Source organism: Gossypium arboreum, chromosome 11 (assembly GCF_025698485.1).
Source record: "Gossypium arboreum isolate Shixiya-1 chromosome 11, ASM2569848v2, whole genome shotgun sequence".
Taxonomy (NCBI): domain Eukaryota; kingdom Viridiplantae; phylum Streptophyta; class Magnoliopsida; order Malvales; family Malvaceae; genus Gossypium; species Gossypium arboreum.
The window spans coordinates 3,043,582-3,104,529 of NC_069080.1; the positions used below are offsets into that span (position 1 = coordinate 3,043,582).

The following is a 60,948-nucleotide window of genomic DNA, read 5'->3' on the forward strand; positions in this document are numbered from 1 at the left end:
TAGTATTAATAAAATTACAATTATGATGATAGTTTTGAATAAATAATCTATAAATAATTGGTTATATAAGAAATTGTAATCATTTTAGAAAAACTGTCAGACATAGAAATGTAGAAAATTGTTAGTCGAGATATTTGGAATAGACTAGAAATTCAAAAAAATAAATTAGAGACTAAATTGAATAAAGCATAAAGTATGGGAGTAAATAGCAATTATTCCATTTTATCTTGATGGAAATGACTTGATAATAATTTTACCATTATTTTTAAAAAAATCTATCTTTTAAATGACATTTTATTAAATAATATTTATTTAATATTTTTTAAGTAATATTATAATACATGTAATGAAAAGATTAACATCTTTCTTTTGAAAGTTAGTGGAAGAAGAGAAAAAAAAAGAAAATCAACATTTTCCTTCCAAATTCAAGCATAACATGAAAATAAAATTGACATTTCAAGGGCAAAAGGAAAAGAAAATGAGCCAAATGAGTGAAAACTTCGATTTATGTTAATATACATGAACTCATTCCATAATCTCATTAAGTAGTTTAATTTTATTAGTTAAGCTAATTAGCATGGGAGAAATACTTACATATATATATATGTGAATATTTGATAATTTAAATAATTGAATTAGTAGTTATAATTTATATATAATGTACTATTAAATATGTCATTTGATTGAAATAATGAAATATGATATTGAATTATGATTTAATTATGTAATTTTGAAGATTTCATTGTAAATCAATGATAGATTAATTTAAATATAGTTGGCATGCCAAAGGATTAAGGTTTGTATATTATTGATTTTTACTCCCCAATTCTCAAAAGGTCATGAGGGAAATAGTACTGAAATTCCTAGAGGGTCAAATACTACGATAGTCATTATTACCAGACAACCCGGAATGACATACACTTTAAGCTATCGTTGTCGGGCAACCTGGAGTGACAGATTCGTGTATCTGATCTTATGCCTAAATTTGAAAAATGAGAGACTAAAATGTAAGTAATATGAAAAGAATTTTAAATTTATTTATAATTTGACTTGAAATTAAAAATTAAATGAAAAAAAAAGAAAATAAAAGAGAAGAGTTCAATAATGTTTAGCTTATATTTATAATTGAAAATGATTTACTAGAATGTTATGTTATTGAATATTATTATTTTATTGTTTTTATCATTATTTTTAATTTGTGAATTACTTAATATTTTATGTAGTGATTTTATATGTTATTAGCACTATTAAGCATTCAATGCTCAGCGTATCATCGTTGTTTTTGTGTGCAAGTCTTTAGGTCTTTAAGGAGTATTATCAGGATTCGAAGCACCGAATTCGGTTCAAACACAACGTGGGTGATGTTTATTTTGCTTAGGACTTTAATGACATGTACACAGACTTTTATATACTTTATATTTATGAAATTTATCTTAAGTATTTTGATTATGTTATATGGAATTATACTCCTTATTATAATATATATATATATATATATATATATATTTATACATACTATTTAAGTGGTGAATCTCGAATATAATATATGCTGGAAGAAGCGTTGGAATTGATTTGAGAGTTTTACTTCTATTTTGAAATGTTTGTTAAGTTTAATTGTAGGTGGATTTGAATAAAACTATAGGAGGTGCTATCAAAATTTTTATAAAAAAATTGTGTAAAAATTTTATATTCTCAAAATGTTTAATAAAATTAAGTTTTGAATTGCTTCGACAATAATGGAATATAACATTTTATAGTCGAATCCGATGATCAGATCGAGTAGAATTTCACATAAAATTCTATAAAATATATATGTTATAATCTATTAATAAACATAATTTCAATATATAATTTTATAAAAATGACAAGAATGTTTTCCTTATAAATATGGGTTTATTTCATTATTTGTTGTGCTTATACGGTAATATCTAAAGCCTAAACTGCAGCGTTTAAGAAGGAAAAAATGGTCTGAAAGCATCCATATAGTGTCGGCAGGATTAGATTGTATTAATTTGCTCATTGCAATTTTTTGGGGGAAGGAAAGCGGATTCGAGCCAACAACTCCATAACGTCACTTATTAAAATCGAAATCGACCCTTGAATTAAAAATTGATTTATAATTTAATCCTATGAATAAACTTGAATATCAATTATCAATCAATCCGCTAAATATATTAATTTATTCGGTTAAAAGTAGAGTTAAACAAATAAAAATTATTATCTAAAATATATATTTTATATCTATATTTTTTATAAAATTATGGGATAAATATTAAATTTATACATGAACTTTAATTTGGTGAAATTGTACACGTGAAACTTAAACTGTGATTCATATGTATATATAAAATTTTGATTTTGTATTTAATTGTACATATTTAAAGAAATGAATACATACATTTATTTTTCATATTAGAGTAATATAATTGTTTGTATATACAATATATCAACATAAAATGATGCTAATTCGATAATGTTATTAGTGATTTGTGAAATTGAATCAAATCAAAATTTCATATATAAAATTGTATAAAGTTGAAGTTCATGTATAATATTATTGAAGAGTGAATCAAAGTTCATTTATAATTTTGATATTTATCCTTAAAATTATTTATAATTAATGAGAATAGTTTTATATTAAATACAATATCTTTTGACCGTGCCACAACATAGGAACACTGAGCAGAGAAGGCATAATTGCAAAAAAAGCCCTCAACCTTTTGGGGGCATTTGGATATATGTCCCTAACCTTTTTATTTTCTAAAATCTGCCCTTAACGTAACGGATTTTTCAAACATCAACCCAGTTCAAACGGTAACCGTCAGCTGACCGTTAGTCAACAGCCGGTCAAAAAAATTGGTCTATGTGGCATTCTAGTTGACTGATGATGTGACAGACATTAAAATAAAAATGCTGATGTGGCAAAAAAATTAAACAATTTTAATAAACATAAAACAAAAAAAAACCTTAAATCCCCAATCCATAACCTCTGAAATCTTCATTGAATCTCCAAATCCCTAAATTGTGAATTCCCAACTTTTTTTTTTCTCATTCTCAAGCTGCTTAAGGATTAAAGCAATTTGAATTTGGTTTTGTTGTTTTATCTATTTGGGATTTTGGGGTTTTTTCTTTGTTCTTCCTTTCCCCCCTTTGTTCATAGCTGTAAGTTGTCACATGCTTTTCGTTTTTCTTTTAAATTTTTTTCCTTCTTTTAGTAAGCGTTTGATTTTCTTACTGGGTTTTTTTCTTTTTCTTTTTCACCCCATTTGTTTTTTCTGCTATTTTTATATAGCTTGGATAGTTTATTTTTATAAATTTCTCTTATTGGATTTGATGAAATATTAAATTTTTGAATACTGGAATAAACGCTAATTAGATCCAATCTTAAAGGTTTAGAAAGCTCATATCTTATCTCAACAGCTATAGTTATCAACAGAATGATCTATTTTATTTGTTCACTATCGTCTTCTTCTTCTTATATTATTATTTTTATTTTCTTCCTTACATTCGTTTAATACTAAGATTTTCACTTAGATATTATGTTATATGGTGTTAAAATAATGAATATGTTTGGCCATTGCAGGGTTCTTGAATAGGTTGTTTTAGAAGAAAAAGGGAAGTGTGGCGATTTTCATTGAAGAGAGAACAGTATGCGGTGGTGGTTTTTGTAGGGATAGTTTTTGTAGTGACATTTGAGTTTTTAATTGACCTGAATTGTGGATTTTGGTGCGTGCGTGCATGAGATTCTTGTAGATAAAATGAGCCAACCATATGTTTTGAAAAAGAAAAATGGTGAAAAATGGCAACAACCATGTGTTTTGAAGAAAAAAAAGTGGTGTTTGGCAAGAGAGAAAATGAAATAATTTTTTTTAAATAGATGACGTCATCTATGACATCATGCGCTTATGTGGCATGCCACATGGGCTATTATGTTGACTTACAGTTTTATTAACGGTCAACATGAGTTGACCGTTAAAATTAGACTAATTTCTTAAAAAATTGTAACATTAAGGGTGTCAATCAAAAAATAAAAAGGTCAAGGGCACAAAACTAAAAGTCCCCAAACATTGAGGGGTTTTTTTTGCAATTATGCCAGCAGAGAATTAGCACAAAATATAAAAAAATTAAAGTGGCTTGATTGCAAGTGTGACAGATCAATTGTAAAATTTGTAAATGTTACAATGGAACACTTGGAGCATTCCAAGGATCATACCCAATAAAGATTGACAATAAGGTGAATGACAATGATAATGCATGTCACTCAAGCTTAGGTGTCACGACATCCTCCGCATTAGGCACATTCTTGGCTTGGGGGTTCTTGATGTCACAACACAGACTAGTTGGTGTCGCGATATCCTTGACAGTGACCTTTGGCTCCTTCACCTCAACCATCAACTTGGAGTTGTGACCTTGAAGGCTTGCAATCGAGATATTGGGACTTGGTGTTGCAATACAACACACCTAGTACGTGACACCCACAATAGTGATGTTTTCCTTAATGTTTGGCTATAGTTATCTCCCTACACACACTCAAATCAACTATTAGGCCTTTGATGACATAATTTTGCCAATTTGGGTCTCAAAAGAATTAAAACGTCAAAAAAAATATCATTAATACTAAAGACTAAAAATCAATAAAAAATGTTGAAAAGACTTGTAAATCGTTTGAGAACAAACTCATAAAGTGTTCGAGAGAATTTAATTTGACATATCAAATTACTACAAATCACCTTTAACCAAATATATATTATCATTTTTTAAATTTTATGCATAATATTTTTTTAAGGAGAGGGTTTACTAATATAAATATGGTACAATCACAAGTAGAATACAATTATATATATATATATATATATATATATATATATATATATATTTGAATAACTACAAAATAAAATAAAATAAATATAAAGCACAAACGGAAATAGAATCAGAATACAAACATCATTTCAGTTTCATTTTTTTAATAGAATGTTTTATTTTGAAATCGAAAATTAAGAAGTAAGTGAAAAATTATGAAATCGAAAATCAACTTTGTGTTTAAATACCAATTCAATAAAAACTTAATTATATAGATATTATATTCATTTGAAAGAAAAAATACTATGTTGAATTTTCAAACAAGGTCTATAATTGGTCGGAATAAAATGGTATTAATATGACATTACTTTGATTTTGATGCTAAGTTATTTGTATCCACCAATATTGGTCAATATCACTACTTAGTAATTAAAACAAGATTATATATTTTTTTAAATTTACTTATTTGATATTTTAAACAATTTTCTTTTCTTCTTTGATCAATTTTATTTCCTTTTATAATTACATTTAGCAATAAATTTGAACCTAATTAGTAAAATTTACTATGTTTCTAAATATATATTTTTTAATATTTATTTGTTCATTCAAAAGTTTTCTATATTGAAAATTATTATTTTAAAACATACATTTTCAAACCAGCATATATATGAGATATAATATCTTATATTTAAATATTTAATTGAATTGATGTTATGAGTTAATTAAACATGAATTTAATTGAAAAATAAAAAATAAAAATATTTTAATATTTTTAAAAACAACTTGTAATGAACCGAAAGTTACGGTATCGGAAATTGAGTCTTGAGTACTGTTTCGTGAAATTTATTCATGAATATTTATTAGAAATATTTATGAATTATAGTTGAATAGTTATTTAATGTTTGATTAAGTTAAGTAGCTTGAATTTAGAATAATGACTAAATTGCATACGGTATAAAAGTTTAATTATAGATTAAAGATTAGTAAAAGGGACTAATCTAGCAATTAGACCCTAAGTGCCATGTGTGTGAATGTATGATATAACATGTGTAATAGTTAGTATATATGTGTAATAGCTATAAGATATTTTATGTTATAGCTATTACACATGTTAATTTTATATTTATTATAGGTTAATAATAATATAATATAGTATAATGAATAAAGAATAATGAGTAAAGAAACATAGAAAGAGTTACAGAGAGCAAACGTGAGAAAGAAAGAAGGAAAGAAAGAAAGAAATAGAAAAGGGAAATTTGAGGATTAAGGCCCTAAAGTTTAATTGGTAAGTTGTTTTAGCTCATTTTCTTATGATTTTTATGTTTATGGATGCCTAATTCAAAGTTCTACATGTATGAGGTTAAAATGAAGAAAAATAGAAAATTTTAGATATTGATTTAGTTGAATAAATTGAGGTTTTATGGGTTAAATTGATAGAAATTGAAGTTAGAAGTGAAAATAGAGTGATTTATTAAAAGAATTCTAAGTTAGGTTTAAATAGGGATTAAGTTGAATAGAGCTCAAAATTTATGTTTTATAATGAATTTTATGAGTTAGAAATTGTTAATGAGTTGATTAAAAGAGAATATGAAGCTTAAGTTAAAGAAAAAAAGATTAGTAATGGAAAAAGGACGAAATTGGAATTTTGTAAAAGTTTGATAGAAAGTGAAAATGTGTTTTATGAATTAGTATATTGATGATTTTTAATTGTATGATTGTTAGTAGCAAACGTAGCACCGAGATCGTCATCAAAGAAGGAAAAGAGAAAGTGAACGAAGATATCGATTAAATTCGATAAATAGTGGTTTGTATTTCTATAAACCGAGCTTAATCGTTATTGCTATATTTGATATTTATATTGTATGAAAATGTGAATGAGGTAAGTATTTTTACCATATTGAAATGAATGTGATTTTGAATACCCTATTAATAAAGGTCGGGCTAGTCGGATATAGTTGACATGTCATAGGAATTGGAAGTATTGGGATATTCCGACATTGAGTCGATGAGACACTATGTGTCGACTCATCGTTAAAGTTCGGATTTGTTCCGATGAAGTACTTTGTGTACTATAATGTTAAAGTTCGGATTTGTTCGATGAAGCACTATGTGCTTATCCCGGAGTGTGGGTTGGATCCGTGTATCCGTTAGTGTCCGAGTTATGTTAATAAGGGTAAATAAAGTAAAGGTTATTAAAGCATCGATTGATATTGAATAATAGCAATAATGTGTTTGAATTACCATGTCTTAAAGTTGATTAAGCTATTGTTTATAGAAATACCACCGAGAGTATTCTCAACAGACGGTTTGTTTCGTGCTGTGCTAGGTATGAAAGTATAAGGACTCAAACATATAAGCCGATCCCCAAACTCAAATTGGTTAAGTTTCTATCTTTTTTGGAAAATGGCATTGTACCTAGGATGTCTTTTGGTTATTTTGAAAGTATCTAAGTTGTTAAATGATATTTTGGTATGTTTTGTAAATGTTACCAAAACCTTAAGTATGGTATGTTTTGATATGTTAGTGAAGAGTAATAAGAGGAATTGTTGGTAAATGTTGTAGAGAGAAGAAATGAAGATGTTATAAACTTAGTTATCAACATTTTATACTAAAACAGATTTGGACAGTAACAGTAGTCCAACTTTGAAAATATACCAAAAATAGTATAAAGTGAATTAGATGATTAATAAAATATGTAATTGAAGCTTAATGAATCTATTTTTATATGGAAGAAACAAAATAGGTAAAAGAGTTGTATTTTATGAGATATTTACATTTTGGTGAAACAGGGTTAGAACAATTTCTGGATTCCCTGTTCTGACTTTAGAAATTCACCATAAATTGTGTATTAAGAATTAGGACTCAAACTTTATTTTTATGGATTCCTTATTGAGTCTATTTTAATTGAAACAAATGGCATAGTCATTGGATTTCTGTAAAGGAAGAAATTTGATTCGTAGTGCACAAGGGTCAGAGTAGCCAAACCCTAAAACAGGGAGACTTCTTCTAATAAACTGTACTAATTGGCCTAACCAAAATTCTAGAAAAAATTAGTAAGTAGATATATGAGTCTAGTTTCAGGAAAATTTACGAATTGGATTTCGAGTTTCAGTAACTCGAGATATGATTTTTTAGCGACCGTGACGCAGATGGATAGTTTACTACGAAAACTGTTTAAGTGCTATGATAAGTTTTGTAATGTCTCCTGCTTGACTCCGGCAACGGTCTTGGATAGGGGGACGTTACACAACTAATAATATCACTATCAAAATAATACCCCTTTTGACTTAGCTCAACGAAGTGGACTGGATATTCAAATACCATGTAATATTGTTATTCATTTTTTTACATGACAAAATCATCCTTAATTATGAGGTTGAATCCTGAATTAAAGCAATTATGACATACCCTTCAGAGTTGTTAAACGATACACTACGAAGTATAAGTCAACACAAACACTCCTTATAAGTCAACAATAATTAATAAACTATCTATATTTTATTTAAAATAGAATATAATTACTTCTTTCTTTTTCAAAATTCTTTCCACTTGTTAAAATCTTAATTAAGCTTTATAATTTAACATCATGTTAGATTTTTAATATATTTTTTAATAAAGTAAATTCGGCAAATGGATTTTTAGAGTGAACATCTAATATCATTACATTAAATTTCAACTAACGGCTCGATTGATGTAGTTTAACTTGGATTCATCAAATTTAAATAATGAAAATTTGTTGACAACAAATTGTTGGTCCCTTGAAATAGATAACATCATCGGATTTTTATTTGAACTCATGTGAAATTGATGTTGTTTTTTTTTTTTTGAATTTTTGTCAGGAATAATAATTGTCTCTATTCAATAAAAAATTAGATATAGTTAGATTGTTGAATTCCATCTAAAATATATATACATAAAAAAAACCAGTTGGACCAATGAAATTAGTTAAAACATTTAAAACAACATATTAACAATTAGATAAATGAGAGATAATATTTTTTTCCCTTCAACAATAGAGATATTTTATTTGATAAGATAAGAAGGAAGTTGAGAGTAGAAACCAAGTGATGCAGCTAATGGGCCAAGACAGGGAACGAAATAGGTGTGGCATGCCGTAAGATGGTAAATATAAAATTTTCTTTATTCTATTTCAAAGAAATTAATAGCAAAAATCCAAGATAACATTGGAAATATGGAAAATTAACTCTTTAATGCAATACATGTGAAGGCTTTTGACTTTTTTAGTTTTTTTTTTCTTCCTTCTTCATCAGAAACGTCTATATTTCACATTAGGTATAGTTAAGCCAAGTTTCAAATAACTTCAAGTTTTTCGAGTTTGAGTTTGATTAAATTTTTATTTAATTAAATTTAAATTCGATCTTAGTTCGATAATTAAATTTAGAATTAATAATACATATTAAAAATAATAATATAATTTCATAATATAAAAATTATAATATATATTAAAATAAAAATTTAAAAATATTTGAAAACCGTTTAAAATTAAATTTTATTAAATTTAAAATTATTTAATAATTATCGAATAAATTTAAATTTTAAAGTAAAATAACTTAGGCGTAGAGAAGTGATAGATTAAGGTGGCCGCCTCATGAAAGCCCATTTATGTTTCTACTTGGAATAATTCTCGAATGTAGTGCTTGCTTCCTAACGGGCCATGCTTAATATTTTCTCTCTCGAGCTATACTCCATCATATATTCACACGCAACACAAAAAGGTGGGCTTGGAAATTTTTTATTTTTTTTATTTTTTTACTTAAAAGCTTCACCTTTAATTAATTTGTTTGGTATGGTATGTAGATTGAGTTTTGGTTTAATTGGTACTGTTGTTTTAATATTTTAAAAGACGTAAATTTAAGTACGTTTTATCATTCTATTAAAGGATTTGGAGGATTATGAATAATTTAAAATTGTATTAGAAAATTTTCTAATGTTGTTTTGTTTTAGTTAAAATATGTTTTAATTCCTATACTTTTTGTATATTTGAAATTTAATCTCTATTTTTAAATTTAAAATTTAGGTCAAATTATTAACTCTATTAAAATTATTATATTAAATTTGTTGGTGTGATATTTTGAAATAATAAAAGTAGTTGATTGGTAAAAACCTAACAAAAGAAATGACATTGTAATGGACTTAAATTTAATATAAGAATTTTAACAATACTAACAATTCAACTAGCATTTTAAACCCAAAAGTAGAACTAAATTCTTGAAAATAAAAATAGAGGGACTAAATTTTCAATATATAAAGAGTATAGGGACTTGAAGCAAATTTTAACCATTTATTTTATATTTCTGTCGGCTACAAGAGGAGTTTATTTTTGTGGCGTCGTTTTAGTGCTTCTCTCATTTGGAGTATAGATGGAAAAGGAAGCGACGGAAAATACAATTTCTTTGGCTTGTTAAATTTAGTGACGAAATTTTACTAATAAAATGAAGATACAAAATTTCATTAATAATAATAATTTGTCTAATTAGAAGTTTGAATTACTAACAAGAATTTGAAGGTTTGAAACTAAAAAATCCAACACACTATGAATATGTATTAGGTACAATAGTAAAATATATTACATTTTAAGGAATGACGAAAGTTCAAATATTAGATACGATATTGTCAAGAGAAAATGATATGAACCTCGAACATATACCATAAAACAAACATGAATAAAAATTAATAAACCAATACAGTACAATATGAAAAAAAAAACTCATAAGTTTATGAATAGCTCAAACCACAAAAGTTGTGTTTAATTTTTTTATAATATCTAAAATTATTCATAACATTTTTTAAATCTTTAAATAGTAATATAAATACGCTTCAACATACTTGAATTTACATCCATTTGCACTGACAATAATATTAATGCCAACAGAGCTAAGATTCAATCAACTTGTGTTCAAATCTTTAGTTGACACTAATTGTGACTTTCATCATTATATAACCCTTACGTCCTACCACTTATTAAAATAAAATAAATAAATAAATATTGTTACAGTTCACCACCAAACACCTCCTAGATACTTTGCTTAAACCTCTTTTATTAAAACTCCTCAATGATGATCTCTCGCTAAGGGTCACCTCATAGGTTCAACCCTTTGACGAGCGAGCAAACACCTCACCTAACAAATCCTTGCAACCTACAACATAACGGTCACCCTACATTGACTAATTAAGATAAGTCACTTACATGTTAACACTTCAATCACATAATGACATATGACATCTCAATATAGGAAAAGCCCGTATATAGAAACTGGAACTTTGACATGAGGGCCCAAGTAACCCGTAATACTTTACTTTTTCCCCTAACCGAACTGCCACTGTTTCTCTAATCACTTTCTACCCATCTTCAGTCACCAAAGGACTCTTGGCGCAACAAGGCATCACCACCTCAACAAAGACAAAAGCAAAGAAGGGATGACTTTTGCCAATTAATTGATTGAATGGGAGTGACATATATTTCGGTTTCTTTGTGCTCGTTTTGTCTGTTCATTAATATCAGGATGGTGCTGGGCCTGGTGGGTTAGAAAGGAGATTAATCATATTGGGCCAAGTCGCAAATCCTTTTCCACAATTTTTATTAAGGTGACAACAAATTGATTGGATTTCAATTATAAGATGTGGATTTAGTTTTTCCACTGCAAGTTTATTATTTTTAGTTCTTTACTTTTTCAAAATTTGAAATTTCAATCATAACTCAAATATAGAATTATTTGTGGTTTAAGTCGAGACAAAGGGTTTTTAGACATTGTCTTTGCCCAAGCCCGACTTGGCTCATAATATGGGCTTGATATTTTATCTAAGCTTGTCCTTACATAAAATAGGATAACTTTTGTCCAAATCCATTTCCGAGCATTATTATTTTTTCCAAACCCTTCCATATTTTGGTTTAGCCTTTAAGCTTGGGAGTTTAGTCCAACCTTTAGACAACTCTACTCAAATAATAGCCAATAAATCTATTAACATATCATTCACCCACCACAGTTAAAATCAAAATTAAATTAAACGATGAAACTAAAATATAAAAACTAAATCCGCAACATTCATATAATACAAAAATTAATAAGACTGCTGAACCATTTAATAAAATCCATCTTAATAATCTCAAAACTTTATCGGCCACCATAGGGATAATGTAAAGTGTGGGGGTTGAGGTGGAGGCCCAAACACACTTCAATCAGTTCTGTCTTCTTTTGTTCTTTGTGCGAGACATTTGGGATTTTAGTGATGGGCTAAAAATTGGCCCCATTTTCTTGTTTTGTCCAAAACAATTTTCCTCTATTGAGAGGACCATGTACCCACCCCACCAATCATATAAACCTTTTTTTTTTCCCACTTTCAGTCTCCCCTTATGTGGCCCAACCTGCCTTTACCCTCAATTATCACCTTTTTGTAGATTCTTTATTATTATTATTTATTTTCCCCTAAATAAATATATGTGCCATATGCTCCTATTGGACATACCCTTATTTACTAAAATTTAATTGTTTTAGAAAAATATCGAATTTTTTATTACTCAATTGAACGAATGGTTTAAATTAACGAAATGATATTTATGATGTGACAACAAAAGAGAAGGGTAGTTGATTCATACATAGATGGTGGGCTGGCTGGCAATGGTTTTAATAATTAAGTTAGAATCTTAGGTACTTAGACAGGAGTTGTTGCCACAGTTTCGAGGGCCATAGGGAGCTGCTCTTTAAGGCATCATCACTGACCCACTCTATTAATTAAAAGCAAGCAACCCAACTTAATTCATACTTTTTTTGACTAATAATTTCATCACTAATTCTGGTCATCATAATCAACCCTATTAACTATCTTTATCATCACTCGTTTTTAATTAGTTAATATTTAAACATCAACAGCAATTTGGATATTTCCGTTTTTTTTTTAACTAGTATTTTGATTCTAAATTCGCTAATATTAAATTGTAATTATAATATTTGGATCCAAATATTCTCGTTTATTTAGATATAATATATAGTTTGAGAATCAAAGGCAGTTGAAATATCATTTCTAAAGATAATTCAATGTCACTTCCAATGCTGTGCAAAGGACAAGGATTTCCTCCACTCACTCCCCCATTTAGCTTTTGTCTAATTCTTGATTTACAATAAGAGTCTTCCACGTATACTCTTTTATTTGTTAAATCAAACCCTTTATTTATAAATACTTAAAATCCCATCTTATTGTATATATATAGTTTATGATAACATATGGTCAATGATGATTGGTGTAGTTTAAGTAAAAATCTTATCTAATTTTTAAATCATATGAACGAAGAAAATGTTAAAAAATATTGTTTTGTTTGATCTAATCCTAGTCGAATTTAAAAAATAAAACGTGTTAGTAAAGGAGAGAGAAGGAGTGATATGATGGCCATTTCTCATGGACCAAAGCAATGCAAATTGGACCTTATAAATATACAAATGCTAGGGTTAGGGTTAGTCATCAAACCCCATAAATCTAGCTATTTCTTTTACGTTTCTTTATTTTGGTACCTTTCTTATTTTTAACGAGGAAAAGCTTTTCAGTTTTGTTGGAACCTCTCTTGGACGATCATTTCAAAGGAAGTGAGTTGTAATAATTAGGGTTTTTTTATTTTTTTATTTTTTTGGTCCAAGGGATGAAGAAATGTCAAGTAGTGAGGAAAAGTGGAAGAAGAAGCTGTACTTCTTCTTCAACGGCGATTACCAACGTGAGGTACGGTGAGTGTCAGAAGAATCACGCCGCGAACATCGGAGGGTATGCCGTCGACGGCTGTCGGGAGTTCATGGCCAGTGACGTTGAAGGGACGACTGGGGCTTTAACGTGTGCCGCTTGTGGTTGTCACCGGAACTTTCACAGAAGAGAAGTGGAAACTGAGGTACTCTGTGAGTATACCTAATTATTTGTTTCTTGTTTTTCATATGGTCATATCATCAAATAGGTAATGATATAGATGAATTTAGGCTGATTATTTGCTGCTTGAAATTGTTGTTTTTCAATTCTTCAAATGTGGATGATTGAAATATATATATATATATATATATATATATATGTAAGTTATATATCAAACTTTATAATAGAATTTATTTGCTTTCTTCCAGAAAGGTTTGAGTGATTGAGTCTTTCAAATTTCCCTTTTCTTTTCATTTTGATTCAAAAGTATTATAATTAGTTGTTTAAAATGATGTTATTGGACGATAAAAACAAATGAAGATGGTACAAAGTCCAGATTATTATTTCTTGTCTTATCAAGACAATTCATGGATTTAAATATTTGTGTTCTTAAATCGTATCGTGTTTGTCATAATTATAGATAAAATGAATGATATAAATAAAGATATCGAAAAAAAAAAAAAGCACATGGAGGAAATGAAAGCCCCCAAATGGTCATGATACATTTACTTACCCTACAACATAATATTTTATATACTCATAAAAGTTAGCAACATTGAAGTGAAATCTTGTATAAATTAAGATACATGTGTGCATTAGATTAGAGTAAACAACTAATGAAGAGCTGGATATGCTTTTATCATTTGTCCCAATTTTAAAATACCATATGAGACCTGCATGGTGTTGTGTGTGTATTGAATCTTTTTCTTTCTTCTGAAGCATGAGCTGTCTTTGCAATCTATTCTAAGTTATGTTTGGGATTCAATGTGATGAAGATGATGATACCCCTCTTGGATTCTTTAATTATTCTTGCAACTTGGGAATTTTATTATATCAACATATGCAATGCAAATGCAATGAGTGCCTCAAAAATAAGAAACCAATACAAAAAGAAAACTTAATAAATTTGAATGGTATTTGTATATTATAGCTTTAGATTCCTCTTTCACATGGTTTGAATTTCTTTTTTTTTTTTTTCTGTTTTTACGAATCGAGAAAAATTAATCTTTTCAAGGTTCGATAATTCATAAACATACTATAAATTGAAAATAAGATGAGTACTTTGAAAATATAAACATAAATAACTTTATTTTTAACGAGTTAATATTGATTGATTTATTTGAGTATTAAATATAGAAAAGAAATATATATATATATGTAGAACTTTCTTCAATTTTCTTTTAATGATAATGGAACAGGTTTAAATAAATAGTTGTGTAGCATATTGGTTGTGTCCCTGTCCTTACCTTTTATTTCTTAGAATATATATATGGGAATAAACAGAACTTTTCCTTGTTAACAGGATATATAGTTTTTATCCTTGGAACAATCATTTAGCATTTGGAATATATTTTATGTTTCGAAGGCCCACACATATCCAATCATGTTATCTTCAATTGTTCCTTTCAATAGTTTCTTTTAGGTGACTAAAGCTTTTAAGTTTCCTAACATGCTTTTGTGGCCTTTTCAATTTAGGAAAGTGAGTTACAGCCCAGATAACAAAAGTGACCCAAACTCATTATCCTGATTAATTTAAATTATTTATTTCGATTTGAGTTGATTTAAATTTTATTTATGAACTTAAATAAACTAAATAAAGGTTGTTTAAACTCAATTTAGCTTAATTAATTAAAATTAAATTTTGTTTATAATTTTATTAAAGGTTAAGTTATTATTTGAGGCTTAAATTTGGTAATTATTTTATATTGGGGTTTAAATTTTTTTATAAATTACGTCCTAAAATTCACAATTGTTCCCATTTTGGGGTTTGAATTTTTTATGTTCAAGTTAGTCCCTAAACTTGGCAATTGTTCTCACATATTGTGACCTAAACATCAAGGTTTTCAAGGAAACATTAGGGATTATCTTGTACAAAACAAAGTTTGAGCCCCAATGTTTAAACAATTGTCAAGTTTAGGGCTTAATTTTGGACAAAAAAAAATTTTGAAGCCCCAATTTGAGAATAATTGTTCAATTCAGAACCAAACTTTTCATGAATAATTATCAAATTCAGATCCAAAAAGTAATTTATCCCTTTTATAAGGTTAACAAATAAATAAAAATAAAAGTTTTCATGAATTGTTTATCTTGGATTTAAATGAACACAAAATTTGAGAAGTGGACAAGGAGTACAACAAACCACAATTATATGAAACATTGATACTGCATCAACATATATATCAGTTTCATTCAAATAATGCCAAATAAATCACACGCGCGCTACTAAACAAGTTAAATCAATTAACTCAAGAGGTTGATAAGCATATATTATATCACGAATCATTTTTTAAAAATATTTAATAATCTATCTAATATATACAATTTAAAATAATCATCTTTGGATCCGATTTAACATTATCTATAACCATATCCACTTGGATAACATTAAAATATCAATGTGCTGCCAATTGGGGAAGAAGGGTTCAGGCAGCTTGTGTATATTATCTATAAATTGCTTCTTTGACCATTGAGTCCATCAATAATTGATCGTCACTTATATATATATATATATTAATCTTTTGTATTCGACACATGAAAAAATAAATATACTCATAATTTGGAGAATGAACCATGGACCAACTGATAAAATTTTGACTGCAATTCTTCTACTAAAACAAATAAATATTTTTTTCTTTAAAAAAGAAGAAGAAAGAACAGCATTAAAATGTCAACATCTGTCGTGGATGGGGTCAGATCCTCTTTTAATTTTCCTTTTGTTTGAACGATTAGGATCGAACGTTACAGAAGACGAAGAAGAAGAAACAGGACCCAAATCTTGTCTGGTCTGTAAAGCCTCCACCGTAACAACAGCCTTCACAATACCTGATCTTCCAACAAATGCCAACCCTGAAACCCTGTCTGGTTGAACCACCACCATGAGACCTATACAACAAGCAATGACGATAACAATAAACCCTCTGCTATTCCCACCAAAAACCATCTTCATCTTTACAGACTAAAAAACACAATATAGTTAATGCAAAATTAGATTTGAAAAGACAAGGACGAGAAAATTGTTACTGTGTTGTCTGAGACGACAGCACTAGGTTACTTCCAATGCACTTATTTATATGGGGTTTGGAAGAGTTTTCAATCATAAGCAATTATAATTAAGACTCTAATAAAAGAAGACACTCTGACAGGTTTGAACAGATCCTTTGGCAGACCAGTTATCTTTTTCACTTTGGTTTTGTTGTTTTTTTCCCTACCAAGACCATGACCGATCCTTCTTTTAACAGTCATCCCACCTAGCTCACTTGTACTTCGGTTCTTGTCTTTAACTATGCTTTGCCCAATAATAGCTTTGCATATATTTCCATCTTGAATTTTAAAAATTAGTTAAACTGATTGAATAAAAATTGATAATAAATAAAAAAATAAAAATGTAAGGAGTTTTAAAAAATTTCTTTTATATATATTTTAAATTTTAATTACTAAAATTAAACTTTTGAAAGTTTTAATTATATACAATTATTAATTATTTTTATTATTTATTTAAAAGAAAAAATTAATTGAATCGAAATCCGGAGATTTTAGGGATAGCTTAAACTAAATACAACCAAGCCTTGTTCTAATTTGTAGTTTTTGGCATGAATAAAATTATTGCCTTGAATGCATAAAACTATATAAAAAATTAAATTGATCATTAAATTTAATTCCATTGGTTGATACATTCAATATTATTATATTAAACACAAAACTATGTTCAATTGATTTATACTTAAGCTCAACTTTAGAATTCAATGGGTACAAATGCAAACAAAAAAGCCATTAAAGCAACCATGACTGAGGAACAGTGATATCTTTAATAAAATAAAGGCATAAAGATAAATTAGTCCCTAGTATTTACTTATTTTATTATTTTGGTCTTTATTTTTTTTATTAGATCACTTTGGTTTTTAACCTTTAGAATTTAGTTGAATTGGTTGAATGGAAAAAATGACTAAATTGTTAAAATTTAAATTGGAGTGAGACTGACGTGACAGCTCACGTGACAATCTACGTATACTTTATCGCCAACATGAATGATTTTTCCTAAAATTTTATAATTTTTATTATTTTTAAAATTTAAAAAATTATACATTCAATCAGTTATTTTGTTCAAGAAAAAATAATTTTACTAAATTTTGAAAGTTGACTACCAAAGTAGCAAAAACAAGAAAAAGATCAAAGTGACAAAATAAATAAACAACAAAAGCTAAATTTATCATTACGAGAAAAATAAAAAATAAAAATTCAATCAGGTGCTTTATGCTATGCTAAACCTAGCCTTAGGATTCCAAGCTCTTTTTTTCTCCATGCTTCCTTGTTATTAATGGCTTTCCTCTATGATTTCAGTTTTCAAAGTTCTAAATATACCCATTAAAACCAAAGCATATTCAAATTATATAGCATCATATATCCATTTTTTTTACTATCCATTCATCTTCACAACCATGATAATACGTACAGCAATGAGATCCAAGATTTATGCACAATCACTAACTGTGAAATTTGGAAATTTTGATGTTTTTGAGGGTTCTTTTGGCTAAGAATTTTAAAAAGTACAACATAATAAGGAACACAACCTACTATCCTCTTTCTGCATTATCCCCCCCCCCCTTTTTTTTTTTCCTCCCTAAAATACCTCCGTTCAACACCTATATCCGATAGGTATACGGACATTATATAGAGATATGATCCTTCGTATATATGAAACAAACTTTTACAAAGAAAATTGAATACGGCCCATATTAGACAAGTATTATCCGGAGTCCGGATAACATAGTCTTTGTCACCATTGAAGTCTCTTGCCAGTGAAAACTACCGTCACACTATTGAATTGCTGGCTCCTGTTGAGCAGTCGCGGAAGGTCCCGGTGCTGTTATACTGTAATGTATGGTAAGAGGTTGGTCCTGTTGAGGAGTCGCGGAAGGTCCTGATGCTGCTACACTGTAATGCATGGCCTGAGGTTGTTCCTGTTGAGGAGTTGCCGAAGGTCCCGGTGCTGCTATACTGTAATGTATGGTCAGAGGTTGCTCTGGTTGAGGAGCTGTGGAAGGTCCTGGAGCTACGCTGTAATGTATGGACTGAGGTTGCTCTTGTTGATGAGTCACTGAAGGTCCTGCTGCTATACTGTAATGTATGGCCCGAGATTGTGTTGCCTGTATCATTACTGCAACATCAGCCGCTGCGATAGCTGCGGCTTCCTGGTTTGATTGGAGAAAAGAAAATGTATAAGACTAATTACCAAAACCAAAGATTTCAAGTAATAAGAAAAATTGAGCTGTAACTTTTTTCAAAAGAGTCGGAGCTATTACCTGTCGCTGTCTACGGCGCTGCAATATGCTGATAGCCCAGGCCACGATGTAACAGGGGAGAAGAAAACCGGCAGCTCGGAGCAGGAAAAGCTAGAAGAAATATAAAAGTTAGAATCAAAACAAATTTAAAAAAATGTGAATTACGAAAAGGTTAATGCAAATTCCAGCTATGCTTACAGAGATAAAACGAGATAAATCATCGTCCTCTTCTCCACTGGTTAGGTACAAAGCATGCCTCAAGAATAGAAGAGCCATTAGCTGCAAATAAAATAAGATCTAAAAACATAGGACATCCAATGAACTGGTTTATTTTCATAGAGGAAACAAAAAGCTTACGGTTAAGGCAGCAGCACGGAAAAATTCAGTTCCACTAGAATCGGGCTCAGCATATTCATCATAGCCATGCTCCAAAATACGGCGTTCTGCTGCCACAGCTAAAATCCGTTGGTCGTGTAAACCCAAAGGAGCACCAGTGACCGTCCACTCACTGTGTAAAGAAAGGGGGGAATAAGAGGTCAGAGGTGATTAGCATACAATAGTAACCCATCCCTACGGATCACTGAACAGGTTCTGACATATATAGATCCTCACAAACAGGAAAGACAAAGCAAGCAAAGTTTGAGCGACACCGATCTTCATCGTGTTTATTTTTAGGTAAGTGCATGATTGTAAATACTGGCCTGATATCAATTGTAGCAACCTCTGGCTGAGGGGGAGGTGGTGGCACAGTATATCCTGGTTGATAAGGCTGCAAATCAAATATTTTTTGCAGGAAAAAGTTAAGAGGCCCCATATTTCAACTGAAGCTAAACTATTTCAATTAGTGAGATAAAATTGAAAACAAAGATATACTACAAGGACAACAAACATCACGGAGTAACGTCTACTAACAAAGTATTACAAAATGCATACCTGATGACATATCTCACACGTTATGTCTCCTTTCTCATTGCACCAACGTTGAACACATTTCCTATGAGCAAACTGGATAATAACAAATTTGTCAGCCAAAACCATTACACCGTAAAAACTCACTATTAAGTCTTGAATTTTTTGAAACAATGAATACCTTCAAACTGCCACTGCATGAACAAGGTGTTTCCAAATTGTTAATGTTGTCCTCGTCCTGGCAGATACGGCATTCAACCGTCTGGATGAGTGGTTCTTCTTCGTCACATGACCCTTGTTCCTCCACTTCCTCAACATCAATAGCACAAACATGTGGCTCAGCAACTATAGAAGAACCTTCACCCGAAGGTCCCGCAACCTCGGGTTCATTCACTGATTTCAAACTTTCGGGTTTCGTGAGATGGTCCACGCATACAACAAGATGATCACTCATTTTGCTTATCTGAAAGGAAAGGTTTTCAAAAGTTATTAACATATTGATATGCAACATTGCAGAAAAAGAATCCCTATGAAAATCATAATAACATATGAGGCTGAAACTGCAAAACATACTTCAAAAACTAACATACAACAAATCAACTCTTTTTTATAGTTACTAATATCACTCCATATAAACACAGGTGCTTTAAAATTCCATAGAAACTCTCTATTTTAATAATTATTATTGATTTTCATGTATAATCCAAAGCTTCTCTCCTTTTTTTTTTTTTGAAAATTTCTTCATACAGGCTATGCCACAAATATTTCTGCACAAAATCTTTAGTTTTTTTTTCTTAATTTTCCACCGAAAGAAAAAAAACCCCAATTCATTTCATTACTTTTCAGAACAATCAAACAACCAAACAAAATTCCCAAAATTAAAAGAGAATTTTTTAAAAAATAGAGAGAGAAGAAAATACCACAATCATGATGAAGAACTGAACAAACCCATTAATTAAAAAGAATCAAAACATAATAAAATAAAAAGAATTTACCTAAAAGATGGAAATTTTTTTTTTCTGGTGGGAGAGTCGAAATTTTCTTATCAGAAGATTTTCCTTTGTAAATCAACGAGTTCCTTTGCTTGGAAATTAATCAAATCGATATGAATTGAAGACCTTTCTATTTTTTTTTCTTCTCTTTATATATATAATTTAAGTATAATTTAGTAAAATTAAACTAAAAAAAATCAAGAAAAAAGTTCAGTATTTTACTAGTAGGGCTCTGTTTTAAATGAAGCCTTGGAGTTTTAGGGTCTGTTTTTTTGGTTAACGGACGTCAATGGTTATGACGTAAATTCCATTTTTGTCCCTTTCACTAAATTTCGGACAAAGATATGATCCGCAAAAACATGAAAAATTATTTTTTTGCGAAAATAAAATTATTTTATAATTTATAATTTTTGTTGACGGATTTAACTAGATAACACATTGGAGAAACATATTAAATTTGTGTTTTTAATAAATCATTTAAATTTCGTGAAAACCGACAATAATTGTTTTATTGTTATAATATTAATTTTAAATTTTTTTAGTATAACCATCTCGATATACTTCTTAAACTCTGTTATTACCAATTTTTTATGTTTAAATACGTTTTTTAATAAAACAGAAAAAAATATCAATGTATAAAAAAACAAACGTTAATTTTTGTTTTTTTATTTTATTTTTTTGCCTTCAATATCTGCTGTTTTTTTTTTGTTAATTTGATTGATGATTGCACCAAATGAATATAATAAAAATGTTTGATGAAGAAAGCATGTGAAAGTTGATGGAAAATAGAGACTAGAGAGTATGGATTGACTTCAGGGATCGCGGTCATTAGGGCTAGGGCCCTTGCCCCCTGAATTTTCTAAAATCTTCATTAGACTTTTAAAAATTTTAATTAGGTCCCTTTACATTTTTGAAATTCTCATTATACCTCTAAAATATTTTAAAGTTCTAATTTAACTTATAAAATTTATAAAATTTCTCACTAAATCTTAAAAAATTGATAATTTAGTTAGACTCTCTTAAATTTAATATGATTATCCAATATTGGTTGTTTTGTAATTTAATCTAATCACAATAAACTGATTCTTTAAAAATTATTATTAAAGAGATCCAAATAGCTAAAAGATATTTTATTGGAATATTTTAGATATCTAAAGATTGTTGTATATTAAAAATTAATTTGTTGTAGATATCGAGAATATATTTATTAATTTTTCACTAGAAAATAAAATAGATTATCGATAGAATTTTAACTCGATTAGTATAAGTATTGTTATTAATATAGGAAAATTTGAATTTGAGTATGCTGAATCGCATTAATCTCCTATTTATGAGTTGGAGAGATTATAAATAGTTCTAAGTATTGTATTAAAAAGAGTATATATGATCTAAATTTATAATGAGATTAAAAAAAAATTAACGACTTTTTTCTTCTTAGTTGTAAAATATCTGTGCAGCCCACAAACACCCTGAGCTTTAGCAAGTTTTTAAAAGAGAAGGCGTTGGAAGCTCTTAAGCCAGAATTAAAGGCCGGCATCGAGAAGAGAATTGCATTCGTGCAGAAGCAACCAGTTACCGCTTAAAAACCTAAGTTTTCGACGTATAGTTTCAGTTTTGCAGAATCAAAGTTTTTTCGGTTTCTTTTTCCAATTACATCACAGAATACCAAATTTAGAAGGGCATTTCGATGTTGTAGACGAGAAAAACATAAACATTTCTGAATCAGAACTTTTGACAATCTCAAATAAATGCGACATTTCAACTTTCTTTTAATCTTTGGCAACATCCTTAAAACGCAATACATGACACAGTCTAAAGCAGCAAAACAAAAGCAGCAGCAATACTAGATGGCATTAGCGGCTCACCGCCTCTTTCCACGGCCTCGACCACTGCCTTTTCCACCACGACTGCCATTGGATGCCTTGTTTGCATCAGGTTGCTTCATCTCATCCGGCAGGGGAAGTATATGATCGACACACTTCCGAAAGCTAAAATCATCGAAGGTATCGTCGTCCTTGATGACAAAGAAACATTTACTTTTCCACACCGGATGGATTCGAACTTGGAAACCTTTGATCCCTTTACCAATCTTCTTATCAGGCTCTTCGTGACCTTTTTTAAGCAATTCAAGCAGCACCATGTGTTCGTACTGTAAAATATAAGGTGAATTATGAACCAGAGCTAAAAATTCCCAAGAAGCAATGATCGTCTAATGGACAATAAGTTTAGACATTATAATTACCTTATTAAGGTTTAGATGAGTAGCCCAATAATGAAGCAAATTGTAAAAATAATCAAACATCTCCACGGACGACCCGAATTCCTTCGGGCCAAGCCGGACCCGACTCGAAACTGAGGGCACTGAGTTTTTCTCGATGATTTCATCGTCGACGGACTTCTCCGCCTTCTGTTTCTTGGATACCTCGTCGCTTTCTCGGCCGTCTTCTTCTCTCTGGCGCTTCGATTTCGAGCAGCCGTTGTAGGCCACCTCAGCGTCGACGCTGTCATCGAAAATCGGGGAGGGCGGGACTTGGGTTTCGGGATTCATGTCTTCGGTTGTTGGATTGGTCTCGACAGGCTCCACCGATACCTCTTTCTCTGGCATTGCAAAAGCTAAAACCCTGAGGTTTTTGTTCTTGATTTTCCGGTTTTCGGAATAAAAGGAATTAATCTAGGCTTTTTTTACTTTAAAAAATACTATTAATTATTTTAAAAACTAATTGCTTAAAGCACAAATAAGAAATATATGGGGTGGAGCACTGAGCAGGCCCAGGTCCATTTTAATGGCAATTATTATTTTAACCACTGCCAAAAATAAATTATTTGGTCTTCAGGCTTCGAACCAGCGACCCTCGTGGTAGTAACAGGAAGCTACAACCAACCGAATTTGTAGAAAAAATAATATATGAAGGTTTTCTTTGTTGGTTAGATGGTTATCTTTGAACTTTCAGATTTTTAAACAAATGATAATATTTTAATTTTAGCTCCTCTAAAATTTTAATGATTTAAATTTAAATTTGATTAAAACTTGGGGCTGACTCTACAAAACTCGGAGTTGCACAGGCGATAGAAGCAAAGATAACTTGGGAGACTGTGAACTCTAAAAGAAGAGACAAATCTTTATTGAATAACTTCTCTAACAGAGGTAGTCCACATGGAGAGGATCAATCTCCTGATGCAAGCTGGAAAAACATAGCTGGACCTAATACCCTATTTATAGCTTTAAGAATCAATCATTTGCAGCACAACAGAATCTGAAGATAAGCAAATAACGTAGGTGTGTATAGGTGGTAACATTTCAATAGACCGTGGACAAGGTGGCAGACCCTGCACCTGCCTTTGCCTCCACAGCCTCCGTCCCACCATTTTGGATCCAGACAGTTAGTTGCTCCAGTTCTTCATCAGTAAAGCTAACAGTGGGTTTCGTCTTTGACAGCAATGGTAAAATGGTGATACCAGCATGTCCCCCTACAACCAGAACGTCCACATCAATGAGCTTGAGGTTTTTCTCCTGAGCAACTCCCTTGACATTCACTATATATATCGTAGAGGTTCAGTGCCGAAACTAGAAGGGACATCTTGATTACAAGTGCCTAAAAGAAAATTGAATAGGCTCATATTAGACACATTCACCACCAAAGCTTCTTGCCAGTGAAAACGACTGTCACACTATTGAAGTGATGCCTCCCGTTGAGCAGTCACGGAAGGTCCCGGTGCTGCTATACTGTAATGTATGGTAAGAGGCTGCTCCTGTTGAGGAGTTGCAGAAGGTCCTGGTGCTACACTGTAATGTATGGCCTGAGGTTGCTCCTGTTGAGGAGTAGCCAAAGGTGCTGGTGCCGCTATACTGTATGTATGGTAAGAGGTTGCTCTGGTTGAGTCATGGAAAGTCCCGATGCTACACTGTAATGTATGGCCTGAGGTTGCTCCTGTTGAGGAGTAGCCAAAGGTGCTGGTGCTGCTATACTGTAATGTACAGCCCGAGGTCGTGTTCCCTCTATCATCACTGCAACATCAGCCGCTGCGATAGCTGCAGCTTCCTGGTTTGGTTGGAGAAAAGAAAATGTATAAGACTAATTGCCAAAACCAAAGTTTTCAAGTAATATTGAAAAGCAGATACAAATCTACATTTTCAGTATTCTTCTTCTGTTATCTTGATCAACCTAGACATGATTAAGTAAAACCGAGCTGTTATTTCTTCAAGAAAGTCAGAGCTATTACCTGCCGCTGCCTACGGTGCTTAAATATGCTGATAGCCCAGGCCACAATGTAACAGGGGAGAAGAAGGCCGGCAGCTCGAAGCAGGAGAAGCTAGATAGCATAGAAAAATTAGAATCAAACAGTTACAAAAAAAAAAAAAAAGTGAAATAGAAAAGGATTAATGCAAATTCCAGCTATGCTTACAGAGATAAATCGAGATAAATCATCGTCCTCTTCTCCACTGGTTAGATACAAAGCATGCCTCAAGGATAGAAGAGCCATTAACTGCAAATAAACAGATAAAATAAGATCTAAAAACATAGGACATCCAATGAACTGGTTTATTTTCATAGAGGAAACAAAAAGCTTACAGTTAAGGCAGCAGCACGGAAAAATTCAGTTCCACTAGAATCGGGCTCGGCATATTCATCATAGCCATGATCCAAAATACGGTGTTCTGCTGCTATTGCTAAAATCCGTTGGTCGTGTAAACCCAAAGGAGCACCAGTAACCGTCCACTCACTGTATAAAGAAAGGGGGAATAAGAGGTCAGAGGTGATTAGCATACAATAGTAACCCATCCCTACGGATCACCAAACAGGTTCCGACATATATAGATCCTCACAAACAGGAAAGACAAAGCAAGCAAAGTTTGAGCGACACCAATCTTCATTGTGTCTATATTTAGGTAAGTGCATGATAGTAAATACTTGCCTGATATCAATTGTAGCAACCTCTGGCCGAGGGGGAGGTGGTGGTGCAGTATATCCTGGTTGATAAGGCTGCAAATCAAATATTTTTGCAGGAAAAAGTTAAGTAAAGAGGCCCAATATTTCAACTGAAGCTAAACTATTTCAATTAGTGAGATAAAACCGAAAACACAGATATACTACAAGGACAACAAACATCACGGAGTAACGTCTACTAACAAAGTATTACAAAATGCATACCTGATGACATATCTCACACGTTATGTCTCCTTTCTCGTTGCACCACCTTTGAACACATTTCCTATGAGCAAACTGGATAATAACAAATTTGTCAGCCAAAACCATTACATCGTAAAAAAATAGCCGATATCATGATTAAGTTGTTACACTATTAAGTCTAGAATTTTTCCCAAAACAAGGAATACCTTCAAACTGCCACTGCATGAGCAAGGTGTCTCCAAATTGTTAATGTTGTCTTCATCCTGGCAGATTCGGCATTCAACCATTTGGATAAGCGGTTCTTCTTCATCACACGAACTGTGTTCTTTCACTTCTTCAACATCAATAGCACAAACATGTGGCTCAGCAACTATAAAAGAACCTTCACCCGAAGGTCCTGCAACCTCGGGTTCATTCACTGGTTTCAAACTTTCGGATTCCGTAAGGCGGTCAACACATACTACGAGATGATCACGCATTTTCTTTTATCTGAAAGGAAACGTTTTCATAAGTTATAACATAATAACAAACAACATTGCAGCAAAAATAAAATCCCCATTAAAATCATAATAACATGAGGCTGAAACTGCAAAATATCCTTCAAAAACTAACATACAACAAATCACTCTTTTTTTGTAGTTACTAAAATCACTCCATATGAAGATTAAATGCTTTAAAATTCCATAGTAACTCTCTCTTTTAACAATTATTCTTTATTTTCTTATATAATTCAAAGACTTTTTTCAAATTAAATTTCGAAAATTTATTCCTACAGGCTATGCCACAAATATATCCACCAGGAAAAAAAACCCAAATTATTTCATTACTTTTCAAAACAATCAAACAACCAAACAAAATTCCCAAAATTAAAAGAGAATTTTAAAAAATAATAATAATAAAGAAGAAAATACCACAATCATGATCAGAACTAAACAAACCTATTAATTAAAAAGAACTTACCTAAAAGATGAAACTCTTTTTCCTGGTGGGAGAGTCCGATTCGTAAGCCAATGAGTTCCTTTGCTTGGAAATTAATCAAATCGATATAAATTGAAGACCTTTCTTTTTTTTCCACCTCTTTCATATATTAAATTTAAATATAATTTAGTAAAATTAAACTAAAAAAACCAAATAAAAGAAAAGGTAAGTATTTTACTAGTAGGGCTCTGTTTTAAACGAAGCTTTGAAGTTTTAGGCTCTCTTTTTTTTTTTTGTTAACGGACGTCAATGGTTATGAATTGAAATTCCATTTTTGTCCCTCCCACTAAATTTCGGACAAAGATGTGATCCGTGAAAACATGAAAAATAAACATATTTTTTTGGGAAAAGAAAATTTCTTTTATGGTTTTTAATTTTTGTTGACGGATTTAACTACATAACACATTGGAGAGATATATAAAATTTGTTTTTTTTTTATTATATAAATCATCCAGATTTCGTGAAAACCGACAATTATTTGTTTTATTGTTATAATATTAAATATAAAACAAGCTTTATTTTTTTTCCTTCTAGATCTTTGATTGTACCAAAATAAGATATGGATTAATGGTTTCATTATTATCATTCTATAAATTTGTTTTAGCACTATGCGACAATTATTTACTCGTAAATAACTATTATTAAAATGCACATTTAACGATCATTTAATTTTAATTTTGATGAAATTTAAAATAATTTAAAATTATTATATTTATTAAATAGAAAAAGTTTGATGAAGGAACAATGTAAAAGTTGATGGAAAATACGAGCACGGATTGACTTTAGGAATGGCGGTCATTGGGCTAGGGGTTTTGCACCCTCATTTTTTATAAAAGAAAATTCATTAGACTTTTAAAATTTTCAATTAGGTCCTTCAAATTTTATGAATTTTTTAATTAGACTCCTCCTAATTTTTATTTATAAATTCTCATCATGTTTTAAAAATGTTTTGAAGTTTTAATTACTTCTATCAAAATTTATAAAATTTCTCATTAAATCTCACATAAGTTTTAGAAGTTTTAATTAAATCCTTTAAAATTTAAATCACATTATCCAACACTGATTATCTTGTAATTTAATTTAATTTAATTTGTGATAAACTCATAATTTATTTTAAAATGACATCGTTGGAAGAGAAGTGGATAGTCCATGAAGATTATGATTAAATAACTTTGCAAGATTTATTAATGTTGACTTGCCATGTTGTTTGTTGGGAGGATTGGATCAACGCTTACATGCATACCAGCATCAACACTGTGTGAAGATAAAAACAAATATATGTTTTGGGACGAGTATTATCCACCGGACTGTATGAATGAACTCATCACTAAAGAGCTTAAAAAAATTAGATTTAAATGTTGGTCAAAAAATCAGTTTGCTTGCTTGGTTTAACATCTTTAATGAGATTCTTCATTGTAATAAATATTTGTATTAAAGCATGATTTTACCTTTAATCTATATTACTTTTTTCCCATTGATATTTAAGGTTTTTTCTTGATAATTTTAAAGTCCCATATTTAAATATCATAAGATTTAGTCTATTCAATACCAAATACCATTTGTTGAATGTAATACATGTGAGGAGGAAAAGGAAGTGATAACACAATACATTAATCATTAAAAATAAGTTAAAAATATAATATTTTTCATTTAATTAAGGTGTTGAAAAATTAAAATTAGAACATAAATAGTTTAGAGGAGCTAGAATTAAAATATTATTTTTTGTCTAAATCCGAAAGTTAAAATATTCTCATCTAAGCAATAGAGAAAACCTTCATATATTAGTTTTTACACCAACAAAACAATTGAGATTGGTCCTCTCCATGTGGACGACCTCTGTTAGAGAAGTTATTCAATAAATATTTGTCTTTTCTTCTACAGCTCGCAATCTCCCAAGGTACCTTTGCTTCTATCACCTGTGCAACCCCAAGTTTTGTAGAATCATCCCTTCACGCTTTGGATGGAGATGGGTACATCTAGGAGTGCTCATTCGTGCAGTCCGATCAGACTGATCTTCCATTCTGGGTTGAAGCTTTGATTCCATCTGACCTCGTACGCTTATCCAAGTACAAAGTACAAAGAGAAGGCTTTGGAAGCTCTTAAGCCAGAATTAAAGGCCAGCATCGAGAAGGAAATTGCATTTATCACTTAAAAACCCAAGTTTCCGACATATCAAAACTCTGCTCTCGAGAGATAGCTAGGGCTGCATCAGTGGTTTCGGTTTAGCAGAATCGAAGTTTGTCCAATTTCTTTTTCCAATTACATCACAGAATACAAAATTTAGAGGGGCATTTTGATGTTTGTAGAATGTAGATGACAAAAATGTAAACATTTCTGAATCAAAACTTTTGACAATCTCAAATAAATGCTGCATTTTAATCCCTGCCAACATCTTTCAAACGCAATAAATAGCAAAACAAAACAAAACAGAAGCAGTAATACAAGACATGTTAGTGGCTTAGTTTCTCGACTCACCACTAGGAATATGCATTTTTTTTTAATCAAATTTAAATTTAAATCATTAGTAGTTTAGAGGAGTTAAAATCAAAATATTATCGTTTCTTTTTTAAATCCAAAAATTTAAATATTACCATCTAACCAATAAAGCAAACCTTCATATGCTACTTTTTGTACAAATAGAGCAACTGAGTTTACTAGCTCGGTTGGCTGTATCATTTTACCATTGCTGTCAAAGACGAAACCCACTGTTAGCTTTATTGATGAAGAACTGGAGCAACTAACTGTCTGGATCCAAAATGGCGAGATGAAGGCTGTGGAGGCAAAGGCAGGTGCAGGGCTGCCACCTTGTCCACGGCCTATTGATATGTTACCACCTATACACACCTAATTTATTTGCTTATCTTCAAATTCTGTTGTGCTGCAAATGATTGATTCTTAAAGCTATAAATTGGGTATTTGATCCTGCTATGTTTTCATCTTTTGAACTTATTTTTCCAGCTTGTATCAGGAGATTGGTCCTCTCCATGTGGACTACCTCTGTTAGAGAAGTTATTCAATAAAGATTTGTCTTTTCTTCTAGAGTTCACAGTCTCCCAAGTTACCTTTGCTTCTATCACCAGTGCAGCCCCAAGGTTTAATCAAATTTAAATTTAAATCATTAAAATTTTAGAGGAGCTAAAATTAAAATATTATCATTTTTTTTTTTAAATCCGGAAGTTTAAAGATAACCATCTAACCAATAAAAAAAACACTTCATATATTATTTGTTTGTAGCTTCCTGCTATTACCACGAAGGTCGCAGGTTTGAAGCCTGTAGGCCAAATAATTTATTTTTGGCAGTGGTTAAATAATTGCCATTAAAATGGGCCTGGGCCTGCTCAGTGCTCCCCCCATATATTTCTTATTTGTGCTATAAGCAATTAGTTTTAAAATAATTAATAGTATTTTTTAAAGTAAAAAACCCTAGATTAATTCCTTTTATTCCGAAAACCAGAAAATCAAGAACAAAAACCTCAGGGTTTTAGCTTTTGCAATGCAAGAGAAAGAGGTATCGGCGGAGCCTGTCGAGACCAATCCCCAACCGAAGACATGAATCCCGAAACCCAAGTCCCGCCCTCCCCGATTTTCAATGACAGCGTCGACGCTGGGTTGGCCTACAACGGCGGCTCAAAATCGAAGCGCCAGAGAGAAGCAGACGGCGGAGAAAGCGACGAGGTATCCAAGAAACAGAAGGCGGAGACGTCCGTCGACGATGAAATCATCGAGAAAAACTCAGTGCCCTCAGTTTCGAATCGCGTCCGGCTTGGCCCGAAGGAATTCGGGTCATCGGTGGAGATGTTTGATTATTTTTACAATTTGCTTCATTATTGGGCTACTCATCTCAACCTTAATAAGGTAATTATAATGTCTAAACTTATTGTCCATTAGACGATCATTGCTTCTTGGGAATTTTTAGCTCTGGTTCATAATTCACCTTATATTTTTCAGTACGAACACATGGTGCTGCTTGAATTGCTTAAAAAAGGTCACGAAGAGCCTGATAAGAAGATTGGTAAAGGGATCAAAGGTTTCCAAGTTCGAATCCATCCGGTGTGGAAAAGTAAATGTTTCTTTGTCATCAATGACGACGATACCTTCGATGATTTTAGCTTTCGGAAGTGTGTCGATCATATACTTCCCCTGCCGGATGAGATGAAACAACCTGATACAAACAAGGCAACTAATGGCAGTCGTGGTGGAAAAGGCAGTGGTCGAGGCCGTGGAAAGAGGCGGTGAGCCGCTAATGCCATCTTGTATTTCTGCTTTTGTTTTGCTGCTTTAGACTGTCATGTATTGCGTTTTAAGGATGTTGCCAAAGATTAAAAGAAAGTTGAAATGTAGCATTTATTTTAGATTGTCAAAAGTTCTGATTCAGAAATGTTTATGTTTTTGTTGTCTACAACATCGATATGCCCTGCTAAATTTTATATTCTGTGATGTAAGTGGAAAAAGAAATCGAAAAAACTTTGATTCTGCAAAACTGAAACTACTGATGCAGGCCTGGCTCTCTCTCGAGAGGAGGCTTAGTTTTGGTATGTCGAAAACTTGGGTTTTTAAGCGGTAACTGGTTGCTTCTGCACGAATGCAATTCCCTTCTCGATGCTGGCCTTTAATTCTGGCTTAAGAGCTTCCAACATCTTACCTTCGTACTCAGATAACCCTATGAGGTCAGATGGAATAAGAGCCTCAACCCCATTCCTTCCGAGCTTGATCCTAGATGCAAAGAATGGAAGATTGGTCAGATCGGATTGTACGAAAGAGCACTCGTAGACGTCTCCATCTCCATCCAAAGCGCGAAGGGATGATTCGACAAATCTCGCGGCTGCATAGGCCATGGACAGGGTGGCAGACCCTGCACCTGCTTTTGCCTCCACAACCTCTGTCCCGGCATTTTGAATCCTGACAGTTAGTTGCTCCACTTCTTCATCAGTAAAGCTAACAGTGGGTTTCGTCTTTGACAGCAGCGGTAAAATGGTGATACCAGCGTGTCCCCCTATGACCGGAACATCCACATCGATGAGCTTGAGGTTTTTCTTCTGAGCAACAAATGTGTTAGCTCGAACAACATCCAATGTGGTCACACCAAAAAGCTTCTTCGGATTGTAAACACCCTTCTGCTTCAGAACTTCAGCAGCGATTGGTACCGTGGAGTTAACTGGATTGCTAATAATATGAATGAAGGCATCGGGACAGTTATCAGCAACAGCCTCAACCAAGCTCATCACAATGTTGGCGTTGATGTTGAAGAGATCATCACGAGTCATACCAGGCTTTCGGGGAACTCCGGCAGGAATAACCACTACATTTGCACCTTTCAAACAATCTCCTAATTCCGAAGCACCGGTGAAATCCAAAACTTGAGAAGGAGTATTGCAGTGACTGAGATCAGCAGCAACTCCCTTCACATTCGCTATATCGTAGAGGTTCAGTGCCGAAACTAGCGGAGACATCTTGATTAGAAGTGCCAATGGCTGACCTATCCCTCCTGCAGCTCCAAGTATAGCCACCTTGTACGATGCCACCAGCTGTAAGCCATAACGAGACGCCCGGTTTGCTTTCCGTGCTTTCAGCGCAAAAGAGCCTCTAAGAGCTGTACTGCTTTCCTTGCCGATGAAGGAGGATTCCGTTTCACAGTTCACAGATGTCACCTCCTTGAGGCCACTGAAACTCACAAGTGAATATCGGGGGCTAAACCTTACGGCCGAAGGCCTTGTTTGTGGAAGTGCATTCCCCTGCCTTTGGAACGACAAGAAGGTAGCTGTTGATGTTGCTGCCATCTCACACTGTAAAGGAGGGAAAAAAGGTTTGTCAAAGCCTAGCCTAGCTAAAGGAACTAACAGAGCCTTCAAATCAAAGGCTGAAAAAATACTGAGATTCCATTGCCTTAGTAGCGTATATGTAGTTGACAACAAACTATTCTTTCTATCAACAAATTCCTCACAGTAATTTTCACAAACATGAAACAGACAATAATGTCAATAACATTAAACATCCACAAAGAAGAAAACGATACAATAAACAATTAGAAACAAGCAAAGCAATCAAAACCCAAAATCATAGTTCAGATAAACAAACAAAAACCCAGATTAACATTCGAACAAACAACAAAACCCATAATTTAGATTCCAAGAATCTTATAACACCAAATGAAGATCGAAATGAACCTTTTTGAGATCTGAATATAGGGAAAGGTAGCTAAAAAAGTAAACAGAGCAATATATAAAGAACTGACCCTGTATTCTGCTGTTGATATTTATAGGAAGATATCAGCCAATAGAGATACTTTTGCAAAAGAAAAACAACCAAAAGTTTCAACCCCACCGCTGCTTTTTGCAGCAATGTAATGTATTGTAATCACTTTTTTTTTTCATAATTATTTAAAGGCATAATTATTTTTTTACCCTGGAACTTAAAAAAAAAAAAAAAAGGTTATTTTAGTTTTTTCATTTAATTTTTTTCTTTTAGTTATTAAACTTGTATTTTTATCAAATCAAACTAAAATGGATGAAAAAATTAATAATTGTTAATTTTACTGGTGTAACATACATGTGAATTCCTCGTAAATGACATGTTAGTATTTACTTAATTTTTAAAATTTAAAATTATTTTTATACTCTTTTAATGATTTTTATTTTTTAAAATAGTTTTATAATTTTCTTTTGAATTTTTAAATTTTAGAAAAATAATTAAATGTTGACATGTCATCGTGGCAATCTACATGTTTGTAACATTAGCAAAATTAAAAATATTAACTTTTCCGTTTATCTTTGAGTAATTTGACAAAAATATAAATTTAAAAGGTAAAAAGACGAAAAGTTAAATTAAGAACTAGAATAACTTTTTCATAAAATTAAAAGGTAAAATAAGTGATTATGTTTTCTGTGTGCCCAAATACACCGCTGTTGTCTGGACCAAAAATGAGTTGATTCTTTACTGGATTTGTTTTCTCACGTGTTGTTAATGGTGACCGATGTTCGATTCATTGTTTCTACGGCTGAGATCTAAAGTTTTTGCATCTTTACGCTATTGCATTTTTTAGGTATAATCTCAAATTTAGCCCTCAATATTTATATTTTTATCAATTTGATTTTTATTATTTTTAACTAAATTTAACCATTAATCTCTCAAAAGTGCCAAATCAATTTTTAATAAAATATTGATTAAAACATTAATTTTTAACAATATTGATATGATATCCTGCTTGATAATCTTATATGTCACATCAATAAATAATTTAAAATTAAAAATATTTAAAAATAAAATTCAAAAATATAAATAGTTCATCAAAATTCAAAAAATATATGAAGTACATTTAGACTTATATGTCTTATTGCCATTCGGTTACCATATTTAAAATTTTACTATTTTATTTAATATTTTCCTTAAAATAATATTTAAACTCTTATTTTTTGAAAAATTAATGGTCAATTTTAATTTTTTTAAATATTGACAATAAATTTTAACTAAAAATAAATAAATACTAAATTGATAAAAATGTAAAAGTTGAGGGTTGATTTTTTCCTTTTCTTTCTGTTTTGTTTGATAGTTTATTTTGGTTTTATGTAACATAGACTGTTCGAACCTCGGTAAGTTGAGTATTATTCAAATAATAAAAATTATTTAAAAAGTTATCTCTAACCTATTTTTAATTAAATCGAATAAACTTATTCCAATATAAAAATAATTGTTTTAATCTTAAAGCCATATAAATCATATTATTAATTTATATTATATAAAATTGATATATTTTTTACGTCGATGTCATATTTTATATCCTTTGTTGTCTTATTTTACGTGTGCTTAATAATGTCATGCTCATGCAACACAAGGCCCTAAATTCCATGCGCAACATATATAAAACTATTAAAATAGTTGTGTTCTGAACTAAAGACAAATTTTAAACACAATAAAAAAAAAGTAATTAACACAAAATATAAAATATTGCACATTATAAATATATAGTTGTTTTTATAGTAAGAGTTAGATTACATTTTGTTTCATTTACTTAAAAATAAGTAAATTAATCCCAGATATTAGATCAAAAAATAAATTAGTCATTTTAGTGAAAATTTCATCCACTTGTACTGTTAAAAATTGGTCATTGTACGTCAGCACAAGGTACATTACGTATAATTGTTTTAGTTATTTCGTTAGTCATGTCAATTTTTAACAGAAAAGACCTGTTTGTATTTTGATCTAATATGCAAGGACTAATTTATTCATTTTTAAGTAGAAGGAACAAAATGCAATATGACACCTAGTACAAGGATTTTCATGGTATTTTAAAGTATAGGGGCTAAAAATGTATAAATTAAAGTATAGGAATAAAATCTACAATTTGTATATAATACAAGGACTAATACCATAATTAAACCAAACAATATAACACAAATACAAGGGGCAAAACGAGTGGTATGCATATATCAAATGGCTTTGTCTTTTCCTTAGCTTGTAAGGGTAAGGACCTTTGAGTATCGGAATGGTATATTGATTATTGAATATAAATAAAAGTTTGAAAGCAACAGCCATAGGCTGAGCTCACCAATTTGGTATAATTTCCTTTCAATTATTATTACTAATATCAACCTTAATTTGCTGACTTCACCCCTTACCTAATCAAACGATGCCAATCCTGTGAGAAAAGAATTAATTAAATACGAAGATATCCAATTTAATCTCGTAAATAATTAAAAATAATTAATCATGATATTAATATCTTTTTATCAATTATATATAATTTCGATTAATATAATAATAATTTTAACTTTTAATATTTATATATTTTGTCATTTTGGTTTTGATTCTAAAAATTCAATAAATTTAGCCTTATTATTCACACATTTATGTAAATGCTGTGAGTTAAATTTACTAAATCATAATCAAATTGATGAATATGTAAAATTTGAGGTTAAATTTGTTATTATGCTAATTAAAATTATGACAATTAATTGAAAATATTAACATCATGATTAATTGTCTTTAGTTACTCACATTTGAAATTGACAGAGATTAAATTGTACTAATTTTTTTACAACGACTAATTTGCTCAATATTGATATTGAGAGAAATGAAAAAAGTCTTTTAACCAAAATTATTTAATATAAATTGGTAATTTACAAAACTATATATATATATAAATAAAAATACTTTAAATAGGATTATGAAAAGAAAAATATATATATGAGTTTAACATTAATACATAAATTATGAGGTGTTTCGTTAGGTGTTGTGAATACGAATTGAGTTTTAATTTAATTGAGATTATTATTACAATAATTAAGAAAAAATATTATAGTTTATGAAGATTTTTGTTAATTCAGGTTTGTTAATAAGAATAAGAGTGGTAAGATTTTTATATTTTTATTTTCGTCATTAAAATCATTATTTGGTAATTGGAATAAAATTTTGAAAAGATTCAACGTTTATGCTTGGTAAGCTAGCTTTTAGATGGAATGACTTTATTATTTTCACAATCAATATGAAAATAACATCATTTTAAATTAATTTAAAACAAAAATAATCCAAAAATAAAATAAACTAAACCTAAAATATTTAAATTTGAACTTGAAATACCACACAATTCAATTAGAGATAATTTTAAAAAAATAATTTAATAAATTATCAAGACTTATTTAGAATCGTAATTAAAGTTCATGAATGAGATAATACATGTTCAAATCTTTAGAAGAATTTTCTCTCAAAATAGGCTTATTTCCCTAAATAATTTTAAAACTGAACTAAAGGTCTAAACAAATTTCAAAATCAGCCTTAGCTCATAAAACCGATAGAGAATAGATTGATTAAAAAAAATCATTCCAATCCAATTCTCTCTTTATTTGCCAACCAAACATATAGAACATGGCATGATAATCATCCACCAAACATATCTTATGAGTGTTGTTTCCTTTCATTTGCTGAGTTTATCAAATAAGACGACTCATTCCAACAATTATTTCAACCGAAGTTTTAACAAAAGCGTTTGCCCAACATTTTATATATATTTATTTGGACCAAGATTCTTGCCCAACATTTGAAGCAGCAGCCTCCAATTCTTCCAGGCAAGAAACTAAACATGTTAGGTAAAACTCGAATAAATCCAGAAAGAAGAAGAAAAAAAAACCTTCTAAATTTCCATTATAAATGATAATTTATGGTAGAAAAAAAGTTTACAATCAACGTTAATATATGAATGGAATATCTTTTTTATTGGATTCTGCAACAGTAAAAGGGTAGTTAAAGTTAGGTTTGAAAACCCTAGAGAGCAAAGTACGTTGGTTTATCAGACAAATATATCCTATACATTTCTTGCTGTTAATTACAAACATGTTCATTTAAACAGTGATGTTTCCCTTAGTGTTTAAAACCCAAGCTTTGCAGCATCAAATTTCCAACCCATAACCCATTTTTGAAGGTCTTGGAGAAAACACAGCAATCCCCTGTCTTAAGAAAAAAACATGAAGTTAGAGATAGCACTGAGTTTACTACTTGTGGTTCTTGTTGGAATCACCATTATTCAAGGTTGTAATGGCAAGGCCGTACAATTCATTTTCGGAGATTCCTTGTCCGACAACGGTAACAATAATCGCCTTTCGATGACATTGGCTAAGGCGAACTTGCCTTATTACGGCATTGATTTTGGCAATGGTCTGCCAAATGGAAGGTTCACTAATGGCCGAACCGTTGCTGATATAATAGGTAATTTTGATCAAAGAGTGAATACATTGCTGTTAGAATATCCGAATCGTGTTCATATTTTTTATCATGTTATAACCAATATTACGACATTTGTATTTTCATGTTGTGTAATGTTGTATTGGTATATATCAGGTGACAGCACAGGTCTCCCAAGGCCACCAGCTTTCTTGGATCCATCTGTAAATGAGGATGTTATATTGGAAAATGGGGTAAATTATGCCTCTGGGGGTGGTGGGGTTTTGAATGAAACAGGAACTTACTTTGTAAGTTTTGCTTTTTAACCCTAATTATACATGATTCACCACCATTGACTTAGATCTTAAAATGGTAAAAGTACATTCGAGGCCCTTGTATTAAGACCCGAATTAAAATTTTCCTTATTTACTCAAAAAACGGGTAAATTAGTCCCTACACATTAGATCAAAGAGTAAGTTGATCCTTCTGTTAAAAAATCCATCTATTTCTACTATTAAAAGCTGGTCATTGTACGTCACTATGAGATACATATGTTATTCTGTTAGCATAACAGTTTTTAACTATAAAAATGGATGGATTAATTTTTAACAGAAAGAATCAGTTTACTCTTTGATTTTAAATATAGGACGGCAAAATGTAATCTAATTCCTAGTACAATAGCTTCCATGATACTTTTACCATCTTAGAATAAATATTTATAACTTGTATTTGGTTATTGCAGATTCAAAGGTTGTCACTTTGGAAACAGATTGAACTATTTCATGGGACAACTGAATTGATAACAAAGAAACTTGGGAAACAAGCAAGCGATAAATTCTTTCAAGAAGCTCGTTATGTGGTTGCATTAGGGAGCAATGATTTCATTAACAATTACTTAATGCCAGTTTACAGAGATTCTTGGACATACAATGATCAAACTTTTGTCGAATACTTGATGGAAACACTTGAAAAACAACTCCTGGTAAATATATAATAATCTTTGCTTTCATTAACTAATATAATGCTAATTAAGTGTGTTTATGTTGGTTTTTAATTTTTTTTCTTTGAAGGTGTTGCACAAGTTAGGAGCAAGGCAGTTAATGGTGTTTGGTTTAGGACCAATGGGTTGCATACCACTACAAAGGGTCTTAAGTACGACAGGAAAGTGCCAAGAAAGAGCAAATAAGCTAGCTCTTAGTTTCAATAAAGCTGCAAACAACTTATTAATCAGTTTGGAACCTAAACTCACCAATGCTAGCTTCAAGTTTGGTGATGCTTATGATGTTGTAGATGATGTGATTCGTAATCCCTACAAATATGGTGAGTCTATTACCCCAAAATAGTAATATTAAATTATCAAAAAATTATATAAAAATCTATTAAAATGGTTAAATTAAAGCTTTAGAGATCATGGTACCTTAAGTCCAAATCTCATTATGATAATATTTTATAAACATATGAAAAGACAAGAAGCCTCTCAGATTAATATTTGTTACTTTGTAAAATAAAAGATTTTACACATTTTCAAATTGAGTTATTGATAGGTTGAGTCATAAGACTAACTATGAAACTTAAATAATAAATTAAATAAGAATAATATTTGATACACTTGTCAATGTAATTTTGGACTCCACAAGTAAGAGTAAGGATTAACAAGTGTCTTACGAAATATAATAAAATATTTAAATTAAAATAAATATTTAAATAAAATATGTGATAATTTTTTAAAATTTAATTGTGAAATTAAAAAAAAATACAGTTTCAATGTATCAAATGCAAACCATTTAAATATATAGACTATGATTAAAATTAAAAAGAAAAATAGAATAAATTCTTCTTATGCGCTATTTTTTCAATCAAAATTTTCTATGGAAATAGTTTATAACGTCACCAAAACTGTTTCGTTTGGAGAAAATCATACCAAATAGTACTTGCGACGTAGGAAATATGTTGTCCCAAAGATCATAATTTTGTCGGCAATTTCATAGTTCCTTTTAAAATGATATCGTCGGAAGAAAAATGGATGGTACATCAGAGTCATGATTGAATAATTCTGCAGGATTTACTAATGCTGATTCGCCATGTTGTTCTTTGGGGAGGATTCGACCAGCGCTTACATGCACACCGGCATCAACATTGTGCGGAGATAGAACCAAATATGTATTTTGGGACGAGTACCATCCATCGGACAGTGCCAATGAACTTATTGCTAAAGAACTTATAAAAAAATTTGGATTTCCAGAAGTCGGTTCTCCTTCTCCAGCTCCAGAATCCGACATTGCTCCTTCTCCATCTAATGATTAATTTATATATTATCTCATTGTGTTAGCTTTAAATGTTTGTCAAAAAACCAACTTGCTTGCTTGGTTTAACATCTTTGATGAGTTTCTCCATTGTAATAAATATTTGGTTTAAAGCATATTTTAACTTTAATCTATATCACTTTTTACATTGATATTTAAGATTTTTTTATATAATTTTGAAGTCACATTTTACATCTAATGGGATTTAATTTAAATTCATTTTGACGAATTAATTATTGAATTATAACTATTGATATAATATTCAATACCCAATATCATTTTTGAATGCAAGACATGTGGGAGGAAAAGGAAGTGGATAACACAATACATTAATCTTTAAAATATATTAAAAATACAATGTTTTTCATTTAATTAAGGTGTTAAAAAAATTAAATTTAAATCATTAATATTTTAGAGGAGCTAAAATTGAACCAATGAAGAAAAGCTTTATATATCTTTCTTTTGAAAGATAAAGCAACTGGCTTTCTAGCTCAGTTAGTTGTAGCTTCCAGCTAGTAACACGAAGGTAGCAGGTTCGAAGGCTGTAGACCAAATAATTTATTTTTTGGCATCCTGCCGTATGAGATGAAGCAACCTGATACAAACAAGGAATCCAATGGCAGTAGTGGTGGAAAAGGCAGTGGTCGAGTCCGGGGAAAGAGGCGGTGAGCCGCTAATGCCATATTGTATTGCTGCTTTAATTTGTTTTGTTTTGTTTTGCTGCTTTAGAAACTGTCATGTATTGCGTTTTAAGGATGTTGCCAAGGATGCTTTTAGCTTGAATGCAGCTTTGTTTCTCTCATTGAAGAAACGTAAGAACATTTCAATGGTGCTGTTAATGCCAAGTTGATACCCAACTATTGTAGCTACAACCCCAAGCTCATTGCAGTGTTAACGGGAACCTGATCAAACCCCCAATTTTCAACGCTATTGATCAACCAAAATAAGCCCGTTATCTTCAATAGAAAATGTTGTAGGTCATGTGTAAGACCCAAATTTTACCCGGGACCCAATAAAACCAAACCCGAATTAAACCTAGCCTATTATCCAGTTACAAGCCCAAACCCAATTTTGGCCCAACCTAATCCCAACCCAAACACAAAAAAAAATAAATAAATAAATAAAAACCTTGGCCACCTATTCCACCACCTTTGTTGGCCACCCACCTTGGCCACCAACTCCACCACCCTTTGCCACCTAAACCACCCCAACCACTCCACTTGTAAAATTTGGCTATAAAAGCCATTCAAGACTTTGTTTCAAGGGTGGGTTTTTGGTTTTTTGGAGAAGGATTGTTCTTTGTTTTGGAGGAGGTTTTTTTTGTTTTTTTGGAAAGAAGGTTATTTTTGTTTCTTGGAAAGGCTAGTTTTTGGAGATTAATCAAAGATCAAAGCAAAAGAGGTTTCTTTTGTCTATTCTTATCTTTAGTTCTTTGTTTGTTTATTGTTTTCCTTTCAATTTTATTTTGTTTTTTTTATACGAAAGTAAAAATAAAAGTAAGAAGCTTACCCATATCTTCATTACCAAAAAGTTTTTTTGAGGTCCCGCCATTGTACTGTGGCGGTGGCGCCGATGCTTGACGTGTGGGGTCCATGACCGAAGCAAAAGCGGACCAACGGCGGATTTAGAAAAGAGGAGAAAGAGAGTTGAGAGCTTTGTTTTATTATTTTATTATTTTTACTATTATTTATATTATTATTATTATTCCTCATGTATATATTATTATTTATATTATTATTATATTATATATGCCCTCTTCATATTTATTTATATTATTACTATCATTATTGTTACTTTTATTATTTTATTTCTAACTACTATTATTATATATATATGTATTATTGTTTGTATCATTATTATTATTATCACCCTATTGTTATTACTTTACTTTTGTATTCTAATATATTATTAATATTACTCATATCTTCATTATTTTTGCTATCACTATTACTATTATATATTAGTGTATATTTTTATGTATATATATATATATTTATATATAGTATTGTTTTTATTACTTTAATTTAATATTTTTATTATATTTGCTTTTTGTATTTCTATATTTATTATTATATAGTCGTGTGTATTTCTATTATATACATATATATATATTTATATATAGTATTATTGTTTACTTTACTTTAATATTATTCTTATTATCATTATATCCAACCCAATAATAATTCTTTCATAAAGTAATATTCCGTATTTGGTAATTGAGACAATCGTGCCCTAACTTATTGGGTTTCGATTTTTCTCCTTTAACCTAAATAGCGGAATACTCTTTTAAATCATGGCATGAGTTTTGAAAATACTTATTCTCGAAGATACGATGTGTTGTGCCCTAACTTACTGGGTATGGCATTTTGTTACCTCGAAATAAGATTTTTGCAAGTAAAGGCAATATTCGGTGTTTGGGAATTGAGGAAGCGTGCCTAACTACTGGGTTTCGATTTTCCTCGTTCACCTTAACTAACCGAATAACCTTTTGAAATACAATTTTTATATAAAAGGCAAGCTCGTTCTCGAAAATTCAAGATGTCGTGTCCTAACTTACTGGATGTGACATTTTATATTGTGAGACGAGAAGGTCCTTAACATTTGAGCATTTTCTTTACAAAGAGGGATCGTATTTTAAATTCTTTCAAGTTTTCAAATTTTCGACACTAAGACACTAATTAATCAACTAGGTACCAATTTTGGGCGTATCGAGGGTGCTAATCCTTCCTCGTATGTAACTCGACTCGAACTCATTTTCGATTTTCGTAGACCAAAATTATCGTTTTAGTAAATCTTAACTTTTATTAAAATGATTAACTTAAGGTGATCCGATCACACCTAAAAAGATTGGAAATATTACTCTGGAAGTTTCTAAATAACACAAGAACCTGAAACAGGACTATTGTTTAGAACTCACCAAGCCTAAGGGTTGGAAATATTATCTCTTTGGACTCTTTATTGATTGAACCAAAAGACAAGACATTTTTCGGTGATATAACCTCGACAAATGACGAGTAATGTCAACCTAAGTGTAAAAGAGGGTCATTCTCGAGAAAAGAAATGATACTTTGCATTCATGTACATCTGGTCATTACACCGGGAATAGTGTAACAGATCAAACGATTGAAGATGATACAAATACTATACCTTTGAGTTGCAGCGGAATGGATGGAAGAAACCGAATGTTATTCCTCCGAAATTGCGATGAGGAGGCACAAACTTTATGTCCCAAAAGGTGCAGTGGAAGGGACTCGAAATTACAGATGGGGCAAGCTTTCCGAGCAAAATGTGATTGTTTCTTTAACTTTTCTATCAAGAATACCAGTAGAACAAGATGCCGGTAGTAATATGTCGTGATAATGTCCTAATGAACAACGCACGATGATACCTTAAGCCTTTTTAAAAGGGCTCATGACATTTCTACATTCATATAATAACACATCCAGTTAGGAGCATTTGATTCATTTCAATCATAGCATCCTAATTATTTGACACATTCATAACACATCCGGTTAGGAGCATTTGATTCATTTCGATCATAGCATCCTAATCATTTGACATAAGCATAGATATATGGGCCGATTTTACTGGTGATGTCCCTAGAATCGGTGAATTCACAAGCCTTAAACCCAAGCAAGAGGGTAACAGTGAAGATTCTGATCTTAACCCCTAGCGGTAGGGAAGCAGATCGAAGACGAAGGGTCTTAAACCCTAATCGGTAGGGTAACAGATCGAATTGTAGATCTTATCCCTAGCGAGGGAACAGATCGAAGATGATGGGCTTTAACCCCAAGCGGTAGGGTAACAAGTTGAATTTACAAGCCTTAAACCCCTAAGTAGTAGGGTAACAGTGAAGATTTTCTGATCTTAACCCCTAGCGGTGAGGGAAACGGATCGAAGACGAAGGGTCTTAAACCCTAATCGGTAGGGTAACAGATCGAATTGCAGATCTTATCCCCTAGCAATAGGGAAACAGATCGAAGATGATGGGCTTTAACCCCAAGCGATAGGGTAACAAGTTGAATTTACAAGCCTTAAACCCTTAAGCGGTGAGGGTAACAATTTGAAGATTTCTGATCTTAACCCCAAGCAAGTAGGGAAACGGATCGAAGACGAAAGGTCTTAAACCCCTAATCGGTAGGGTAACGGATCGAATTGCAGATCTTATCCCCCTAAGCAGTAGGGAAACAGATCGAAGATGATGGGCTTTAACCCCCTAAGCAGTAGGGTAACAAGCCGAATTTACAAGCCTTAAACCCTTAAGTAGTAGGGTAACAGGCTGAAGATTTACAGATCTTAACCCTCGAAGCAGTAGGGAAACAGATCGAAGATGATGGGCTTTAACCCCCTAAGCATGTGAGGGTAACAAGCCAAATTTACAAGCCTTAACCCCTAGCGGTAGAGGGTAACAGTGAAGATTCTGATCTTAACCCCTTAAGTAGTTGGGAAATAGATCGAAGATGATGGGCCCTAAACCCCTAAGTAGTAGGGTAACAGGCTGGAAATTACAAATTTCTTTTTCCCTGAAATGGCATTGGAGTGGCTAAAAGCCACAGCAGATCTCCTTGAAGTTTCAGAGGATCTTTTCTTCCTAAAATGGCGTTGGAGCGGCTAAAAGCCACAACAGATCTCCTTGAAGTTTCAGCAAACCTCTTCTTCCAGAAATGGCATTGGAGAGGCTAAAAGCCACAGCAGATCTCCTTGAAGTTTCAGTGGAAGAAGATCAAAACAAGTCTTATCTCTCTGAAGTTACAGAGGAGCAGACCGAAGATAGCAGATCTGACATTCCTGTGCTTACAGTGAAGCAGATCGAAGATTTCAGCATGACATCCCTGTGCTTATAGGGAACAAGTTGAAAACAGCAGATTTGGCATCCCTGTGCTTATAGGAAACAAATCGAAGATAGCAGATCTGACATTCCTATGCTTACAGTGAAGCAGATCGAAGATTTCAGCATGGCATCCCTGTGCTTATAGGGAACAAGTTGAAAACAGCAGATTTGGCATCCCTGTGCATATAGGGAACAAATCGAAGATAGCAGATCTGACATTCCTGTGCTTACAGTGAAGCAGATCGAAGATTTCAACATGGCATCCCTGTGCTTATAGGGAACAAGTTGAAAACAGCAGATTTGGCATCCCTGTGCATATAGGGAACAAATCGAAGATAGCAGATCTGACATTCCTGTGCTTACAGTGAAGCAGATCGAAGATTTCAACATGGCATCCCTGTGCTTATAGGGAACAAGTTGAAAGCAATGATTTGGCATCCACGTGCTTATAGGGAACAAGTTGAAAACATCGATTTGGCATCCACTGTGCTTATAGGGAACAAATCAAAGATAATGAAGCCGACATTCCGTGCTTACGGTGAAGCAGATCAAAGATTTCAGCATGGCATCCCCGTGCTTATAGGGAACAAATCGAAGATAGCAGATCGACATTCGTGCTTACAAAGTGAAGCGGATCAAAGATTTCAGCATGGCATCCACGTGCTTATAGGGAACAAGTTGAAAACATCGATTTGGCATCCACGTGCTTATAGGGAACAAGTTGAAAACATCGTTGGCATCCTGTGCTTATAGGGAACAAATCAAAGATAATGAATCGACATTCCTGTGCTTACGAAAGCGGATCAAAGATTTCGACATGGCATCCACTGTGCTTATAGGGAACAAGTTGAAAACATCGGTTGGCATCCCCGTGCTTATAGGGAACAAGTTGAAAACATCGTTGGCATCCCTGTGCTTATAGGGAACAGATCGAAGATAGCAAATCGATATTCTGTGCTTCTGATGAAGCGGATCAAAGATAGCGGATATCGCCTTCCCGAGTTGCGAAGAAAGCAGATTGAAGCCGTCAAGAGGCCATTTTAAAGAAGATCAAGAACTTAAGACTCGGCGAGCCCTAGCAAAATTGGACTTTTTGTAGTCTTTGCTCAATTCTCGTTACACGATAATTAGCAAAGAGGGGCAGCTGTAAGACCCAAATTTTGCCCGGGACCCAATAAAACCAAACTTTAATTAAACCTAGCCTATTATCCAGTTACAAGCCCAAACCCAATTTTGGCCCAACCTAATCCCAACCCAAACACAAAAATAAATAAATAAATAAATAAAAACCTTGGCCACCTACTCCACCACCTTTGTTGGCCACCCACCTTGGCCACCAACTCCACCACCCTTGGCCACCTAAACCACCCCAACCACTCCACTTGTAAAATTTGGCTATAAAAGCCATTCAAGACTTTGTTTCAATGGTGGGTTTTTGGTTTTTTGGAGAAGGATTGTTCTTTGTTTTGGAGGAGGTTTTTTTTGTTTTTTTGGAAAGAAGGTTATTTTTGTTTCTTGGAAAGGCTAGTTTTTGGAGATTAATCAAAGATCAAAGCAAAAGAGGTTTCTTTTGTCTATTCTTATCTTTAGTTCTTTGTTTGTTTATTGTTTTCCTTTCAATTTTATTTTGTTTTTTTATCTAAAGTAAAAATAAAAGTAAGAAGCTTACCCATATTTTCATTACCAAAAAGGTTTTTTGAGGTCCCATTGCAGTGTGTAATGGCGCCGATGGCAAAAGTGGGGTCCATGACCGAAAAAAGCCGGACCAACAACGGATTTAGAAAAGAGGAGAAAGAGAGTTGAGAGCTTTGTTTTATTATTTTATTATTTTTACTATTATTTATATTATTATTATTATTCCTCATGTATATATTATTATTTATATTATTATTATATTATATATGCCCTCTTCATATTTATTTATATTATTACTATCATTATTGTTACTTTTATTATTTTATTTCTAACTACTATTATTATATATATATGTATTATTGTTTGTATCATTATTATTATTATCACCCTATTGTTATTACTTTACTTTTGTATTCTAATATATTATTAATATTACTCATATTTTCATTATTTTTGCTATCACTATTACTATTATATATTAGTGTATATTTTATGTATAAATATATATATTTATATATAGTATTGTTTTTATTACTTTAATTTAATATTTTTATTATATTTGCTTTTGTATTTCTATATTTATTATTATATAGTCGTGTGTATTTCTATTATATACATATATATATATTTATATATAGTATTATTGTTTACTTTACTTTAATATTATTCTTATTATCATTATATCCAACCAAATAATAATTCTTTCATAAAAGTAATATTCCGTATTTGGTAATTCGAGACAATTGTGCCCTAACTTATTGGGTTTGATTTTCTCCTTTAACCTAAATAACGGAATACTCTTTTAAATCATGGCATGAGTTTTGAAAAATACTTATTCTCGAAGATACGAGGTGTTGTGCCCTAACTTCTGGGTATGGCATTTTGTTACCTCGAAATAAGATTTTTGCAAGTAAAGGCAATATTCGGTGTTTGGGAATTGAGGAAACGTGCCTAACTTACTGGGTTTCGATTTTCCTCGTTCACCTTAACCAACTGAATAACCTTTTGAAATACACGAATTTTTATATAAAAGGCAAGCTCGTTCTCGAAAATTCAAGATGTCGTGTCCTAACTTACGGATGTGACATTTTATATTGTGAGACGAGAAGGTCCTTAACATTTGAGCATTTTCTTTACAAAGAGGGATCGATTTTAAATTCTTTCAAGTTTTCAAATTTTCGACACTAAGACACTAATTAATCAACTAGGTACCAATTTTGGGCGTGTCGAGGGTGCTAATCCTTCCTCAAATGTAACCGACTCCCGAACTCATTTTCTGATTTTCGTAGACCAAAAATTATCGTTTTAGTAAATCTTAACTTTTATTAAAATGATTAACTTAAGGTGATCCGATCACACCTAAAAAGATTGGTGGCGACTCCTGTTTTCATTTTTTTTCTCCAAGTCGATACCCGTTTTTTTCAAAAAATGGTTACTGACGACTTGGTGACTCCACTGGGGACTTTTATAAGAGAGTCAAGCCACAAGTTGATTAACTTTTGTCTTTTTTCGAAAATTGAGAATTTGGTTTTGATATACGATCACTTCATTGCGTTTCACCCGTTTTTCGTACTGTTTTCATCATTTTATTCCTGTTTTCTTTAATCGTTTCAAGTTTTTATGCATATATCTTCTCGCATTGCATTGCATGACCGTTGTGGTCACACCCTTAAGTGGGAGTGAGAAACTACGCTTCGTGAGGTTTTCACCTCCGTGCGGGATAGTGGATCACTTTGAATACATCCGTACCTATGGTTTCGTGAGATTTTCATCTCCGTGTAGCCATAGGGAAATGTATTCTCCTGAATTGAACTCGATTCAAATGAGCTTATAATGGGTGATGATCAAGGAATCTGCTGGTTCAGGTACCCTTACTCTAGAACCAAACCACATATAGAGAGACCTAGGAGCCCACTCTAGGTAGAGCCACTCCGAACCCCTAGTGGTCACCCGAATTGCTTTATTTGTTATTTATTTATCCTGCACTAACGTGTTTTATTTTTGTTTTGTTTATAATTGCATTACATTACATCATCCTAGGAAGGAGGTGTTGATTCATATTTGATTGCTAAATAGAACAGTTTGTCATAAGAAAATGAATTTTTTGATAAAGTGGATTATAATACGGTTGTCTAAATATGATCCAAGTGAACAAATGAAAGAAGACTGATAGCTTTGTGAAGAAATATAAGACTTTGCTTCATTGCTCGAAGACGAAACCGACAAAGACTATTCGAGAGGCGTCACGTCTTGGCCTTCTTAAAGGAGTGACAAGTATCACGATAATAAGTGAGCAACGAGTCATGACTGGATCGAGCAAAAAAGAGTTAATATAGACATCTCTTGGAGAATTAAATCAGACTCGACCATAAGATTCGGATATGAAGAGGAAGATAGGTGTCTTCACTTGGAATATAAGAGAAAAGCCGTATATGTAGTCCGTTTTATGTAAAGGAATTTGCTTTCTAGAAAAGTTGTTCTAATGAAATTAAATTTAGAATCAATGCCTTCCTTTTTTTTACATTCATGCATTTACATTACATTACATCAAAGAAAAGAATGTGTTGATTCGAAATTCGATTCCTAAATAGAATAGATTGTCATAAGGAAACGAATTTCTTGATAAAGTAGATTATAGTGCGAACGCCTGAATATAGTCCAAGTAAACACGATGAGAGAAAGCTGGTAGTTCATGGAGGAATACATGATGTAATTGCCAGAGATTCAAGCCAACAAAGGCATGACGAGAGAAAGCCGGAAGTCCACGAAGGAATACTTGACTTGATTTAATTGCCAACGAAGATTATCCAAGAGCGCACTTTTGATGAGTATCATGGAGATAAGTGAGCAAGAGATCGAGGCTCAGATTAAGCGACAAGGAACTAGTAAAGGCATCTTTTAGAGAATTTCTGAGATTCGACCATGAAGAAAAGATCACCTTTACTTGGACTATGAAGGGCAAGACCACATATGTAATCTATTTTCATGTAAAGAAATATGTTTTCTAGAAAAATTGTTCTAATAGAATTGCATTTAGAATCAACACCTTCCTTTCTTTTGCATTCATTTCATGCATTTGCATTGCATTGCATTATTTTGCATTAGACTTTTCCTAAAAGGACCCTAATTAGGTAAAATTATCTCAGTTAACTTGGAAACCGACAAAATTCAAATGACTAGGCATCTTTACATTACACGACAATGAACAAAGAGTTGCAATGCCTTGAACGAGTCAAAAGCCTGAAAGGAATATCGATGAATTTCAATGATATATCTGAAAAGGGAACTGAGGAATAAAAGTCTCCAAACTTTTGCATATTTGGGAGTGTTTTGAACAATGGGACTGTGGAAGTGATCCCTGTATTTTTAGAGCTAATCTAGAGTAATATTCAAAACACGCTTGTTGCTTTAAGCCTAGAAGCAACAAAAGTCTTTTTGTGAAATAGGCTTGTGTCCTAAATCTTTGTTTCAATAAATGCATCTTTGTGAGCAAATATTCTCTTGTTTCATTTCATACTATACGAATAATTGTTCTTAGATTCTTTTGTTCTTTGGAACTTATTTCAAATATTCATTTATTCATAATCATACCATACAAATAATCATCCTTAGAATCATTTATTCTTTCGAATCTGCCTTCAGCGGGTCCCCAGATATCAATGATGTGAGTAACGCTGTCATTAACTCCGAGTCTCCTTTTGAGCGAAATATGGGCCTAAAGGGATCTCAACACTTTGAAGATGACAGAGATGTAGATTACTCTCCGATTTGTTAAGGATGGTAAAGTAAGATGAAAACAGATCCTCTCTTATAAAAAGGCAGTAGACAGTAGGCCTAGGACAAGAGAAAAAGGTAAACATCGGAGTCTGCATTACCACAAAGGCAAAGCGAGACGTCATTGAGTCACTTCCTAGAATTTAAAGATTTTTTGCACGATCATATCAAGATATGCCTAGCTACTAAGAAAGGAGGATGTCGCAGGTTTTGAATGACATATGCTAATGGTTTTACGATGGCGGGCTAATCATGAGATTTGGGTTCTCATTGCCCACCATAGAAAGGATTGCATCAAGATCTGTAAATGCCAAATTTATAGAGAGAAAATTCATGTGCCCTTCATTCTTTTGACTTTCTCTATGTGGGGCATGGAGGTTATAGGCCGATCTCTTTGAAAGCTTCTAACCAATACCGATTCGCCTTTGGGGTCGCTGATTACTCATGGAAAGGGCAAAAGTTGTTTCATATGCCAATGTCACTAGGTCGACAATCATCAAATTCTATAAAAAAAGGTGCCAACAAAGAGTGCGAAAATCATGTCTAACACAAATTGTACAATCTCAAAAGGTTGCGAATTGTTCAAAGATTAGCGCTATATAGCAAAAAAAAAAAAGACCCAACAACAAATTAAAGATCATGGGAAGATGACCGAGACTTGTAAAGATTGGCATAATAAGTCACCATTTACCCTCTATACTCATCGAATGTTGGCCAAGACCTTCACCGGGCAACATACTTTATTAGAAGAGCTTTGTCTATGAGTCTTGTCGAGTGAAGTTGGACAAGGCAAAATAGATCCAATCCCAATCGATCAGTTGAATTTGAAGAAAGGAGGTTGAAAGCCTTCCGTCATGGTCCATTGAACGATGTGAGCTTACAATGAAGAGGTTCATCCTAGAGAATTCCACGAGGGGAACTTGATAACGAAAAGATCCTCTCTATACGAAAGAACTTCAGTGAAAAGTGGATGCCGAACTGAGAAAGACCTTATGTAGTAAAGAAGGCCTATTCTGGAGGGGCATTGATATTAACCGAAATGGATGGCAAAGATTTGCCCAAATCAGTGAATTCAAATCCAATCAAGGAGTGTATTCTACCTAGAAGGTGAGAGACTAAAGTAGAAACCCGCGAAGGGCGCTTTAAGACCAAAAAAAGAAAAAAAGAAAAAAGAAAAAGGAGAGGCCAAAGTGAAAACCCGCAAAGGGCACTTTGAGACCAAAAGGGATTCGAGTTGAAAACCCAGAAAGAGCAGCTCAAATTTGGATCAAAGTAGGGCATACATTAGTCTTGCTATGCCTAAATTAACAATGAAGAAGTATGCTACGTCTTGGGGCATCGACAAAGTACTCCGGATCCCCTAAACACATATTAAACTCAGAAAGGTCCTCAAGAAGTTGGTACAGAGAAGCTCAGGCTGCGATATCTGGGGCATCTAGCTTCCATTTTACCCATTTTGAATTTGTTATCTTTAATTCTTCTCAAGATATGTCCAAATAAATTTTTTTCTTATTGCATTGCTATCTTTGATTAAATCATTCGTTTTGAGTTGATTTCATTCTTATTGCATTTGCAATCTTTGATTAATTTATCCATTTCGAGCTATGCTCATAATCAATTTCCTTCTTTAATTGTTTTGATCTTTTCAAGCATTTTGCATTGAAATAACGATTAATGGACTAATAACACTTTCACAAAAGAAGTTTTACATATTACTCTGGAAGTTTCTAAATAACACAAGAAACGAAGCAGACTATTGTTTAGAACTCACCAAGCCTAAGGGTTGGAAATATTATCTCTTTGGACTCTTTATTGATTGAACCAAAAGACAAGACATTTCGTCAGTGATATAACCTCGACAAATGACGAGTAATGTCAACCTAAGTGTAAAAGAGGGTCATTCTCGAGAAAAGAAATGATACTTTGCATTCATGTACATCTGGTCATTACACCTGTGGAATAGTGTAATGATCAAACCGATTGAAGATGATACAAATACTATACCTTTGAGTTGCAGCGGAATGGATGGAAGAAACCGAATGTTATTCCTCCGAAATTGCAGTAAGAGGCACAAACTTTATGTCCCAAAAGGTACAGTGGAAGGGACTCTGAAATTACAGTGGGGCAAGCTTTCCAAGCAAAATGTGATTGTTTCTTTAACTTTTCTATCAAGAATACCGGTAGAACAAGATGCCGGTAATCGTCGGCGATAATGTCCTAATGAACAACGACGATGATACCTTAAGCCTTTTTAAAAGGGCTCATGACATTTCTACATTCATATAATAACACATCCAGTTAGGAGCATTTGATTCATTTCAATCATAGCATCCTAATTATTTGACACATTCATAACACATCGGTTAGGAGCATTTGATTCATTTCGATCATAGCATCCTAATCATTTGACATAAGCATAGATATATGGGCTGATTTTACAAGTGATGTCCCTAGAATCGGTGAATTCACAAGCCTTAAACCCCTAGCAAGAGGGTAATAGGTGAAGATTTCTGATCTTAACCCCTAGCAAGAGGGAAACAGATCGAAGACGAAGGGTCTTAAACCCCTAATCGGTAGGGTAACAGACCGAATTGCAGATCTTATCCCCCTAAGCAGTAGGGAAACAGATCGAAGATGATGGGCTTTAACCCCCTAAGCAGTAGGGTAACAAGCTGAATTTACAAGCCTTAAACCCCTAAGCAGTAGGGTAACAGGCTGAAGATTTACAGATCTTAACCCCCTAAGCAGTAGGGAAACAGATCGAAGACGAAGGGTCTTAAACCCCTAATCGGTAGGGTAACAGATCGAATTGCAGATCTTATCCCCCTAAGCAGTAGGGAAACAGATCGAAGATGATGGGCTTTAACCCCAAGCAAGAGGGTAACAAGTTGAATTTACAAGCCTTAAACCCCAAGCAAGAGGGTAACAGTTGAAGATTTCTGATCTTAACCCCCAAACAAGAGGGAAACAGATCGAAGACGAAAGGTCTTAAACCCCTAATCGGTAGGGTAACAGATCGAATTGCAGATCTTATCCCCCTAAGCAGTAGGGAAACAGATCGAAGATGATGGGCTTTAACCCCAAGCATGAGGGTAACAATGTCAATTTACAAGCCTTAAACCCCAAGCGGTAGGGTAACAAGTGAAGATTCTGATCTTAACCTCAAGCAAGAGGGAAACAGATCGAAGATGATGGGCTTTAACCCCCTAAACAGTAGGGTAACAAGCCAAATTTACAAGCCTTAACCCCCTAAGCAGTAGGGTAACAGGCTGAAGATTTACAGATCTTAACCCCTTAAGTAGTTGGGAAATAGATCGAAGATGATGGGCCTTAAACCCCTAAGTAGTAGGGTAACAGGCTGGAAATTACAAATTTCTTTTTCCCTGAAATGGCATTGGAGTGGCTAAAAGCCACAGCAGATCTCCTTGAAGTTTCAAAGGATCTTTTCTTCCTGAAATGGCGTTGGAGCGGCTAAAAGCCACAACAGATCTCCTTGAAGTTTCAGCAAACCTCTTCTTCCAGAAATGGCATTGGAGAGGCTAAAAGCCACAGCAGATCTCCTTGAAGTTTCAGTGGAAGAAGATCAAAACAAGTCTTATCTCTCTGAAGTTACAGAGGAGCGGATCAAGATAGCAGATCGACATTCTGTGCTTACAATGAAGCGGATCGAAGATTTCAACATGACATCCCGTGCTTATAGGAACAAGTTGAAAACAGCAGATTTGGCATCCCTGTGCTTATAGGAACAAATCGAAGATAGCAGATCGACATTCTGTGCTTACGATTGAAGCGGATCAAAGATTTCAAACATGGCATCCTGTGCTTATAGGGAACAAGTTGAAAACAGCAGATTTGGCATCCCTGTGCTTATAGGGAACAAATCGAAGATAGCAGATCTGACATTCCTATGCTTACAGTGAAGCAGATCGAAGATTTCAAAGCATGGCATCCCTCTGCTTATAGGGAACAAGTTGAAAACAGCAGATTTGGCATCCCTGTGCATATAGGAACAAATCGAAGATAGCAGATCGACATTCCTGTGCTTACTGATGAAGCGGATCGAAGATTTCAACATGGCATCCCGTGCTTATAGGAACAAGTTGAAAAAGCAGATTTGGCATCCCCGTGCTTATAGGGAACAAATCGAAGATAGCAGATCGACATTGTGCTTACAAGTGAAGCGGATCAAAGATTTCAAACATGGCATCCCTGCTTATAGGAACAAGTTGAAAACATCGATTTGGCATCCACGTGCTTATAGGGAACAAGTTGAAAACATCGATTGGCATCCCTGTGCTTATAGGGAACAAATCAAAGATAATGAATCGACATTCCCGTGCTTACGGTGAAGCGGATCAAAGATTTCAAGCATGGCATCCACGTGCTTATAGGGAACAAGTTGAAAACATCGAGTTGGCATCCCCGTGCTTATAGGGAACAAGTTGAAAACATCGTTGGCATCCCTGTGCTTATAGGGAACAGATCGAAGATAGCAAATCTGATATTCCTGTGCTTACAGTGAAGCAGATCAAAGATAGCGGATATCGCCTTCCTGAGTTGCAGTGAAGCAGATTGAAGCCGTCAAGAGGCCATTTTAAAAAAGATCAAGAACTTAAGACTCGGCGAGCCCTAGCAAAATTGGTCTTTTTGTAGTCTTTGCTCAATTTTCGTTACACGATAATGAGAAAAGAGGGGCAGCTGTAAGACCCAAATTTTGCCCAGGACCCAATAAAACCAAACTTTAATTAAACCTAGCCTATTATCCAGTTACAAGCCCAAACCCAATTTTGGCCCAACCTAATCCCAACCCAAACACAAAAATAAATAAATAAATAAATAAAAACCTTGGCCACCTACTCCACCACCTTTGTTGGCCACCCACCTTGGCCACCAACTCCACCACCCTTGGCCACCTAAACCACCCCAACCACTCCACTTGTAAAATTTGGCTATAAAAGCCATTCAAGACTTTGTTTCAAGGGTGGGTTTTTGGTTTTTTGGAGAAGGATTGTTCTTTGTTTTGGAGGAGGTTTTTTTTGTTTTTTTGGAAAGAAGGTTATTTTTGTTTCTTGGAAAGGCTAGTTTTTGGAGATTAATCAAAGATCAAAGTAAAAGAGGTTTCTTTTGTCTATTCTTATCTTTAGTTCTTTGTTTGTTTATTGTTTTCCTTTCAATTTTATTTTGTTTTTTTATCTGAAAGTAAAAATAAAAGTAAGAAGCTTACCCATATCTTCATTACCAAAAAGTTTTTTTGAGGTCCGTTGCCAGTGTGTGCGGTGGCGTAGATGTGCCCGTGGGGTCCATGATGAAGCAAAGCCGGACCAACGGCGGATTTAGAAAAGAGGAGAAAGAGAGTTGAGAGCTTTGTTTTATTATTTTATTATTTTACTATTATTTATATTATTATTATTATTCCTCATGTATATATTATTATTTATATTATTATTATATTATATATGCCCTCTTCATATTTATTTATATTATTACTATCATTATTGTTATTTTATTATTTTTATTTCTAACTACTATTATTATATATATATGTATTATTGTTTGTATCATTATTATTATTATCACCCTATTGTTATTACTTTACTTTTGTATTCTAATATATTATTAATATTACTCATATTTTCATTATTTTTGCTATCACTATTACTATTATATATTAGTGTATATTTTTATGTATATATATATATATTTATATATAGTATTGTTTTTATTACTTTAATTTAATATTTTATTATATTTGCTTTTGTATTTCTATATTTATTATTGTTATATAGTAGTGTGTATTTCTATTATATACATATATATATATATATATATATATATTTATATATAGTATTATTGTTTACTTTACTTTAATATTATTCTTATTATCATTATATCCAACCCAATAATAATTCTTTCATAAAGTAATATTCGTATTTGGTAATTCGAGACAATCGTGCCTAACTTATTGGGTTTCGATTTTCTTTTTAACCTAAATAACGGAATACTCTTTTAAATCGCGACATGAGTTTTGAAAAATACTTATTCTCGAAGATACGAGGTGTTGTGCCCTAACTTACTGGGTATGGCATTTTGTTACCTCGAAATAAGATTTTTGCAAGTAAAGGCAATATTCGGTGTTTGGGAATTCGAGGAAACGTGCCCTAACTTACTGGGTTTCGATTTTCCTCGTTCACCTTAACTAACTGAATAACCTTTTGAAATACACGAATTTTTATATAAAAGGCAAGCTCGTTCTCGAAAATTCAAGATGTCGTGTCCTAACTTACCGGATGTGACATTTTATATTGTGAGACGAGAAGGTCCTTAACATTTGAGCATTTTCTTTACAAAGAGGGATCGTATTTTAAATTCTTTCAAGTTTTCAAATTTTCGACACTAAGACACTAATTAATCAACTAGGTACCAATTTTGGGCGTATCGAGGGTGCTAATCCTTCCTCGTGCGTAACCGACTCCCGAACTCATTTTCTGATTTTCGTAGACCAAAAATTATAGTTTTAGTAAATCTTAACTTTTATTAAAATGATTAACTTAAGGTGATCCGATCACACCTAAAAAGATTGGTGGCGACTCCTGTTTTCATTTTTTTTTCTTCTCCAAGTCGATACCCGTTTTTTTCAAAAAAATGGTTACGATATCATGTTACTGTTCTCACTTTGGTTTCTTAAGGGTTTATTCATTCTTCTGAGTCTGTGCCCAAATTTTCTTGCGTTTTGCTTCACTTTCTGGCTAGCCAAACAACCTACAAAACTAAATTCCGCCCCTTTCCTTTTCTTAGCTCTCCCTCATGATAAAAATAACAAAATCTTTATTCACCTCAAACCTTACTACACGAAACCTATGTTTCCTAAATTTGTACTAAATCGAAAAACCTATGAAACACAAAAAATATTTGGAAGCACATGGCTAGAGGCCTGCAAAATCTGCTCGTGCACAAGTGAATCACATTCGGGTTTTGCTCAAATGGAAATAGCGAAGAAAGGAAAGTGGAGACTTCGAGTGGGAAATGAAGCGATTAACAAAATTTGGAGAAGCCAAAAGAAGAGAAATCAAGTTAAAGAATTAGAAATGCTTCATCGAGGAATGGATGGTTGTGGGTGGTGGTGGAAGGCGAAGAAAACTCGGATTATGCTCAAATCAAAAGAGCGAATCGAAGAGTAACTTATCGTACAAAAGGAAGAGTTACTTGTTATGTTGAAGAATTTGTCTATATTGCTTCTCGAATATTTGCAAACATCATTTTAACCTTCCATGTTTTCAGTTATGTACATTTGGTTATCCGCTTTTGCAAAACACGGTTTTCCTTCTATTTCAAATCGTGACTCCATACTTTTCCATTCAGGTTGTGCTGGTATCTCAATTGCTTTGTTGGACAGGACAGTTTCTTGGCCATGGAATGTTCGAGGTGAGCAATGTTGTAACCTGTAGAATTAATTTCCTTTATTTATTTATTTTTTTTTGCTTTAATCGTCTTTTCTCGAGCTCTCTTAAAACCACTTGCTTATATTCGTTGTAGAAACGAGCACCCGCGTTGTTGGACAATCTTGTTCAAGCTTTTCTAATGGCTCCTTTCTTTGTTTTGCTCGAGGTAGGGCGAAGTATCTTCCATGTTCCTTCATGCAAAGTTATCAACAGTGTGATTTGAGCTTTTGATTTGGTACAGGTTCTTCGATCATTATTCGGATACGAACCATATCCTGGTTTTCACATGCTTGTAAATGCAAAGATCAAAGCCGAAATCAAGGAGTGGCAGGACAAGAAACAGAAAAAGGTTTCTTAGGTTAAATTGTTGTAAGCTGTATGTTTGGTAATGAGTAAATTTAGGTTAAAGTATAATGTATTGTTGTGGTATTAGTGTTGTAAGGCAACATTGCATGAGTAGTATATAATTATAATGCATTTATGTAGGTAATTTTAATATGTAATATACGTATAAAGCATATATATATATATATATATATATATATATATTCATACTTACATCAAAGTTCTTGATTGAGTTTGTATCATGAGTGAATTAAACAGATATCAATCTAGTTTGAAAAATTACATAAATTTTTTCTTTCATATCATGTGTGTTAGTGTCATATTTTAATACGATGATGACAATAACATAAATAATTTATGATTCAGTAATCGATGAGATTGGAACCCTTAATTTTTTTATTAACTAATAAAGTTAACATTGAAATTATTTTAATTATTAAAAATTTAATCAAACTGATTAATTTAATAAAGAAAATTGGAAGATCCAATGAGTTGAATTTCCAATCCAATTTCTTAAATATTATTTAATTAGTACTTACATGATTCGTAATATATATGAACTTCAATCATAATAAATTTAAATAGAGGTTTTACAGGTTGAACAAAATAAAATAGAGGTTTTACATTCTGGAACTTAAATAAAATAATTTGAGAAAATTTATACAACATTTTCACATGAAGCAACTAAAAGTGTTAGCGGTTCGGGTTAGGTTAAGTTGGTTTGATTTTAAAAAAACTCTAAGTCTAAGTACAAGCTTAGTTTATCTTTTTACTGTTTAAAAAATAAAAAAAAATTAAATTGAATCGGCTTAAGCCTGAGAAACATAAATTCAAATCTGATTCAAAACGGGTAAATTTGATCAAGTCGGGCAGACCGTCCAACCCATGAATACTTCTAGATATAATATAGGTCAAATTTTGCTATTAGGTCATGTATTTTGCATAAGTTGTGAATTTAATATATGTACTTTAATTTGATTAATTTTAGTTTCTGAACTTTTCAAATTTTAACAATTTAGTTTGACAAAACAGCAGCAGTTAATTTTGTTAGGTTAAATTTTACTATAGTTATGTATTATGCGTAAAGTTAGAGATTTAGTTCATGTTCTCCAACAGGATCATTCTTAGTCTTTTTTTTTCGAATTTCAAAATTTTAGTCTTATGTAAATGAAGAAAGTTAAATCCATTAATTGGATTTATTGTGAATAATATGTGGATATGACAAGCTGGCACGACCCTACACATTTGATAATACGTTTGACGGATTAAATTTTAAAAGCAACAAAACTTAACTTCATAATTTAATAGTTGCCATTTGGCTAGGACTAAAATTTTAAAATTCTAAAAGTGCAGGGATTGAGAATGGCTAAATTAAAATATAAATACTAAATTTACAATTTACTCAAAGTACAAGGTCTAATAACAAAATTTGACCTGCAATTTATCTAGATATTGGCCTTGGGCTTTGTGAAATGGCTACTCTATTCTAATTTCTTGAACATTATTTAATTGCTAGTGGGATTTTTGTCGGTGCTTGTTTATAAGTACATGGTGACAAATTAACATACGACCAAATTTAGTTTGATTAAGGTAATTAAATACACCCTTTATTTCTTATCAATTGTTTATCCTTTTATTTAACAAATCGAAAAACATTATTTTATTTTATTTATTAGATTAATAAATTCAACCATGAAAAATATTGATGCATAGTTAAAATTTAAGTTTGATTTGGTCATGTAGCACTTAGATTGGGATTAAAAATGGGAAAAGAAAGATTAGCTTATATTATTGTAAAATTAATAAAATTTTAAATATCAAAATGAAAAATAAATATAATTATATTTATTGAATTTTAATTTAATTGGTATAGGTATTGTTATCAATAAAAGAAAACGTGAGTTCAAATGTATTGAAGCGCATTATCCTCCTATTTACAGCTTGAGAAGTGACTATGACTAGTTCTAGATATTGTATAAAAAGAACAACTAAAATCAAAATTTATAATAAAATTATTAAAATAAATAAATGTAATTATTCAAATTATAAATTAAACCTTTTTAAAAGGATAATAAAAAATTCATACACTTTATCTATATTTATTTAGAAATTTTAGAAATTCGCAAGTCTTAGGAGGACGAGAATGGAGTAATGATTTGTACATATAATTAAGCCAAGTGTCGTCTAAGCCCACGTGTCAGAATATAAGAAACTTGTCGACTTATGCTCCAATTTTAACCGAGGGCAATAGTCAACTCTTGGGTTTTATTAAAGTAACCCATGTATGTTTAGCAAATACAATGAAAAGCTATTATGTGGAATAAACAAAAACTGCCATAGGTACGTGGCAGATATGAATGTTGATTAATTGACGCGTGTCACGAAATTATTGGGTATCTAGTCACTTTCGAACAGTAAAAATTATTTTTATTTTATAATTAAACTTAAATAATATGTTTTTGTCGATAAAAAGGGATTTTAAAATATATTTTTTAAATTTAATCAAATTAAAAGTACAAAGCTAAAATTATATATTATTCTCGTTCAAAGATGAATGACATTTGATTCTGATGTTAGATATAATGTTATTTGTTGCTTCTTTATTTTATTTTTGGTGAAATTTTAAACAAAAAATTATATTTCTAATCAAATATTAAGTTCATAAAAGATTAAATCAATTAAAAAATTGGAAAAAGTACAACGTAAAAATAAATCCTAACCAAAATAGAGTAAAATTACATTAGTTCAAACAAAATAAACTTTAAATTTAATACCTTATTTTTAATTCTATCAGATTTAAATATTGATAAATAATTTTGTAAATATACGGATATTATGTAAATTTAACCACATCTATAAAAATTAAATATATGAAAAATAAGTTACAATCATTTTATATTTTATATAAAAATTATTTGATATAATTAGTGGAATTTTTAGATTTCACAACTGTTGGAAATTTAACAAATATAAATAAACG

At 32.0% G+C, this 60,948-nt stretch overlaps 8 protein-coding genes across 10 annotated transcripts; 4 read left to right on the plus strand and 4 right to left on the minus strand.

The window, feature by feature from the left end:
• The first annotated feature begins 13,036 nt into the window (after nucleotides 1-13,036).
• Nucleotides 13,037-13,916, plus strand: LOC108452555 (mini zinc finger protein 1-like). Its single transcript, XM_017750351.2, has one exon. It carries the CDS (start codon nucleotides 13,451-13,453, stop codon nucleotides 13,709-13,711), a length of 261 nt encoding a protein of 86 aa, XP_017605840.1. The 5' UTR covers nucleotides 13,037-13,450; the 3' UTR covers nucleotides 13,712-13,916.
• Nucleotides 13,917-18,171: 4,255 nt separating this feature from the next.
• On the minus strand, nucleotides 18,172-21,146 carry LOC108450332 (uncharacterized). Of its 2 annotated transcripts, none has more exons than XM_017747900.2 (8): nucleotides 20,888-21,146; nucleotides 20,074-20,355; nucleotides 19,917-19,988; nucleotides 19,685-19,752; nucleotides 19,341-19,491; nucleotides 19,182-19,262; nucleotides 19,005-19,094; nucleotides 18,172-18,893 (listed from the first exon to the last, which is right to left on the minus strand). In XM_017747900.2, exons 2-8 carry the CDS (start codon nucleotides 20,344-20,346, stop codon nucleotides 18,519-18,521), a joined length of 1,110 nt encoding a protein of 369 aa, XP_017603389.1. In that variant the 5' UTR covers nucleotides 20,347-20,355; nucleotides 20,888-21,146; the 3' UTR covers nucleotides 18,172-18,518. The 2 variants fall into 2 exon arrangements, with proteins under 2 accessions (XP_017603389.1, XP_052878297.1); XM_053022337.1 differs by having other exon boundaries at nucleotides 20,813-20,896.
• Nucleotides 21,147-22,574: 1,428 nt separating this feature from the next.
• LOC108452273 (protein EMBRYO DEFECTIVE 514-like) lies at nucleotides 22,575-23,615 on the minus strand. Its single transcript, XM_017750048.2, has 2 exons — nucleotides 23,127-23,615; nucleotides 22,575-23,033 (listed from the first exon to the last, which is right to left on the minus strand). The coding sequence occupies exons 1-2, from the start codon at nucleotides 23,487-23,489 to the stop codon at nucleotides 22,746-22,748; spliced, it is 651 nt and encodes a 216-aa protein (XP_017605537.1). The 5' UTR covers nucleotides 23,490-23,615; the 3' UTR covers nucleotides 22,575-22,745.
• Nucleotides 23,616-23,983: 368 nt separating this feature from the next.
• Nucleotides 23,984-27,370, minus strand: LOC108450765 (uncharacterized). The gene is made up of 8 exons (XM_017748526.2): nucleotides 26,974-27,370; nucleotides 26,220-26,502; nucleotides 26,035-26,106; nucleotides 25,799-25,866; nucleotides 25,456-25,606; nucleotides 25,289-25,369; nucleotides 25,106-25,195; nucleotides 23,984-24,924 (listed from the first exon to the last, which is right to left on the minus strand). The coding sequence occupies exons 2-8, from the start codon at nucleotides 26,490-26,492 to the stop codon at nucleotides 24,727-24,729; spliced, it is 933 nt and encodes a 310-aa protein (XP_017604015.1). The 5' UTR covers nucleotides 26,493-26,502; nucleotides 26,974-27,370; the 3' UTR covers nucleotides 23,984-24,726.
• A 3,003-nt stretch (nucleotides 27,371-30,373) lies between these two features.
• Nucleotides 30,374-31,369, plus strand: LOC108453643 (protein EMBRYO DEFECTIVE 514-like). Its single transcript, XM_017751873.2, has 2 exons — nucleotides 30,374-30,846; nucleotides 30,940-31,369. The coding sequence occupies exons 1-2, from the start codon at nucleotides 30,541-30,543 to the stop codon at nucleotides 31,225-31,227; spliced, it is 594 nt and encodes a 197-aa protein (XP_017607362.1). The 5' UTR covers nucleotides 30,374-30,540; the 3' UTR covers nucleotides 31,228-31,369.
• On the minus strand, nucleotides 31,335-33,370 carry LOC108453642 (malate dehydrogenase, chloroplastic-like). Of its 2 annotated transcripts, none has more exons than XM_017751871.2 (2): nucleotides 33,224-33,370; nucleotides 31,335-32,774 (listed from the first exon to the last, which is right to left on the minus strand). In XM_017751871.2, the coding sequence occupies exon 2, from the start codon at nucleotides 32,766-32,768 to the stop codon at nucleotides 31,545-31,547; it is 1,224 nt and encodes a 407-aa protein (XP_017607360.1). In that variant the 5' UTR covers nucleotides 32,769-32,774; nucleotides 33,224-33,370; the 3' UTR covers nucleotides 31,335-31,544. The 2 variants fall into 2 exon arrangements, with proteins under 2 accessions (XP_017607360.1, XP_017607361.1); XM_017751872.2 differs by having other exon boundaries at nucleotides 33,156-33,233.
• A 3,993-nt stretch (nucleotides 33,371-37,363) lies between these two features.
• On the plus strand, nucleotides 37,364-40,078 carry LOC108451339 (GDSL esterase/lipase At1g74460-like). The gene is made up of 5 exons (XM_017749040.2): nucleotides 37,364-37,686; nucleotides 37,819-37,949; nucleotides 38,384-38,623; nucleotides 38,712-38,961; nucleotides 39,701-40,078. The coding sequence occupies exons 1-5, from the start codon at nucleotides 37,446-37,448 to the stop codon at nucleotides 39,943-39,945; spliced, it is 1,107 nt and encodes a 368-aa protein (XP_017604529.1). The 5' UTR covers nucleotides 37,364-37,445; the 3' UTR covers nucleotides 39,946-40,078.
• A 451-nt stretch (nucleotides 40,079-40,529) lies between these two features.
• LOC128284362 (2-hydroxy-palmitic acid dioxygenase mpo1-like) lies at nucleotides 40,530-58,203 on the plus strand. The gene is made up of 5 exons (XM_053022379.1): nucleotides 40,530-40,609; nucleotides 40,674-40,773; nucleotides 57,463-57,606; nucleotides 57,718-57,789; nucleotides 57,865-58,203. The coding sequence occupies exons 1-5, from the start codon at nucleotides 40,530-40,532 to the stop codon at nucleotides 57,979-57,981; spliced, it is 513 nt and encodes a 170-aa protein (XP_052878339.1). The 3' UTR covers nucleotides 57,982-58,203.
• Nucleotides 58,204-60,948: the final 2,745 nt, after the last annotated feature.

Coding starts and splice junctions, on each gene's coding strand:
- LOC108452273 (XM_017750048.2), bottom strand. CDS start 23,489: ATGCCAGAGAAAGAGGTATCGGTGGAGCCTGTCGAGACCAATCCAACA. Junction 23,034..23,126: donor CTCATCTAAACCTTAATAAG/GTAATTATAATG, acceptor TATATTTTACAG/TACGAACACATGGTGCTGCT.
- LOC108450765 (XM_017748526.2), bottom strand. CDS start 26,492: ATGCGTGATCATCTCGTAGTATGTGTTGACCGCCTTACGGAATCCGAA. Junction 25,867..26,034: donor CGTGTGAGATATGTCATCAG/GTATGCATTTTG, acceptor TTTGATTTGCAG/CCTTATCAACCAGGATATAC. Junction 24,925..25,105: donor AGCACCGTAGGCAGCGGCAG/GTAATAGCTCTG, acceptor CAACCAAACCAG/GAAGCTGCAGCTATCGCAGC.
- LOC128284362 (XM_053022379.1), top strand. CDS start 40,530: ATGAAGCAACCTGATACAAACAAGGAATCCAATGGCAGTAGTGGTGGA. Junction 40,774..57,462: donor AACGTAAGAACATTTCAATG/GTGCTGTTAATG, acceptor CCATGTTTTCAG/TTATGTACATTTGGTTATCC. Junction 57,790..57,864: donor CTTTCTTTGTTTTGCTCGAG/GTAGGGCGAAGT, acceptor GATTTGGTACAG/GTTCTTCGATCATTATTCGG.
- LOC108452555 (XM_017750351.2), top strand. CDS start 13,451: ATGAAGAAATGTCAAGTAGTGAGGAAAAGTGGAAGAAGAAGCTGTACT.
- LOC108453642 (XM_017751871.2), bottom strand. CDS start 32,768: ATGGCAGCAACATCAACAGCTACCTTCTTGTCGTTCCAAAGGCAGGGG.
- LOC108450332 (XM_053022337.1), bottom strand. Junction 19,095..19,181: donor ATTTATCTCGTTTTATCTCT/GTAAGCATAGCT, acceptor TATTTCTTCTAG/CTTTTCCTGCTCCGAGCTGC. Junction 18,894..19,004: donor AGCGCCGTAGACAGCGACAG/GTAATAGCTCCG, acceptor CAATCAAACCAG/GAAGCCGCAGCTATCGCAGC.
- LOC108451339 (XM_017749040.2), top strand. CDS start 37,446: ATGAAGTTAGAGATAGCACTGAGTTTACTACTTGTGGTTCTTGTTGGA. Junction 37,687..37,818: donor AACCGTTGCTGATATAATAG/GTAATTTTGATC, acceptor GGTATATATCAG/GTGACAGCACAGGTCTCCCA. Junction 38,962..39,700: donor TCGTAATCCCTACAAATATG/GTGAGTCTATTA, acceptor ATAATTCTGCAG/GATTTACTAATGCTGATTCG.
- LOC108453643 (XM_017751873.2), top strand. CDS start 30,541: ATGAATCCCGAAACCCAAGTCCCGCCCTCCCCGATTTTCAATGACAGC. Junction 30,847..30,939: donor CTCATCTCAACCTTAATAAG/GTAATTATAATG, acceptor TATATTTTTCAG/TACGAACACATGGTGCTGCT.